The sequence below is a fragment of the Triticum urartu genome, chromosome 2 (genome assembly GCF_003073215.2).
Source record: "Triticum urartu cultivar G1812 chromosome 2, Tu2.1, whole genome shotgun sequence".
Lineage (NCBI taxonomy): Eukaryota > Viridiplantae > Streptophyta > Magnoliopsida > Poales > Poaceae > Triticum > Triticum urartu.
The window spans coordinates 229,826,132-229,898,220 of record NC_053023.1 but is presented as its reverse complement, the minus strand read 5'-3'; positions in this window follow the sequence as shown (position 1 = coordinate 229,898,220).

The following is a 72,089-nucleotide window of genomic DNA, read 5'->3' as shown; positions in this document are numbered from 1 at the left end:
CTGGAGCGGGCGGCGGCGAATGTCGACGGCGTCGGCGCTGGAGGCGGATGAGGCGGTGGCGGACGGCGCTGGAGCGGCTCGGCGAGATGGCGGCGAGCCGCGCGGCGGAGGCCGGCGAGCGGCGCGGGGCTCGGGCGCCTCGCGGGCGGCGAGTGGCGGCCCGGGCGCGTGGGCCGGGAGGGCCCCACCTGGGACCGGCGGGCCGGCGCGCGGGTGGCGGCGCACGGATGTGGGTGCGGGGTGGCGGCGAATCCGGAGGCAACACGTGGCTGCAGGCGGTGGCGGGATTTGTCCGGCGGCGCCCGGACACGTCCGGCGGCGTGGAGGGGAGAGGGAGCTAGGGTTTGGACCCGAATTTTCGTAGGGGGCATATATTTGTAGGTAGAGGGAGCTAGGAGAGTCCAAATGACGCGCGATTTTCAGCCACGCGATCATGATCGAATGGCCGAGAATATGCAGGGGGTTTGGATGGGTTTTCGGCCACTTTGGAGAGATGTTGGGCTGCAACACACACGAGGCCTTTACGGTTCCTCGGTTAACCGTTGGAGTATCAAACGGACTCCAAATGGCACGAAACTTGACAGGTAGTCTACCGGTGGTATACCCAGGCCACTTGGCAAATCTCAGTCCAATACGAGAACGTTTAACACCCGCACATGAAAAGAGGCAAAAGAGGACGCCGGAGGACGTAGGAGTGCCGAAATGCAAAACGGACAATAGGGAAATTGCCCGGATGCATGAGACGAACACGTATGCAAATGCGATGCACATGATGACATGATATGAGATGCATGACATGGACAAAATGCAAACAAAGACAAAACCCAACCATGAGGGAAATCATAACTTAGTGCAGAAAATGGCAAGAGTTGGAATACAGATATGGTAAATTACATCCGGAGCGTTACACCTTGCCCCTGTGTCTACGCCCGCAAGCATAGTTTCTTCTCCGGATGCCTGGGTTGGCGTAGGCCGCCGACAGAGTGCGCCCGCGTCCCCGGGGAGGCGCTTCGAGCGTGGCAGTCGATGTGCAAGGGCGACCCGCCCCCTCGTCGGCTTCGATGGCTCCGGCTCCTCCAACACTGCCTTCCCCTTCTCAGCGGCGGAGAACCTTTTCACGGGTGCCATCGCTATGGCAATGGCGGGTGGAAATGGAGAAGCGAGGAGGTGGAAGATGAGCCAAAGAGCCCTCCCCCTTGCCCCTATATAGCGCTCGACGGAGGGCCGGTCTGCGCCCCCTCGCCTTCGAAAGATGGATGCGAGACAGAGGAAGAGCAATGATGGCCCCACGCCACGCCCGACATGCTTTATGTCAACCCGGGCAGTTGCCGAGGCATCGTGGGGGAAGTAGGGGCACCTTGCACCCCATTGTGTGCCACGCATCGAGCCTGGCCTGCAGGCGTATGGGGCCCGCGCCACTTCACCCCCCCCCCCTTGCCGGTGGAATCGTGCTCTCTACGGGCCCGGGGGCTACCATCGGGCCAGTGGGACTGGGGGTACCCGGCCCGTTTGCCTACGGCCCAAGGTGCGGCACATTCCCATGGGCCAGCACCTGGCCACTACTGAACTTCACAGGCAAGATCCTTGCGAGGCAAACATCAGTAGGCGTTATCAATGGCCTTGCTAGCCCCCCCCCCCCCCGCGGGCGATCTCCTGAGGCCCCTTGAGGGGTGAGCAAGTCAGGCATAGCATGGCGGGTCGCGTGGCACCGCGTCCCGATGTGGGTGACAACCACGACGACGGGTGGTGCCAGAGGTCGTGCTAGTAGGCGTGGATGAGGAGGCTTTCCCCTTTCGTGCTAAGGGAGCAAGGACGGTGCACAGGTTCCCAAAGCAATCCTCAAAGGTTACCCATTCAGTGCAAGAGGACTGAGACGATGGGCTCACCAGGACATAGGACATCACTGATCCCACTGACGCGTCATGGCAGTAGGCTTTTGAAGGCAAAGACAGCCTTTAGACAGGATAAGCTACAGCCTTGCCCCCCTTCGAATTGGCCATTGTGGCAACCCTTACCACCATGCGTTTTCAGGAGAAGAGGTCCAAGGCCAGTATAAGAGAGGGCAGGGTGTCACCGTAGGGGGGCTCATTTTGAGCAACTAGAGCTACGACTCGTTCTCCGTGTGCCCAAGAAATTCCAGCCAAGAAGGAGTAGGGCTTTACACCGCAAGGTGGCCTGAACCTGCGTCAACTGTCATTCCCATTGTTCTTATTCCTTAGCTCGAGCATATCGGAGCATCACCATGGGGTAGTGGGTCTCGAGGTAGAGCGTAGTGATAGTAGCGAGCGTCCCCTAGTGTTCGAACCTCTTGGGTCCCCGGAGCCCCGATTCCGATAGCTGCTGCCTCCGTCCATGAGGACACACGTCAGATGAAAGCCATCAATGATTGGGTCCAGGATGAGCGCGGCCGATCCACCATGCACGATGCTGGTCAGATGGTCGTGTTTATCAAATGTGATCGGATAAGATGACCACGGATTGAACTTTGGGGTGATTGGCTCCAATGCGTATACGTCTCGAAGTGCACGTTTTATCTCCCGCTTGGGGATGTGGGTGACGTAGATCATATTTACATCTTTCACCTCGTGAGGAAACTGCTTCTGTCCACCGTTATTTGGCTGCCGAGGTTCATCCTCTTCTTCGCCGCGGGGATGGGCTTTACCGTTCCCCTCTGCTACCACCTTACGAGCTTGTTTGAAGATCCAGCAATTCCTGTTAGTGTGGTTTCCTGGTTTGTCTAGGGAGTTGTGGATTTGGCACGGCCTGTCGAGGATCTTGTCGAGCTGGCTAGGTCCAACTTTGTTCCCTTTAAAGGGCTTCCTCTTCTGTCCGAACCTAGGTCTGATGAAGCCGGCCTTGACTGCGCATCTTTTGTGTCGCTTCCGCCTTTCTAATGCCTATGTTTATTTTTGTTACGCTTTGGATTACCATTGGTGTCACAGGTCTTTGAGGTTCCCGCCTCATCGTTGTGAGTAATGTAGGCCAGCTGTCAGGACCCCGATCCTAACTCACACTGATCTACCATGTAACACATCATATCACTTTGCGGCCTCACGCATGGTATTCCCTCGGGTGCCACCTTACCTAGCCCAGGACCGTTTGTGGCTTTTGGCTCACGTATATGATAGTGTCGCTAGCATCCATATGACAGAGAACCCAGTCTGACATGACTAGTCGTAAACCCAAGGTGGCACTTACTGACAGGGCAGGCATACATGACCCAGCAACGAACGTGTCGATCATCAACGTATGAACCCAAGTCATAGCAAGCTACAGGGACTTAAAGGAAGAACGCATGACATTTCCCCGAAGGGACAGACACAAGAACAAAGAAGGACACATGTCGGCCAGCGTAAGTGTTCCGGAGCAGTAGAAAGCTACCATGGCTCAGTGGAAGCACTAGGAGACATTTCCCCATAAGAGAGGCTACCAAGAATAAACAACTAGATAGTCAGATCCCACACATACCAAGCATTTCACAATCATACACACAATATGCTCGATATGTGCAAATACAACATGGCATCACAACAAAATTCTACGACTCAAAGTATTTATTCATAATGCTCCGAAGAGTCATACACAGTAAGAATTACAATCATGGGTCACATGACCCAACATATAGATCATACAGGCAATGGAAACATAAACATGTCTGAGTAAAGATAACTACAAATGAAAAAGGCTGAGAAGCCTGACTATCTACACGACCCTCCCAAGGGTACAAGATCGTAGCTGAGGTAACAAACTAAACGTCGAAGTCCACGCGGAACTACTAGTGAGACTGAAGTCTCCTCTACAAAACCTAAATTAAGCAAACGTGAGTACAAATGTACCCAACAAGACTTACATCGGAACTAGCTACATATGCATCAGTATCAACAAAGAGGTGGTGGAGTTTAACTGCAGCAAGCCAGCTTTGACTCAGTGGCTGTCATGTGCTACGACTGCTGGTAACTCTTTTGAGGTGGCTCACACGAGTCCACATATTCACCATATCAATACACCACTATGGATCCGCTCCTGTCTCCCTACGAGAAGGCCATCCATAGCACTCATTCTTATCTTGCGCATTTTAGAGTATTCACTTTCACTTGTCTATGAACTATATAAGCAACCAAGTAGTCCTTTACCGCGGACGCGGCTATTCGAATAATTTTGTTACCCTGCAGGGGTGTACTTCTTCACACACACTCTCGCCACTTAGCGCCAGGTACACGTCATGTATCTCGGCAACCTTCAAGACTAAGCCTGGCGAGGAGTCGGCCACGACCTGACTAACCACACAAGTCCCTAGTGCATGTTTATCGCCTATTCGGGTTCCATCCGCAAGGATATCCAGCCGGGGTGTCCTCAACGGGCCCAAACGATGTGTACAGGGTTCCCGAGGCACCAAACGGGCATCTCGGTACACCGGGCCACGTACCTACCATATCACAGCCCAAACCTAGGGTAAGTGCTACGCACGGCCTCCTATATACTACAAACACCAGAAACTACTTGCAACTACTGGACAGAGGACAAGGGCCCATTGGTTTCGGGCCCAAAGCATGGTAGAAGCTGATCTTAAATCACATATACAGATCTCAGTTCCTAAGGACGGTTCCAATGAAACAACCCACCATTTACTCCTACATGGCCTCTCATCAATATCTTTACCAAATCATGTTCACACACTTACCTCTCAACAGTAGGACATGATGACCACATTCCAATTCATCCCTGATGAATTAGACCTGACACAACTCTAAGTAATAGCAGGCATAACAAGCAAGCATAAATGAGTAGGCACATCATGGCTCAAACAACTCCTACTCATGCTAGTGGGTTTCAACTATTTACTGTGGCAAAGACAGGTCATGCAGAGGAAAGGGGTTCAACTACCGCAGCATGTAACAGTTGAATCGTTGTTGTCCTAATGCAGTAACAGAGAGCAGGAGCGAGAGAGTGGTATTGCATCGTAATGAACAAGGGGATTTTGCTTGCATGGTACTTCTGAAGATAGTAATAGCTCTTTGTCAGTGCCAACGACCACAACGTCAGAACAACGTCCACTGAGAGGGAACAAACACCGGCAAACAAGAGGGAACTTAATCAATGCAATGCAACAATATGATGCATGAATGTAACATGGCAATATGATGTTCATTGAGCTAATGCAACTAGCAACACAATTAAATGTAGTTGGTTTGAACCCAGGGTTCAAATTCAAATTCCACATGTGGTTATTTAAATGTCATTCATTTGATTTGTCCTAAACAGTAGCCAAAATTTTTTCTAACATGCATGAAAATGGTACAGATGGATAGATTGGATTTTTCTGATCATTTTTCATATATAAATTATTTCATTTGGAGTTACGGTTGATTTTCTATGAATTTTTGAAGTTTTGGTTATTTTCTGGAATTTCCTGAATTAAATGAAACCCCGAAAACTGTCAACTGCGTCGGCATGACGATAGCATGACATCAGCAGGTCAACAACGCCAGTCCTAGTCAAACCTGACAGCCAGGACCCACACGTCAATGTCATAGGGCTGGTTTGTGTGGAAGACAAGTGGGCCCGGTCAACACTGACTAGGCCAAAGTCAGAGCTGGCACATGGGGTCCATGGCATTAGCACTAATCTAATAGAAAAAATAGACTAACCTACTTAGGCTCAGGGGCCCACATGTAAGTGGCTCTAGAGGGGCGATTAGCGCGCTCATTAGCAATTCATGATGTCGCCACGTCGGCCTCGCAGAAATCTGGCCGGCGGCAACCATTTCGCATGGCGGAGGCGTCGGGTTTTGGCATCTGATGACCATTGGGCTCGCGGTTTGGCCCTACGGGCTGCTGGACGTGCACCGCATCCAATGGAGCAGGCGGCTAGGCGAGGGGAGGTTGGAAACTATGGCGGGAACCACTCGGGCGGCGGCCAGAGCTCGGGCAATGGCGGTGATGGCGCTATAGGGCACGGGAGGGCGAACCCGTGGGTGCTTCAGGTTCACAGGGGTGCGGCGAGCACGCTGGTGATGCTCGGGTGAGAAGCCAAACTCAGGAGCATGGAGCTCGTTGGCCATGGCGGCGGTGAGCTTCGGCGCAGGTGGGGAACGGAGCTAGCGCATGCCCGCGAGTAGGAGAGCAGGGGGAGTAGGTCCGCGAGCTCACAGCGGTTGCAGAACGCGCCTTAGTGGGCTCGGGGGAGGTCGGACAACGTCGGGGCGTTGCCAGCGATCTCGGAGTCGGGGGTTTAAGACGACGGTGGTGACAGCATTGTAGGCCACCTGCGGTCGCGTGCTTTGTCGTGAGGCTCCACGAAGTCGGGGAGGAGCTAGGGGACCGGACAACGAGGCGAGGCGTGCCCGGTGGCTGTGGTGGTGCTCGGAGGCGCGCTGCGCTGTGCTTGGGTGCGAGGTTGAGAGGGACCATAGGAGGGGCGAAGCACGGGGGAAGAGTGAGAGGGCCGGCGGAGGTGCGTGTCGACGTCCAGAGAGGACAGGGCGTCGAGGGGGAGGGGTAGGCAGGTAGGTGGTGTGGCACCCTCGCGCGCGCCTTACCCTCCCTCGCCTCTACCTTCTGGCAGAGTTTGGGGATGACTGGCACGGGCCAGCAGTGCTGGGCCGCCAGTTGGGCCGCCAGGTTAGTTGGCCCAGGTAAGTTTCCTTTCTCTCTCTCTCTCTCTTCTAATTCTTTCTGTTTTCTATTTTTATTCCTCTGTTTTGATTTAGTAAAACACTAAACCATTTTTAGAACTTCTGAAATTATTGTTTGGCACATTTAGAATTATTTCCAACATCCCTCATTTAGTTTCAGAATTATTTGAGCATTTAAAAATAGTTATAGCATTTAATTTCCCAAATTCAATTACTTTATGATTTAATTCAAAAATCTAGGAATTACCTAGAAATATGTTCATCTTTTTTGGCAGAGGTTTTCACCTTTATCAGAAATCATGAACATGTTCAAAGAGCATTTTGGGTTCATTGAAAATGATTTTATTTTAACCTATTTGAATTAATTTGGTGTTGGGGTTTGAACATCCCCAATTTAAATTTATTTGAATTTTAAACATGATGACATGAATGCAATGCCACTATTTACAAACATTATTCCAGGGCTGTGACAACTCACCCCCACTAAACAAGAATCTTGTCCCGAGATTCAAGATGTGAGGTAAGAAGATAGAGGGGACACAAAGCTAAAACAACCTTCTCGATCCGATTGCGCTTCTCAAATACGTTGATTCATTGATTCAAATTGATCTTGACGTCTTTCTTTCGAGATCTTCATCCAACACGATGACCAAAAAGAATGGGAAACCATACAAGAATTGATCTTCTCAAAGATTGAGCAACTCACGATGAACTCACGAAATGAGACATTAGAACACCTCTTGAGTTGAGACTCAAAACACACATCTGAAACGAGGAAAGGAAGCATATGACGAAGGTTCAATTTGGTAGGCAACAACTCCATGCTTAATAAGATGGTGGATGTGTTTCAAAGTAGCGACGAGTTAACTTGCCCCTAACACTAAAGCGGGGCACCTTAGGGAAGGTCACTCATAGAGATATTCCCTTAAGTGGCAAAAATAATTATTGTTGATATAAAGATCATTGAAACTCTCTATACCAGCCTAGGGCAAATCATAATCAATTGTTTGAAGGAGTTCGGAAGAATGGCATATCCGACTGAAATGGATGATGTGGACTACCTTGTTGAAGACAACGCAATGGATGATTTTAGCTTATCATCGGAAAGGATGGGACCCATGGTAAGCCCACTTGGAAGGTAATCCTGAGTAGTTATTACCGAGAAGGCGGACCATAGTAAAATGGCACAATGGCGGGTGCAAGCTGGGAAAAAAGGCAAACATTGGAAATCTTCCAACCATCATATTTTCCCGAGATTCAAATCTGGTTGGTAACGGGATATTTCAGACGACATGTCTGGAAAAGAAGGTTTGCAACACAAATTGACAAGACAATGTTGCGAGATTCACGGGAAATGAACTACAATAGCAAGCTCCAAAACATGAGTTGGTTCTGCTACACACATGTGAACACGTTGTCCAAGACAAGCATGACCACATGGTAGTCTTATAATAAAACACTACCAAGTTCAGATTGGGAACCATCATTGAAATAACGAAGTCTTGTACATGTCCGTCTGGGCCCATCGGGAATAGCATTTGAACTTCTTATCCTTGAACAAATCAATCAGTGGCTTTGTGTGCTAGGGATACATATAGAATGAACTACAATAGCAAGCTCCAAAACATGAGTTGGTTCTGCTACACACATGTGAACACGTTGTCCAAGACAAGCATGACCACATGGTAGTCTTATAATAAAACACTACCAAGTTCAGATTGGGAACCATCATTGAAATAACGAAGTCTTGTACATGTCCGTCTGGGCCCATCGGGAATAGCATTTGAACTTCTTATCCTTGAACAAATCAATCAGTGGCTTTGTGTGCTAGGGATACATATAGAATGAACTACAATAGCAAGCTCCAAAACATGAGTTGGTTCTGCTACACACATGTGAACACGTTGTCCAAGACAAGCATGACCACATGGTAGTCTTATAATAAAACACTACCAAGTTCAGATTGGGAACCATCATTGAAATAACGAAGTCTTGTACATGTCCGTCTGGGCCCATCGGGAATAGCATTTGAACTTCTTATCCTTGAACAAATCAATCAGTGGCTTTGTGTGCTAGGGATACATATAGAATGAAGGTTGCAAGTCTCCAAACCACAGAATACTTTGCACATATGCATGACTGACTTGGGATGATTCCAGAGGAAGCAAAACTAAATTCACGGTGGCTACTTTCACCAAATGCACGTGAATCATAGGTAGTCACTTCTTTCATCCAAACATATGCTTCATGAACGAAACACGAAGAAATGCTTACACAAGTTTCCAACACTACCTTGATGTCTGACAACAACTTATCAAGATTTTCATAAAATTGAATTCCACGACTATGTGAACAAGGTGATAGCACTGGTCAGACCAAAAGATGTAATGGTGTATGCTCGAGGGATCAACCACGAGTAAGACAACATTACGAATATCGTTGGTTATGAGTTGATTTGACAATAACCCACACTCAAACCAAAGTTTGGACAAGACAATAGATCCAGCATTTGGTCACGGAGATCAATCACTGAAGATACCATATTTCTTCCAACACACGTATACAAAGAGTTATCCCTTTGGAATGAACTAAGTCGGATAAAGCTTTTATTTTCCAACTCTCCAAGTTGTTGTTTAGCTTAACCAACTAGCTCAGGGGTATCCAACACAGATTCTTAGAGAAGGGGTGGTTTACAAGAAACCAACTTTATCACGAGCTCAACATAACAGTCAGGGGACAACCTGGTGATACTTCCGAGAAGATAATCGGAAAATCACGAACCACCGATATGTTATGAAGCTCGAGAACAATCTTGCTCTTCAGGGAAAACGATATGATCAAAAAGCGAGAGATCGATACAATCTAAACTCATTTATCAAAGGATGCACCAAGAAAATATGGACTAGGTAGCACGATCAATCTTAGAATGACAATTCAATAATCAACACGCTAAGAATGAGATTATTGTCCATTAACTACCAAGCAACAAGGTTGCTAACAGTATCGATTTCACACATCATGATTCACTTGTCGGTATTCCGGTTGCAACAACACGGGACCGAGGAATGAATAATGATGGCAAGAAGTATCACTAAATCAAGAATTCATAATAGGTGGTGCAATTCTCATGACATTCCTGACATAAGAGGGAAACACTCCCAGGTAGAACAGAACAAAAGCTGGATTGGCATTTTGATCTGGGGATACAACTGCTTTGACCCAATCCCAGAGATGGACGAGGTACTGGAGTTTGTTTCTCCTAGTCATTCTGGAATAGAATGGCTTGACGGACCACGCGAATAATAGGCATCGATGAACGAATGCACGCATACTCTTGACTATCAATTGATAGATGATGTCTACTACAAAACCCTCTTCTTGTAGATGTTGTTGGGCCTCCAAGTGCAGAGGTTTGTAGGACAGTAACAAATTTCCCTCAAGTGGATGACCTAAGGTTTATCAATCGTGGGAGGCGTAGGATGAAGATGGTCTCTCTCAAGCAACCCTGCAACCAAATAACAAAGAGTCTCTTGTGTACCCAACACACCCAATACAATGGTCAATTGTATAGGTGCGCTAGTTCGGCGAAGAGATGGTGATACAAGTGCAATATGGATGGTAGATATAGGTTTTTGTAATCTGAAAATATAAAAACAGCAAGGTAACTAATGATAAAAATGAGCACAAATGGTATTGCAATGCTAGGAAACAAGGCCTAAGGTTCATACTTTCACTAGTGCAAGTCCTCTCAACAATAATAACATAATTGGATCATATAACTATCCCTCAAAATGCAACAAAGAGTCACTCCAAAGTCACTAATAGCGGAGAACAAACGAAGAGATTTATGTAGGGTACGAAACCACCTCAAAGTTATTCTTTCTGATTGATCTATTCAATAGTTCATACTAGAATAACACCTTAAGACACAAATCAACCAAAACCCTAATGTCACCTAGATACTCCAATGTCGCCTCAAGTATCTATGGGTATGATTATACGATATGCATCACACAATCTCAGATTCATCTATTCAACCAACGCAAAGAACTTCAAAGAGTGCCCCATAGTTTCTACCGGAGAGTCAAGACAAAAACATGTGCCAACCCCTATGACTAAGTTCACGAGGTCACGGAACTCGCAAGTTGATCACCAAAACATACATCAAGTGGATCACATGATATCCCATTGTCACCACAGATAAGCACATGCAAGACATACATCAAGTGTTCTCAAAGCCTTAAAGACTCAATCCGATAAGACAACTTCAAAGGGAAACTCAATTCATCACAAGAGAGTGGAGGGGGAGAAACATCATAAGATCCAACTATAGTAGCAAAGCTCGCGATACATCAAGATCATGCCAACTCAAGAACACGAGAGAGAGAGAGAGAGAGAGAGAGATCAAACACATAGCTACTGCCTACTGGTACAAACCCTCAGCCCCGATGGTGGACTACTCCCTTCTCGTCATGGAGAGCGCCGGGATGATGAAGATGTCCACCGGAGAGGGATTCCCTCCTCTGACAGGGTGCCAGAACGGGTCTAGATTGGTTTCCGGTGGCAACGGAGTCTTCTGGCGGCGGAACTCCCGATCTAGGTAATTTTCTGGAGGTTTCTATATTTATAGCAATTTTTGGTGTTGGCCTCACGTGAAGAAGGTGCCCGAGTCGTCCATGAGGCAGGCCCACGCGGCTGGGGGGTGGGTGCGCCCCCACCCTCATGGACGGCCTGGGACTCTTCTGGCCCAACTCTTTCACTCCGGGGTCTTCTTTTGGTCCATAAAAAATCGTCAAAAATTGGCACGTCAGTTGGACTCCGTTTGGTATACCTTTTCTGTAAAACTCAAAAACAAGGAAAAAACAAAAACTGGCACTGTGCTCTAGGTTAATAGGTTAGTCCCAAAAATCATATAAAATAGCGTATAAATGCATATAAAACATCCAAGGTTGATAATATAATAGCATGGAACAATCAAAAATTATAGATACGTTGGAGACATATCAAGCATCCCCAAGCTTAATTCCTACTTGTCCTCGAGTAGGTAAATGATAAATATAGAATTTTTGATGTGGAATGCTTTCTAGCATGTTCTTCAATGTATTCTTCTCTATTGTGGCATGAATGTTCAGATCCGAAAGATTCAAGATAAAAGTTTATTGTTGACATAAAAATAGTAATACTCCAAGTATGCTAATCAAGCAATTATGTCTTATCAAAATAACATAGCCAAAGAAAACTTATCCCTACAAAATCATATAGTTTGGCCATGCTTCATTTTTGTCACACAAAATGCTCCCATCATGCACAACCCCGATGACAAGCCAAGCAATTGTTTCATACTTAGCCTTTTCAAACTCTTTCAACTTTTACGCAATATATGAGCGCGAGCCATGGACATAGCACTATGGGTGGAATAGAATATGATGATTGAGGTTGTGTGAGAAGACAAAAAGGGAGAAAGTCTCACATTGACGCGGCTAATCAATGGGCTATGGAGATGCCCACCGATTGATGCCAATGCAAGGAGTAGGGATTGCCATGCAACGGATGCACTAGAGCTATAAATATATGAAAGCTCATCAAAGAAACTAAGTGGGTGTGCATCAAACGTGCTTGCTCACGAAGACCTAGGGCATTTGAGGAAGCCCATCACTAGAATATACAAGCCAAGTTCTATAATGAAAAATTCCCACTAGTATATGAAAGTGACAAAATAAGAGACTTTCTATCATGAAGATCATGGTGCTACTTTGAAGCACGAGTGTGGAAAAAGGATAGTAACATTGTCCCTTCTCTCTTTTTCTCTCTTCTTTTTTTGTTTGGGCCTTCTTTTTTATGGCCTCTTTTTTTCGTCTGGAGTCTCATCCCGACTTGTGGGGGAATCATAGTCTCCATCATCCTTTCCTCACATGGGACAATGCTCTAATGATGATCATCACACTTCTATTTACTTACAACTCAAGAATTACAACTCGATACTTAGAACAAAATATGACTCTATGTGAATGCCTCCGGCGGTGTACCGGGATTGCGATGAATCAAGAGTGACATGTATGAAAAATTAAGCACGGTGGCTTTTCCACAAATACGATGTCAACTACATGATCATGCAAAGCAATATGACAATGCTGATGCATGTCATAATAAATGGAACGGTGGAAAGTTGCATGGCAATATATCTCGGAATGGCTATGGAAATGCCATAGTAGGTAGGTATGGTGGCTGTTTTGAAGAAGATATAAGGAGGCTTATGTGTGCTAGAGCGTATCATATCACGGGGTTTGGATGCACCGGCGAAGTTTGCACCAACTCTCAAGGTGAGAAAGGGCAATGCACGGTACCGAAGTGGCTAGCAATGATGGAAGGGTGAGAGTGTGTATAATCCATGGACTCAACATTAGTCATAAAGAACTCACATACTTATTGCAAAAATCTACAAGTCATCAAAACCAAGCACTACGCGCATGCTCCTAGGGGGATAGATTGGTAGGAAAAGACCATCGCTCGTCCCCGACCGCCACTCATAAGGAAAGCAATCAAAGAACACCCCATGCTTCAAATTTGTCACACACCGTTTACCATACGTGCATGCTATGGGACTTGCCAACTTCAACACAAGTATTCATCAATTTCACAATTACTCAACTAGCACACCTCTAATATTACCACCTTTATATCTCAAAAGAACTATCAAGCATCCAACTTCTCTTAGCATTTAAAATTTATAACCAAAGTAAATTACCATGCTGTTCTAAAGGACTCTCAAAATGATATAAGTGAAGCATCAGAGATCAATTATTTCTATAAAATAGAACCACCGCCGTGCTCTAAAAGAAATAAGCGAAGCACTAGAGCAAATGATAGACTACTCCGAAAGATATAAGTGAAGATCAGTGAGTAGTCGAATAAGTATGCAACTATGTGAAGACTCTCTAATATTTAAGAATTTCAGATCTTGGGATTTTATTCAAACATCAAGCAAAACAAAATAAAATAAAATGACGCTCCAAGCAAAGCACATATCATGTGGTGAATAAAGATATAGCTCCAAGTAAAGTTACCGATGAACGAAGACGAAAGAGGGGATGCCTTCCGGAGCATCCCCAAGCTTAGGCTCTTGGTTGTCATTGAATATTACCTTGGGATAACTTGGGCATCCCCAAGCTTAGGCTCTTGCCACTCCTTATTCTATAGTCCATCGAATCTTTACCCAAAACTTGAAAACTTCACAACACAAAACATAACAAAAAACTCGTAAGCTCCGTTAGTATAAGAAAACAAACCACCACTTAAAGGTACCGTAATGAACTCATTATTTATTTATATTGGTGTTAAACCTACTGTATTCCAACTTTTATATTGTTCATAAACTCTATTACTAGCCATAGACTCATCAAAATAAGCAAACAACACACGAAAAACAGAATCTGTCAAAAACAGAACAGTCTGTAGTAATCTGTAGGTTTCGAATACTTCTGGAACCCCAAAATTTCTAAAATGAATTGCTGGACGTGAGTAATTTATTTATTAATCATCTGCAAAAATAATTAACTAAATAGCACTCTCCAGTAAAAAAATGTCAGCAAATCTCATGAGCGCTAAAGTTTTTGTTTTTTTACAGCAAGATCGCAAAGACTTTCCCCAAGTCTTCCCAACAAGATAAAGAGAGGGATTGTAACATAAAGAGAGCATCATGAAGAATATGACTAGCACATTTAAGTATAACCCACTTCCTATTCACAGGGATTTTGTGAGCAAACAACTTGTGGGAACCATAATCAACTAGCATAGGAGGGCAAAACAAGCATAACTTCAAAACTTTAAGCACATAGAGAGGAAACTTGATATTATTGTAATTCCTACAAGCATATGTTCCTCCCTAATAGTAATTTTAAGTAGCATCATGAATGAATTCAACAATATAACCGTCACCTAAAGCATTCTTTTCATGATCTACAAGCATAGAAATTTTATTACTCTCCACATAAGCAAAATTCTTCTCATTCGGAATAGTGGGAGTATCATAAGAGACTGGAATACTATAAATTGTTTCCACATTAAAAGAGCAATGTTCAGAAAAAGGGTAATAATAATCATGACAAGTTTTATAAATATAATCATCACTACTTTTTAGCATAAGTGTCATCACAATAATCATCATAGGTAGCAACTTCGTTCTCATCATAACCAATTGAAACCTCTTCCAAGATAGTGGAATCATTACTAAATAAAGTCATTACCTCTCCAAATCCACTTTCATAATTATCACAATAAGATTCAACATCCTCGAAAAGAGTGGTATCATTACTTCCTAAAGTTGATACTCTTCCAAACCCACTTTCATCAATATAATCATCATAAGTTGGAGGCATGCTATCATCACAATAAATTTGCATATCAAAACTTGGGAGATTAAAAATATCATCTTCATAAAACATATCATCCCGAAGCTTGGGACTAACATTAATTTCAGCAAATAAATTGTCAAACATGTCATTTTCATCAAACATAGCATCCCCAAACTTGGGCTTTTTCATATCATAAGCATAATCATTCTCATCATTAATAGTATGGATAGCAGCAGACTAAGGCATAGCCTAGTGGTGGGAAGGGGATGATGCCTTCCCATCCACCCAGGTTCAAGGCATGGTACTTGCAATTTGGGTTTGTTGCACCAATTATACTGTAAGGGGTTCCCTTACAGTCTTCCTGTCAAAAAAAAGTATGGATAGCACCAATAGTATAACAATTATCATCATCACAATGAGTAATAGGAGCAACATCATTTGGGAGGGATACCCTTTTTACCTTTGCTTATCCGTCTTTTGTTTTTCTTCTTCACATCATGTGTGGGTTTAATCCTCTTTTCGGAGCTCCTTATTAATGAGATTGGTTGAATAGGAGGCTCCTCCTCGTTACCTGATTCATCATAAGAAATAATAGGAGAATATTGGGAAGTCTCTTCCTTTTCATTAGTATTCTCTTCATCTTCTATTTGTTTTCTTGTCTTTATGTAATTGTCAATATAAGGATTTTCAATGCAATTCACTGCACAATACATAAAAATTTCTTCTAGATCAAAATCAAGAAATCTATCAAGATTAAATTTTGGAATGCCCTCAGTTATACGTTTCATTTCTTCATACCCCAAAAGAAGACTAAGCTCTTTATGATGCTCAAGGGTAATCAAGTTATCACAATTTTTGGACATGATTTGATCATGAAACAAATAGCATTGGTGCTTTAAATCACCATGTTCATTGCAAAGTTCACAAGGATGGCGATAAACATTGAATCTTTCACCACAATCATCTGGCCTTTCTCGCAACCATTTGGTTTCCAAATACTTATGCCTCTTGCAAAATCTATCTTCCCTATTTGGTGTGTGCTTGCAAGCTCTATGTATTCCACAAAAGTTGACATGCTTATAAGAGACATTTTCATCATGACTAGTGCAATCATCATTAGTACTATGGATATTCAAAGAGTTCATACTAATAACATTGCAATCATGCTCATCATTCAAAGATTTAGTGCCAAACATTCTAATGCATTCTTCTTCTAACACTTTGGCAGAATTATCGGAATCCTTATTTTCATGAAATATATTAAAAAGATGAAGCATGTGAGGTACCCTCAATTCCATTTTTTGTTGTATTCTTTTATAAACTAAAATAGTGATAAAACAAGAAAAAAGAGATTCGATTGCAAGATCTAAAGATATACCTTCAAGCGCTAACCTCCCCGGCAACGGCGCCAGAAAAGAGCTTGATGTCTACTACACAAGCTTCTTCTTGTAGACGTTGTAGGGCCTCCAAGTGCAGAGGTTTGTAGGACAGTAGTAAATTTCCCTCAAGTGGATGACCTAAGGTTTATCAATCTGTGGGAGGCGTAGGATGAAGATGGTCTCTCTCAAGCAATCCTGCAACCAAATAACAAAGAGTCTCTTGTGTCCCCAAAACACCCAATACAATCGTAAATTGTATAGGTGCACTAGTTCGGCGAAGAGATGGTGATACAAGTGCAATATGGACGGTAGATATAGGTTTTTGTAATCTGAAAAATATAAAAACAGCAAGGTAAATAATAATAAAAATGAGCACAAACGGTATTGCAATGCTAGGAAACATGGCCTAAGGTTCATACTTTCACTAGTGCAAGTCCTCTCAATAATAATAACATAATTGGATCATATAACTATCCCTCAACATGCAACAAAGAGTCACTCCAAAGTCACTAATAGCGGAGAACAAACAAAGAGATTATTGTAGGGTACGAAACCACCTCAAATTTATTCTTTCTGATCGATCTATTCAAGAGTTCGTACTAGAATAACACCTTAAGACAAAAATCAACCAAAACCCTAATGTCACCTAGATAATGTCACCTCAAGTATCCGTGGGTATGATTATATGATATGCATCACACAATCTCAGATTCATCTTTTCAACCAACACAAAGAACTTCAAAGAGTGCCCCAAAGTTTCTACCATAGAGTCAAGACAAAAACGTGTATGAACCCCTATGCATAAGTTCACGAGGTCACGGAACTCGCAAGTTGATCACCAAAACATACATCAAGTGGATCACATGATATCCCATTGTCACCACAAATAAGCAGGTGCAAGACATACATCAAGTGTTCTCAAAGCCTTAAAGACTCAATCCGATAAGATAACTTCAAAGGGAAAACTCAATTCATCACAGGAGAGTAGAGGGGAAGAAACATCATAAGATCCAACTATAATAGCAAAGCTCGCGATACATCAAGATCGTGCCAACTCAAGAACACGAGAGAGAGAGAGAGAGAGAGATCAAACACATAGCTACTGGTACATGCCCTCTGCCCCGAGGGTGGACTACTCCCTCCTCGTCATGGAGAGCGCCGGGATGATGAAGATGGCCACCGGAGAGGGATTCCCCCTCCGACAGGGTGCCAGAATGGGTCTAGATTGGTTTTCGGTGGCTATGGAGGCTTCTGGCAGAGGAACTCCCGATCTAGGTTATTTTATGGAGGTTTCTATATTTATAGCAATTTTTGGCGTCGGTCTCACGTCAAGAAGGTGCCCGAGTCGTCCACGAGGTAGGCCCACACGCCTAGGGGGTTGGGCGCGCCCCCACCCTCGTGGATGGCCCGAGACTCTTCTGGCCCAACTCTTTCACTCCGGGGTCTTCTTTTGGTCCATAAAAATCGTCAAAAATAGGCACGTCAATTGGACTCCGTTTGGTATTCCTTTTCTGTAGAACTCAAAAACAAGGAAAAAACAGAAACTGGCACTGGGCTCTTGGTTAATAGGTTAGTCCCAAATATCATATAAAATAGCATATAAGTGCATATAAAACATCCAAGGTTGATAATATAATAGCATGGAACAATAAAAAATTATAGATAAGTTGGAGACGTATCAATAAAAAAAAGGTCAGAAAACAACTTAAGAGGGACAACTCAAAGGAACATACGATTTTCTGAGTTGTGGGTGCATAGATTAGCATGTCGAACGAGTTCAACATATTTCTTCCGGATAACCCATGTAGAAAGGTAGAACTGGCAGAGTCACAAGTATAATGGAGAACTCATCAAGAGCACTCTAGTTGTGATCTTTTGGTTCAAACGAATTTTTGCCAAGGATGGTTCATGGTATTTGGAAGAATGATATACCACGGACCTCAAAGACTATCACAAGGCTACTAATATCCTAAAGGAACGAGCAACACTATCAACAGGAAGTAAGTAGAGCGAATCTTGGGTTCAAGAACCCAGGAAAAGAATACCTACTAAATAATAACATCACGAGATGCTTTCGAGAATGATGGCCAGAATCATCACACTTGGAACACAAAACATGGATAGATTACTAGGTGGTTCTCTAAGACACCCTAGTGTCATAATAATACCTTCAACATATATGTCGAGGCAATGAAGTACCTCAACACACCGATTAGTGTGCTTAGTCTGGCCAAAAAGGACATCGGAACATGGAGGAAAGATTTGCAAGTGCATCAGACTATTTAGAAACCTGGGATGACTCGGACAGCATAACGGCTGTAAATGCTCAAAAGATTTGAGACATCCTGTAAATTGGTGGCATAACCACTTAACATCACAATATCAAGGTTCCGAGATTAACTGCCAACACACGGAAGTAGTAGGAACAGAAATGAGGCTTGTAACCATCAATCTTATAAGTCTATGAATTAGTAACATGTGATTCTAATAGAAGAATGAGAAGCCTAGTTCTAATCCCTGTAGGAAATATAGGATGACTCGGATCAGAAGGGCATAAGGTAAAGGAGTAAAAAGATCCTTACGTTCCCTTCCACAATCAATTCCATTATATAACTAAAGCATTTATAGACTCAACTTCGACCAGTTTGGCTTGGTAATCCTACAGGCAGTTAGGCTCTGATACCAAAGCAATCAGGACCCCGATCCTAAGTCACACCGATCTAGCATGTAACACATCATATCACTTTGCGGCCTCGCGGACGGTATTCCCACGGGAGCCACCTTACCTGGCCCGGGACCATTTGCGCCTTTTGGCTCATGTATATGATAGTGTTGCTAGCATCCATATGACAGAGAACCTGGGCTGACATGACTAGTCATAAATCCAAGGTGGCACTAACTAACAGGGACATGCATACATGGCCCGGCAACGAACGTGTCGATCATCAACGTATGAACCCAAGTCGTAGCAAGCCATAGGGACTTAAAGGAACAACGCATGACATTTCCCCGAAGGGATAGACACGGGAATGAAGAGGGACACATGCCGGCCAGCCTAAGTGTTCCGAAGCGGTAGCAAGCTACCATGGCTCAGTGGAAGTACTAGGAGACATTTCCCCATAAGAGAGGCTACCAAGAATAAACAACTAGATAGTCAAATCCCACACATACCAAGCATTTCAAAATCATACACACAATATGCTCGATATGTGCAAATACAACATGGCATCACAACAAACTCTACGACTCAAAGTATTTATTCATCAGGCTCCGAAGAGTCATACACAGTAAGAATTACAATCATGGGTCACATGACCCAACATACAGAGCATACAGGCAACGGAAGCATAAACATGTCTGAGTATAGACAACTACAAATGAGAAAGGCTGAGAAGCCTGACTATCTACACGAACCTCCCAAAGGTACAAGATCGTAGCTGAGGTAACAAACTAAACATCGAAGTCCACGCGGAACTACTAGTGAGACTGAAGTCTCCTCTGCAAAACATAAATTAAGCGAACGTGAGTACAAATGTACCAACCAAGACTTACATCAGAACTAGCTACATACGCATTAGTATCAACAAAGGGGTGGTTGAGTTTTACTGCAGCAAGCCGGTTTTGACTCAATGGCTATCATGTACTACAACTGCTGGTAACTCTTTTGAGGTGGCGCACACGAGTCCACATATTCACCATATCAATACACCACTATGGATCCGCTCCCGTCTCCCTATGAGCAGGCCATCCATAGCACTCACGCTTATCTTGCGCATTTTAGAGTATCCACTTTCACTTGTCTATGAACTATATAAGCAACCAAGTAGTCCTTTACCGCGGACGCGGCTATTCGAATAGCTTTCTTACCCTGCAGGGGTGTACTTCTTCACACACGCTCTCGCCACTTACCGCCAGGTACACGTCATGTGCAACCTTCAAGCTGAAGCCTGGCGAGGGTGTTGGCCATGACCTAACTAACCACACAAGTCCCTAGTCCAGGTTTGTCACCTATTCGGGTTCCCTCCGCAAGGAGATCCAGCCGGGGTGTCCTCAACATCCCCAAACGATGTGTATAGGGTTCCTGAGGCACCAAATGGGCATCTCGGTACACCGGGCCATGTACCTACCGCATCACAGCCCACCCCTAGGGTCTGCGTTGTGCATGGCCTCCAATATACTACAAACACCAGAAACTACTTGCAACTCCTGGACAAAGGACAAGGGCGGTTAATAAGTCGAGAGGGTCCATTGGTTTCGGGGCCAACACGTGGTAGCAGCTAATCTTAAATCACACATAAATATCTCAGTTCCTAAGGCCAGTTCCAATGAAACAACCCACCATGTACTCCTACATGGCCTCTCATCGATACCTTACCAAATCGAGTTCACACACTTAGCTCTCAACAGTAGGACATGATGACCACATTCCAATTCACCCACAATGAATCAGACCTGGCACAACTCTAAGAAATAGCAGGCATAACAAGCAAGCATAAATGAGTAGGCACATCATGGCCCAAGCAACTCCTACTCATGCTAGTGGGTTTCAACTATTTATTGTGGCAAAGACAGGTCATGCAGAGGAAAGGGGTTCAACTACCGCGGCATGTAACAGTTGAATCGTTGTTGTCCTAATGCAGTAACAGAGAACAGGAGCGAGAGAGTGGGATTGTATCGGAATGAACAAGGGGATTTTGCTTGCCTGGCACTTCTGAAGTTAATAATAGCTCTTCATCGGTGTCAACGACCACAACGTCGGAACAACTTCCAATGAGAGGGAACAAACATCGGCAAACAAGAGGGAACACAATCAATGCAATGCAACAATATGATGCACGAATGTGACATGGCAATATGATGTTCATTGAGCTAATGCAACTAGCAACACAATTAAATGTAGTTGGTTTGAACCCAAGGTTCAAATTCAAACTCCACATGTGGTTATTTAAATGCCATTCATTTGATTTGTCCTAAAAAGTAGCCAAAAGTTGTTCTAACATGCATGAAAATTGTACAGATCGATATATTGGATTTTTCTGATCACTTTTCATATATAAATTATTTCATTTGGAGTTACGGTTGATTTTCTATGATTTTTAGAAGTTTTGGCTATTTTATGGAATTTCCTGAATTAAATTAGTCCCATAAAATTGTCAACTGGGTCGGCATGACGACAGCATGACGTTAGCAGGTCAAAAACGCTAGTCCAGGTCAAACCTTACGGCAAGGACCCACACATCAGTGTCACTGGCCTGGTTTGTGTGGATGGCAGGTGGGCCCGGTCAACGCTGACTAGGCCAAAGTTAGAGCTGACACATGGGGTCCATGTCATTAGCACTAATCTAACAAAAAACTTAGACTAACCAAATTAGGCTCAGGGGCCCATACGTCAGTGGCTCTAGAGGGGTGATTAGTGGGCTCATTAGCAACTAACGATGTCGCCACGTCGGCCTTGCCAGAATCTGGACGGTGGCAACCATTCCACACGGCGAAGGCCTCAGGTTTTGCCATCCGACGACCATTAGGCTCGCGGTTTGGCCCTACGGGCTGCTGGACGTGCACCGCATCCAAGGGAGCAGGCGGCTGGGCGAGGGGAGGTCGGGAACTATGGCGTTGACCACTTGGGCGGCGGTCGGAGCTCGGGCAATGGCGGTGATGGCGCTATAGGGCACAGCAGGGCGAACCCGTGGGTGCTTCAGGTCAGGAGCGTGGCGAGCACGCTGGTGATGCTCGGGCGAGCGGCCTAGCTCAGGAGCACGGAGCTTGTTGGCCATGCCGGCGGCGAGCTTAGGCGAAGGTGGGGAACGGAGCTAGAGCATGAACGCGAGTAGGAGAGAAGGGGAGTAGGTCCGCGAGCTCACAGCGGTTGCAGAACGTGCCTCAGCGGGCTCGGGGGAGGTCGGACGATGTCGGGGCATTGTCGGCAATCTCGAAGGTCGGCGGTTGAAGACGACGGTGGTGACGACGTTGCCGGCCTCCTGCGGTCGCGTGCGTTGTCGTGCGGCTCCATGGCGTCGGGGCGGAGCTAGGGGATCGGACGGGGGGCGAGGCGTGAGCGGTGGCTGCGGTGGTGCTCGGCTGCGCGCTGCACTGCACTCGGGTCCGAGGTGGAGAGGGACCAGAGGAGGGGGGAAGCACGGGAGAAGACTGAGAGGGCCGGGGGAGGTGTGTGTCGACGTCCAGAGAGGCTAGGGCGTCGATGGGGAGGGGCAGGCTGGGAGGCGGCGTGCGCCCTCGCGCGCGCGCGCCGTGCCCTCCCTCGCCTCTGCCTTCCGGCAGAGGTGGGGGATGACTGGCACGGATCAGTAGTGCTGGGCCACCAGTTGGGCCACCAGGTTAGTTGGACCACGTAAGTTTCCTTTTTCTCTCTCTTTTCTAATTCTTTCTGTTTTCTATTTTTATTCCTTTGTTTTGATTTAGTAAAACACTAAACCATTTTTAAAACTTCTGAAATTATTGTTGGGCACATTTAGAATTATTTCTAAGAGCCCTCATTTAATTTCAGAATTATTTGAGCATTTAAAACTAGTTATAGCATTTAAATGCCCAAATTCAAATACGCTATGATTTAATTCAAAAATCTAGGAATGACCTAGAAATATGTTCATCATTTTTGGTAGAGGTTTTCACCTTTATCAAAAATCATGAACGTTTTCAAAGGGAATTTTGGGTTCATTGAAAATGATTTTATTTGAACCTATGTGAATTCATTTGGTGCTGGGGTTTGAACATCCCCAATTCAAATTTATTTGAATTTTAAACATGATGACATGAATGCAATGCCATTATTTACAAACATTATTCCAGGGTTGTGACACCAGACAACTATCCTTTCCCTCGAAAAAGCGGGTCATAAGTGAGGTGAGGGCTGCCATGCTCCTCGGCTTGTCCTACCCGAGCTATAAGGCGAGCCATTCATCTCGAATATTATTTTTGAACCCCGTGATGCCCTCAGCCTCGGTGCAGTCTATGATCTGATTCTTTGTGCTGATGAACCAGTTCCAGAACTTCTGATCTGATTCGCCAGATTGCTGGATGACGCGGCTAAGGTCGTCGGCATCCGGAGGTCGGAAATAGGTTCCTTGGAAATTTGCCCTGAAGGCATCCTCGAGGGCTTCCCAGCTTCCGATGGAGTGGGCCGGCACGACGTTAACCAATGGCTTGCCAAACCCTTTAGCTTGAGTAGCAGGTATTTGATGGCATGGAGGTCATCTCCGTCAGAATCCTCAATCCATACGGCCTGATCGGTTGTGCCATAGTATGATTCTATATTGATGGGTTTAAACCCGTCGGAGAACTGATGTTCGATGAACCTATCTGTAAAATAGATGGTGTGAGCGGGACCTGGATCTGAGTAGTGTCGCATCGGTTATCGAGAGAGATCTATTTCTATGCCTGGTCCTAAGCTCGGCCGTTCCCGTACATCCAAGCATCGTATCCGTCGTGTCCCGCCAGGTCGCACCTTCTAGAGCCGTAAATGGATCGAGGTGGCGCCCTGTTTGCCTCTATCCAACATCGAATGTCATGAGGGTCTAAGTAATCTACCAGGTCCTTGGTGTGACGGTTTGGTGCCGGTTGAGTGTTGAAATTTCCACGCACTGGCCTGTCACGCCCTCTAGGGGATCGGTCGATACATCTCCAACGTATCTATAATACCTTGGTTCCACGCAAGCAGGCGTTGTCTCCTACTGGATTGATACCTTGGTTCTCAAAACTGAGGAAAATACTTACGCTACTTTGCTGCATCACCCTTTCATCTACAAGGGAAAACCAACGCATGCTCAAGAGGTAGCAAGAAGGATTTCTAGCGCCGTTGCCAGGGAGATCTACGCCAAGTCAACACATACCAAGTACCCATCATAAAATCTTCTCCATCGCATTACATTAGTTGCCATTCGCCTCTCGTTTTCCTCTCCCCCACTTCTAAAATGATTTTTGAAAAACTTTCCCTTTCTATTGCCATGGCCTAAACAAAAGGGGCTAAGGGTTTTCTCCCGAGTTCTAATACTTTACATAGTCCCTCTGTCCTTTCTAAGCTCATAAATAATGATGCTAAGGAAAGACCTACCGGGATTATCGATGAGTGTTTCAATAATTTGGATGAAGATGATCCCGGAATTTTTTGTTATTTGCTTGATGAATATTTGAAAAATGCTTGGGATAGGCTATTAAGGATCTGAGCCAGCTATGTGCCCCAATATCAAATTGAGATTTACTTAAAAAGTTTTTATGTTGGCTTGCCTTCTTCTTTCAAGCAAGTTTTGGATTCTATTTTTGAAGAAGGTTTTCTTGAGGGGGATGCCATCGATACCTATGAAAAGATGAAAGCTATATTTGGGCACCCCATGAGTGAAAAGGTTGAATCCACCTCTCTTTTGTGTTTTTATCAGAATGAAATTATCAAAGAGATGAAGGCTAGCTTATATGAAAATTCTCGTAGTGTGCTTAATCTTTCTTCTACCATTAATGGCCACGTACTCATTTAGTTAGCAAAGTTTGTTACCATTAATGGCCACGTACTCCTTTACCATTAATGCCCTTTAATTACATTGGCATGCCACTACGACTTTTCAAACCAACAATGGAACAATGTTTCCTTTAGTGAGCAGAGTTGCTAAAAAACTAGTGGGTCTATCTTCATTTGTGACTCTTGCTGGCAGGTTGCTTTTGGTCAAATCAGTTCTCAACTCACTTGTTATTTATTTCATGGGTTGCCTGGATGTGCCTGTAACTATCAAAACACAGGTTATCAAATACCTCAGGCATTGTCTCTGGAGAGGACCAGATTTAGAGGATCACATGCCTGCTATGGTAGCTTGGTCCACTGTCTGCGGACCAAAAAGTCAGGGTGGCCTTGGAGTAATGAACATTTTTGTGCAAAACCAAGCATTGCTTCTCAAGAACATCCACAAATTTTACAATAGGGAAAACATCCCATGGGTTAACCTCATTTGGGAAGCTTTCTATGATAGTGGCATTCTCCCAGGGCAAAAATGGGAAGGATCTTTCTGGTGGAAGTGCAATCTAAAACTCATTAACAACTATAAATCCATGGCAAGATGCTCAATTGGAGATGGTAAAACTGCTCTATTTTGGCCTGATCTTCGGCATTCTGCTTGTCTGATCCAATCCATCCCTCACCTTTACTCCTTTGCAAAAGATCGGCACCTTTCAGTGCAGAGGGTACTACAATTTGATTATTTGGAAGACTTCTTCCACCTGCCACTTACTGAGGAAGCTTTCATGGAATTTGAACTGATGGAAGAGATTTGTGACAGCTTAAGAAGATCTGAATTCAGAGATCACTTGGATTCATGGAGTTACATGTGGGGTAATAATACCTTCTCTATGGCCAAGTCTTACAAAATTGTGATAGGAGTTAAATTGTGCCAGCACAATTCAATTGGATTTGGAAGAGTTCTTGCCAGCCAAAGCACAAAGTATTTTTTTGGAGACTGCTTGATGATAGACTGAATACCAGGAATCTTCTCAGGGGGAAAACATTTCATTTGGATAACTACAATTGTGCTACTCTTAATTGCCAGCAGGAAGAAACACTCCAACACCTCTTCTGGACTTGTCCTTTTGCTTCGGAATGTTGGGACATCATCTTCCCAAACAGACAAAGAAATTAAACCATCATGGAAGCACTGCCAGACCTAAGGGGTAATTTACAGCAACCATTCTACATCGAGATCATTATCATCGCTTCATGGGCCATTTGGTTAATAAGGAATGATAAGATATTCAAAAACATCCCCCTAGCATTGCTAGATGGAAATTCTTCTTCCATTCATAGCTCCATCCGCTTAAGTTCAGAAACAAGGATAAATATGCTACTGCTTTCAATACTTGGGTGGACAATCTTATCTTGTATTTTTCTCTCTCTCTTTCTTAGTTTTGTAGATAGTGTATTTTTTTGGCTTATCTCAAGCCTTGTAATATGTGTACTCTTTGCTTTTCTTAATATTATCAAAATTGCAGTGGGGTTTTGCCCTACTGTGTATAGTCAAAAAAATGGCCACATACTCTCACAAAATAGAAAGATAAGTGCTTTAGATAAGAAATTCTCTCTTTATCACCAAAAGGGAGAAGATGGAAATACGTAGATCTATTCTTGTTTTTATGCCTAGCTGGGGGCGTTAAACGATAGCGCTTGTTGGGAGGCAACCCAATATTATTTTTTTTTCTTTACTTTTTGCTCCTGTTTAGTAATAAATAATTCATCTAGCTTCTGTTATGATTTGAGTCTTTGCTTTTTAGTTTACCACAATCATCCTTGTTGTACACACCTTTTACACATGAATCGGAATTTATTAGAATACTCTATGTGCTTCACTTATATCTTTTGAGCTAGATAATTTTGCTCCATGTGCTTCACTTATATCTTTTGAGATAGATAATTTTGCTCTATGTGCTTCACTTATATCTTTTGAGCTAGATAATTTTGCTCTAGTGCTTCACTTATATCTTTTTAGAGCACGGTGGTGGTTTTATTTTATAGAAATTATTGATCTCTCATGCTTCACTTATATTATTTTGAGAGTCTTTTAGAACAACATGGTAATTTGCTTTGGCTATAAAACTAGTCCTAATATGATGGGCATCCAAGATGGGTATAATAAAAACTCCCATATAAAGTGTGTTGAATACTATGAGAAGTTTGATGCTTGATGATTGTTTTGAGACATGAGGATGGTGATATTAGAGTCATGCTAGTTGAGTAGTTGTGAATTTTAGAAATACTTGTGTTGAGGTTTGCAAGTCCCGTAGCATGCACGTATGGTAACCGTTGTGTAACACATTTGAAGCATGAGGTGTTTCTTTGATTTTCTTCCTTATGAGTGGCAGTCGGGGACGAGCGATGGTCTTTTCCTACCAATCTATCCCCCTAGGAGCATGCTCGTAGTGCTTGGTTTTGATGACTTGTAGATTTTTGCAATAAGTATGTGAGTTCTTTATGACTAATGTTGAGTCCATGGATTATACGCACATGACCGTTGCTATCCTCTCTAGTACCAAGCAACTTTCGCCGGTACCATAAACCCACCATTTACCTTCCTCAAAACAGCCACCATACCTACCTATTATGGCATTTCCATAGCCATTCCGAGATATAGTGCCATGCAACTTTCCACCGTTTCTTTTATTATGACACGCTCCATCATTGTCATATTGTTTTGCATGATCATGTAGTTGACATCATATTTGTGGCAAAGCCGCCATTCATAATATTTTCATACATGTCACTCTTGATTCATATCACATACCGGTACACCACTGGAGGCATTCATATAGAGTCATATTTTGTTCTAAGTATCGAGTTGTAATTCTTGAGTTGTAAGTAAATAAAAGTGTGATGATCTTCATTATTAGAGCATTGTCCCATGTGAGGAAATAAAAAAACAAGGCCAAATAAAAAAAGAGAAGGCCCAAAAAAGAGAGAAAAGGAGAGAAGGGACAATGCTACTATCCTTTTTCCACATTTGTGCTTGAAATTACCACCATGATCTTCATGATAGAGAGTCTCTTATTTTGTCACTTTCATATACTAGTGGGAATTTTCATTATAGAACTTGGCTTGTATATTCTAACAATGGGCTTCCTCAAAATTCCCTAGGTCTTGTGAGCAAGCAAGTTGGATGCACACCCACTTAGTTTCTTTTGTTGAGCTTTCATATATTTATAGCTCTAATGCATCTGTTGCATGGCAATCCTTACTCACTCACATTGATATCTATTGATGGGCGTCTCCATAGCCCACTAAAACGCCTAGTTGGTGTGAGACCATCTTCCTCCTTTTTGTCTTCTCCACAACCACCATTCTATTCCACCTATAGTGCTATGTCCATGGCCCACGCTCATGTATTGCATGAAAGTTAAAAAAGTTTGAGAATACTAAAGTATGAAACAATTGCTTGGCTTGTCATCGGGGTTGTGCATGATTTTAATATTTTGTGTGACGAAGATGGAGCATAGCCAAACTATATGATTTTGTAGGGACGAACTTTCTTTGGCCATGTTATTTTGAGAAGACATGATTACTTTGTTAGTATGCTTGAAATATTATTTTTTTATGCCAATATTAAACTTTTGTCTTGAATCTTTTGGATCTGAACATTCATGCCACAATAAAGAAAATTACATTGATAATTATGTTAGGTAGCATTCCACATCAAAAATTCTGTTTTTATCATTTACCTACTCGAGGACGAGCAGGAATTAAGCTTGGGGATGCTTGCTATGTCTCCAACATATCTATAATTTTTGATTGTTCCATGCTATTATATTATTTGTTTTGGATGTTTAATGGGCTTTAATATCCTCTTTTATATTATTTTTGGCACTAACCTATTAACCGGAGGCCCAATGTCGGGTTTCTATTTTTTTGCCTATTTTAGAGTTTCGCAGAAAAGGAATACCAAACGGAATCCAGACGGAATGAAATATTCACGATGATCTTTCTTGGACCGAAAGCAATCCAGACGACTTGGAGTTGAAGTCTGGAACTCCGCTTCGCGGCCACGAGGCAGGATGGCATGCCCAAGGGGTAGGCGCGCCCCCACCCTCGTGGGCCCCTCGTAGCTCCACCACATACTTCTTTCGCCTATCATTGAAGGGCATTTATGTCTTATCATGGTGGGCTGCTCCCTAGGCTATAAATAGCCTCCCCCTACAACCACTAGCTGGTTGGCTGCTTTGAGAGAAACTGACACTTGTCATTTGAGAGCATCCCATCCTCCAAGGACTTTGAGCGAAAATCAGCAAGTGAGGAAAACCCAAACCCAAACATCTACAAACCCAAAGTGATTGAGCATCACTGAAGAGATTGATCCTGCGTGGATCCAAAGCTTGTTACCTTTGAAGGCTGTGCATCTTCCAGACGGTTAGGCGTCATGGTCTAGAAAATCCGAGAGGAAATTGTGAATCACCGAGTGACCGAGTTTGTGAAGGTTAGGAAGTCACCTGAAGACTTACCAAGGGGAATATGGTGAGGACTAAGTGTCCTGGACAGCGTGTTCAGGACTGGGTCTCCGGGAATGTGTGTCCTCAGGTTTGAATACCTACCCACCCTAACCATACGTACAACTGTCACAGCAGTTGGAACTGGTCTACCAAATCATTGTCTTCACCGATCTAACTGGTTCTACTTCCTCAACACTTCCATTTCCTCATTTCTGTGTTGTTGCTTGTTCATATCTGTTCGAAGACTTTGATTGAAGACTTTCTTAATTTCCTCAGTTCAATTTCTTCATTTTGTTTGCCTTCATCCTGTTTTATCCCGTGTTTACGCTTTCTGTACTCTGTGCTTGTTTTCATTTCATCATGATGACCATGCTTGTGTTCTGTTATGTTTGCATCTGAGTACTTATTCTTCTGCAAGTAGTTCTTCTCTTAGGAATTTCCTCACCCTGAAATTCCTCAGTAAAGAATTCATAAAAATTGCCTATTCACCCCCCCTCTAGTCGACTTAACGCACTTTCATCTTTCACTCAAATTTTTTTAGGATCATGTGGGTATTGTTGGATCGTTGTGATATCATTGTGACGGGAATTCTGTCTTGGTGCCTCCTGACATTAGGGGTTGTGGCAGTGTCCCAGGGAGTTGAGCTCCAAGGTTTTTTCGTCATAGTGCTTATCATTTCAGTTCCGGGATACCAGAGTTCGCCGACATCGAAAACGCTTCTACACTCTTTGTGGTGAGAGTAGTTTGGCGACACCCAGTACTGGGGAGAGAGATCAGATGTATTGCCACATCTGGTATATCAGATGTTTTCGAAGGTCTAAGGTACATGATTTCCGAGTTTTTCTTGGTTATGTGTTGACGGATGGATACAGTTGGAGTGTAGGATTTGTTAGTTGTGTCGGATATTTGTGCCTCCCTGTATCCCCAACACCAGATTGCATAACCAGAATGTTTCGGGAATTAATAGGCGGGAATTCAAGTAGTTACCTTGGATATCTTTCCAACAGATGCATCATATGAGATTGGGGTTCGACGTCTAGTGGTCCGCCTGTCCACGGTTGGTTTTACAGTGGTTTTGCTGACTTGGGGAGGCTTCGTATGTCATGTGCACAGCCTTGTACATGATGGGTGTTGTACGATCGAGCCCGTGCGGGCCCCACCATGAAAATTTTGGATGAAATCTCTATCTTATGTTTGTTTCAGCTTGTTCCACAAGCCCATTCTTTGTTTTGTTTTGAGTTGTGGTATTTGAGTTGCTTCGAAGTCAAGTGTTGATTCCATACCTTTTCCTATGCGGTGTTCTCATATTTCTATGGGAGTGCTAATCCTTCTTGTTTATCGAGATTGTCATGTTAATCCCTTTTCGACCGGTGCACTTCTTTTCAAGTTATTCCATACGGGCGCCGTTGAGGAGCCTGAGGATTCGTTCGTTTCATCCGTCCCAAGTTGCATTTGTTTTTCCCCCCCCCCCCCCCCTTTTTTTTTTAAGGACTCAGATTTCTTAATCGAGTATCCTTCTTATGGATGTGAAGTTGCTTCATTCTTTCCTTCAATGTACACAGTGGTTCTCATGAAGATGCTCTACAAGTTTATCATTCTTCGTTCTTTCTTCTCCGATGGGCTAAATTCAAGCTTTCGGTGTTGATCATATCCCTTTCCTCGTTCCAAATGCTTTCCCATGCCGATGCACCAGATAATCATTCCCCGCTTGCTATTCAATTGTTCTGGGGTGCTGAAGATATCTTTGAAGATCCGTGTCTCCACTCTGCATCCATTCAAGCTATTTCGAGGTTGTTACCTCATTCAAGCCATTTAATTCAACCAGTGCAATCTCTCTTTAAAAATCATTCAATGGTGTTTTTTTTGTGGGCCCTAACCCACAGGTATTTTCCCAGGAGCTTACCTAACTATCCTAATTTTCTGGAGTTATTCTCAAATTATTTCAAAGTTTGACGTAAGAATGAATTATCATCAGTCATATGTCTTTCTCCAAGATCTTTCAAATTCTTTTCATTGTCGGTTCAACCTTTCTATTCTTCATTGTTTCGGAGTGTCTCAACAATTTTGGTGGTGTTTCTCGTCGTCATTCTCAGCATTGAAGACCGAAGGAGATCTTTTCTCTAAATCTTGGTCCTTTCAGATTCATGGTTCTAACTTCATGTGATCCCCATAGTTGTTTTCGATTGTGAGAATTCTTTTCATACCCATCCGGAGCATTTCAGGATTTGCTTTTCTTTCTTGATCATCCGAAAGCCATCATTTATGAATATTATTCATTCTAAGCTTTCTTCTCTCGTTCTCCAAATCTTACCGGTGCATCGTTCAAGTATTCTCTAGTCCTCTCGTGATCTCTTTGTTCTCTTGTATCTAAATTCCCTCAAGTATCTTCATTCATTTTCTAATTCTTCCCGGTGATTCATCTCTTTTCTTCAATCATTTTCAATTCTTACGATGGTTCATTCAAGATTCCTCTTGCCTTGTGATCATATTAATTCATTCGTTCTTTCCAAGGTCCTACCAGTAGTTCATTGAAGACCTTCCTCAAGTTTGCGCTATATCTCTCTTCAATCCTTGCAAAAGAATTTAAGTTGATGAAGGATAAACATACAATAAATCTTATTCTTGTTTTCCTCAAGGTGATTTAATTCCTTCTCCGTGAGTTTGTTCATGATGAATAAATTCTAAATACCAAGTGATTCATACTTTTTTCCCGAAGTTCCAAGCTCTCTCAATTATCTCGCCATGAAGCTCCATCTAAGTCATCGCAAGAGTTCAATCTTGTTCTTTCAACTTCTCTTTCTTTCTATCATCCTTTTATTACCGGATTCCTTCTAGAGATTTCTTCACGGTGGATCATCAAGATTTATTTTATTCTCAAAGCGTTCTTCAAGATTATTGTGAGAGCTCAAGTATTCTTCATCTTGCATTTGGAGTGCAATTCTTTCTACCTTATCAGTTGAGGTGGTGTTATGTCATTCTTGATAATTTTCGTTCATGTTTCATGATTCACAAGTTGTCAGGAATGGGATATTTTGAACCCGTCATTTTCAATTCGTTCGGGAGATATTTTCAACCCAACAATTTCTTCGTTGGTGTTATCTTGGTATAGATTTCACTTAAAGCCTTCCCTAAGGAATGTTGCAAATTGTGGTGTCTATCAACGATCCAAGTTTTCTCATATCCTCTCGGCGAAAGAAGTTTTTCATCTACTCGTGATCTCAACCAATCAATTGTTTTCCTTTAGTGGCCAGTTGTCACCTCATAATTTTGAGATATTTTCCATAAGCTCACACAAGCTTATTCTTTTGTTGATTGATTTTTTCCAACAACTCTGTTCAATCCTTCTTTGCAAGGATGCTTTCCAAATTCAATTGTGGCAGAAGTTGTCATTTCATTCTCCATTCTCTTATTCCGATGATCTAGCTTCCATTCGTTCGTTCCAAAGGCTTTGTGATGTTGCTCTCTGTCGGTGTCAAAACCGGCGGATCTCGGGTAGGGGGTCCCGAACTGTGCGTCTAAGGCGGATGGTAACAAGAGGCAGGGAACACGATGTTTTACCCAGGTTCGGGCCCTCTTGATGGAGGTAAAACCCTACGCCCTGCTTGATTTATTCTTGATGATATGAGTATTACAAGAGTTGATCTACCACGAGATCGGAGAGGCTAAAACCTAGAAGCTAGCCTATGGTATGATTGTCTGTTGTCCTACATACTAAACCCTCCGGTTTATATAGACACCGGAGGGGGCTAGGGTTACACAAGGTCGGTTACAAAGGAGGAGATATACATATCCGTATTGCCTAGCTTGCCTTCCACTCCAAGTAGAGTCCCATCCGGACATGAGACGAAGTCTTCAATCTTGTATCTTCATAGTCTAACAGTCCGGCCAAAGGATATAGTCCGGCTGTCTGGAGACCCCCTAATCCAGGACTCCCTCAGTAGCCCTGAACCAGGCTTCAATGACGATGAGTCCGGCGCGCAGTATTGCCTTCGGCATTGCAAGGCAGGTTCCTCCTCCGAATACACCACGGAAGAATTTGAATACAAGGATAGTGTGCGACCCTGCAAAATAAGTTCCACATACCACCGTAGAGAGAATAATATTTCGACAAATCTAATCTGCTGACACGTTTTGGCAACATGACATTATGCCATGGCCCGGTGATTATTCGAACCGTTTTTCTTTAACTAGCCCCGCACATAACGCGAGGCAGTTTCTTGACACGTCTTGTCAAAGAAGAGATTGTGTCCCCCTTATTGCGGGATTCTCATCAATACAGGCGTGGGTAACCCAACCGCGCCTAGGACTCCTAGATTTTAGGCAAGTCCCAAATGGCCACTAGGAGGATGCTTGATATTCACCCTCTTTATAAAGGGTCAAGGTTTTTAGTTTTTTCCTCCCGTGCTCAATCGAATCCTTCCCCCGCCTCGAGTTCTAACACCCAAAGCCCAGGTCAGGCGCTTCGGACCTTCAATCATGTCCGGATCCAGCCTCCAGGGCCGGTGGATGCCCTCCTCCGTCACGGAAGAGGATATCAAGAAGTTGAGGGAGGCAAGATACTTGACCGCCAAAGTCTCGCATCGGCTGCCCACCCGAGGGCATGTTGTCCCTACTCCTGAACCCAACGAAGACGTCGTGTTCGTCTCCCACTTCCTCCGAGGACTAGGCCTCACTCTGGATCCCTTCATTAGGGGTTTGATGTTCTATTACGGGCTTGATTTCCACGATCTAGCCCTGGATTCCATTCTCCACATCTCGGCATTTATTGTCGTATGTGAGGCCTTCCTTCGCATTACCCCTCACTTCAGCCTGTGGCTCAAGACCTTTGATGTGAAGCCGAAGACGGTCGAGGGGCAGTATGCAGCATGCGGGGGTGCATTAATAAGCAAGATTGCTGGAGCTCCGTGGCCAAAAGGTTCCTTTCCAGAGGTGTCCGGATTATGGCAACGGGAGTGGTTCTACATCACCGCTCCCAGAAGTGCCAAGTGGGTAGCTTCTCCCGCCTTTCACTCGGGCCCTCCACCATAACTGATGTCATGGGTCAGTAGGGGGCTGAGCTGGGGTCCAGCCAAGGATGTGCCCATATTGCAAAGCCACATCTGGGATCTCTTCGAGGGAGATTTTAGTTTAGTTATGGTAGTGCAAGTCATGCTGGTTCGTCAAGTCTAGCCTTGCAAACGCTGGCCCCTCCGTTTGTGGGAATTCAACCCAAAAGGACTGCGCGCTATTCAGAATTTCCTCGGCCTAACGCACGAGGAGATGTATAAGTCATTCTTCGGACCTCAAATAGAGTGTCCAGACACTATCGAGGACGTGGGCCTGAGTAGCAACCGCACCGCCGACCAAGTAAGTAATCCTCTAGCCGAACACACCGTCTTTCATTTATCATGATGTCATTCTGGGAAATCACTCTTTGACCAGGACTGGATAACAAAGGCGAAGATGATTCGGTGTTCGGCCCCCCTTCCCGATGGCTTGGACAATCCGGTGCTGGAAAAGATGCTCGAGCCAGCACCTTGCCCGGTGCCCTCAAAGGAAGATGAAGGGGGGAATAGAGAGGGCCAAAGCGGGCCTCCACCGCTACCTGTTCCAACCGAGGGAACGAGCGCCTCCGTGAGGGAGGATAACCAAGGGAAGGAATCTGACATTCCCTCGCCCCGGGGGAGGAAAAGGACTACCTCAGATGACCCAGAAACCAAGGTTTCCAAACGGGAGAAGAAAACTCCCCCAGAGGGTCCCATCTCGGAGGGTGGTCTTGCCGCATAAAGTCCGTGCGGGGATCAGCCCTCTAACGAGCTGTAAGTAATCAAAAAGTACTTAATAGTGAAGGTATTCTACCTTACTTCTGAGGAAGATAACCAAAGCATCTATGTTGCAGTTCGGATCTGAGCCCTTCTCAGCAGAGCTCGTCTTCGGGGGATCTATTTCCGGAGATGGTGGAGAGCGAAATGCCTCCCCCGGACTCCCCGGCTCAAGAGGCGGGCGGCCTTGAAGTGTCATCACGGAGAGTTTATCCGGATCTGTCAAGGCCAGAAGGTAATCCCATGGTCATCTCAAGCCCTCAGTATTCGGCTCTTGAAGAGAGCAACCAAAAGAATCTGGCACCATATGGTGTGCGGTCGAACGCACTGAGGGATCTGCTAGGGCGAGCCACTATCTCAGAAGAGCACCGTACATTGATGGGTACGGTGATTGAAAGGATTTCGTCCGCCGAAAGCGGATTGCACGAAGCCTTTATGAGTCTACTGACGGGCTTTGAGGTACGTGAAATGATATGCATCTGCACATTTTTAGGTGCGCCCTGTGTAGATAGTAGCCCCTGAGACTCTGGTTGTCGTCGAGAACCGTGGCGAACAAAGGTTCGTAGTCCCAAGTAATAACCAGACTGCCATTATGTGCAGGTGTCTGAAGCTCCGGTGGCTAGCCGGACTGATGGGGTTGCCGAACTAGAACGGCGACTGGATGCGGCGGATGCCGACATCGAGCTTGTTAACAAGCGGCTTGACGAGGCACAGGGTAGGTGATATTTATAGTGGATGTGACATAGTAAGAGCAGCGTAATGCCAGTATCTTTAATATGTTGTGACTGCAGATGGAGCTGCCACCGTGGAGGCCCTGCGGGCGGAGCTTGCCCAAGACAAGGAGCAAGCAAGGAGTAATAATGCGGCCTCTTTGAAGGCGGCCAAAGAGTTAAAAGCCGAGAAGGCCGCTCATAGCGAGAACAAAAAGAAAATGGCCAAAATGGCTAAGAAGTTAAAAGACACGACCGACCGTTGTCAGTTTCTTGAAGAAGAAAACCGGGTGAAGGCTACGGACCTTGAAAAGGCCACAATGGCGACCAAAGACACCCGCTCTGCAATGAGAGCGAAGAAGGAGGAACTGCGTGAAGCCGGGGACATTGTGGCTGGGAAGCCCTTTCTGCTGTGGAGGAAGTTCGGCGATCCGCGGTATGCCCCTCTGGATCGGCTGTGGAGTTCGGCCTACGCATATCTGGACTTGGCGGCGAGCGCTGTCGATGCGGCCGAATACTTCCAAGATCAAACAAATTGTGAAGTGGACAAGATGTTCTGGTCGCAATTCAACGTTCCAGAGCATCCGCTTCCATTGACTGGTCAGCTTGACGAATGGGCCGAACTCAAGGGATTGCTCGGACTTGCCATGAGGTCTGTTGTGGATCATCTGTGGCCGGAAAGGCCGAAGCCAAACAGCTATTTTAGCTTGGTGCAGCGGTTCCTTGGTGCGGTGCCACGCATCACTGCGATGAAGAGGTCGGCGTGCATAGAAGGCTCGCGGATGGCCCTTGCCCATGTCAAAACATACTGGGCGGATATGGATGCCACCACTGTTGCGGCGCAGGGTTCGGCCATAGGCCGAGTGGCTGTCGAGCACTATTTTGAAGTTCTTGAGGGGGCTCGTTTGATAGAGGCCCAGTGCTCGAAGAATGTTATGTTTGAGTGACATGTATTCCCATTGTAAAAACGATGTTTTATTGAATTTATCAAGGCTGTATTTATACTTTTGCGCAAAAGTATTGTGATGCCTCCTGTGCGGCCGTTTATGTATATATGTATATAACCTGAAAGATTGCAGTCGTCGGCTTCAGCCCCCACGCATATAATGCGGGGGTGTTCGCAGAAGACGCGTGTTCACACTTAATCCAATGTCTTGGTCCTATTAAGGAGGTGATAGCACAGCAAACCAGGCAACCGGACTATAATGCTTTAACACTTTCACTTAGCCAGAGGAGTTTGACAGTGGGGATACTATATAGCCCCTGGTGGCTCCGCACTCACCCGAATTCGGGGTGCATACATGCCTGGCCGGAAAACTGTCCTTCGTTAAGGCGAAGGAATTCTAAGATTCCGATAGGTCATCAAGTGGTTAACTAGTCTCACGCTATATCATGGCAGTCAGTTTTTGGCTTTCTCTACTGAGGTGCTCGTACGGATGAACCAGGGCACAATCGCAGTAGTTCTCCTGGTGCCGCCTTAGCCGATAGAGCGGAACGTAAGGCAGAAAAACACAGGAGCCGGACAAACCCAACATTTGACCAAAGACATGATTCAGAGTTGATGCATATAAGGCCAAACTCGCGACGCCGAACACTCCCTAAGGTATTTGGTATTTATGGTGTAAACCGGGCCTAAACAGTGCCCTTTGTAAGAAGCCCCTGGTGTCCAGGTATGTGCATTATTCTGACGTGGCCACATGCCAAGACGTCAACATCCTTCTTAGTTGTACTAAGAATTTGAGGGATATGAATCAACAAGAGATAGTAAAAAAGGTTGACGCAGGGTCTTAATCTAAAAAGAATCCTTGGAATGGTCCCTGCTGCATGTCTGCGCCTGTGTCTCCGTTGTGTCGTATCCTGGACGGGTGTAGTACAATGGTCATCTGAAAAGAGAGGAACTTAATTGAAAAGTTTCCATGTGGTGGTTGTCCTACGGACTAAAACCCTTCGGTTTATATAGACACCGGAGAGGGTTAGGGTTACACAAGGTCGGTTACAAAGCAGGAGATATCCATATCCGTATTGCCTAGCTTGCCTTCCATGCCAAGTAGAGTCCCATCCGGACACGAGACGAAGTCTTCAATCTTGTATCTTCATAGTCTAACAGTCCGGCCAATGGAGATAGTCCGGCTATCCGGAGACCCCCTAATCCAGGACTCCCTCAGTAGCCCCTGAACCAGGCTTCAATGACGATGAGTCCGGCGCGCAGTATTGTCTTCGGCATTGCAAGGCGGGTTCCTTCTCCGAATACATCACAGAAGAATTTGAATACGAGGATAGTGTTCGACCCTGCAAAATAAGTTCCACATACAGCCGTAGAGAGAATAATATTTTCGCAAATCCAATTTGCTGACTTGTTTTGGCAGCATGATGTCATGTCATGGCCGGACATAACGCGAGGCGGTTTCTTGACACGTCTTGTCAAAGCAGAGATTGCGTTCCCCCAATTACGGGATTCTCATTAATGCGGTCGTGGGTAACCCAACCGTGTCTAGGACTCCTAGATTATAGACAAGTCCTAAACGGCTACGAAGAGGACGCTTGATATTCACCCTCTTTATAAAGGGACAAGGTTTTCGCTTCTTTCCCTCTCCTGCTCAATCGAACCCTTCCCCCGCCTCGAGTTCTAACACCCAAAGCCCAGGTTAGGTGCCCCGGATCTTCAATCATGTTCGGATCCAGCCTTCAAGGCCGATGGATGCCCTCCTCCATTACGGAAGAGGACATCAAGAAGTTGAGGGAGGCCAGATACCTGACCGCCGAGGTTTCGCATCGGCTGCATGCTCGAGGGCAGGTCGTCTATACTCCCGAACCCAACGAGAACGTCGTGTTCGTCTCCCACTTCCTCTGAGGCCTAGGCCTCACTCTGGATCCCTTCGTCAGGGGTTTGATGTTCTATTACGGGCTAGATTTCCACGATCTAGCGCCGGACTCCTTTCTCCACATCTCGACATTTATTATCGTGTGCAAGGCCTTCCTCAGCATTACCCCTCACTTCGGCCTGTGGCTCAAGACCTTTGAATTGAAGCCGAAGATGATCGAGGGGCAACATGCAGCGTGCGGAGGCGCATCATTAGGCAAGATGGCAGGAGCTCCATGGCCGAAAGGTTCATTTCGAGAGGTGTCCGAATTATGGAAACAGGAGTGGTTTTACGTCTCGGCTCCTAGAAGTGCCAAGTGGGCGGCCGCCCCCGCTTTCCGCTCAGGCCCCCCACCACAACTGATGTCATGGATTAGCAGAGGTCTGAGCTGGGTTCCAGCCAAGGACGTGCCTATATTGCAAAGCCGCATTTGAGATCTCTTCGAGGGAGATTTTAATTTGGTCGTGGTAATACAAGTTATGCTGGTTTGTCAAGTCCAGCCTTGCAAACGCTGGCCCCTTCGTTTGTGGGAGTTCAACCCAGAAGGACCGCGTGCCATTCAAAGTTTCCTCGGCCTGACGCACGAGGAGATGTACAAGTCATTCTTCGGACCTCAAATAGAGTGTCCGGATACTACTGAGGACGTGGGCCTGAGCAGTAACCGCGCCGCCGAACAAGTAAGAAATCCTCTAGCTGAACACACTGTCTTTTATTCATCATGAAGTTATTTCTCAGAGTTTCCTCTTTTCCCAGGACTGGCTAACAAAGGCGAAGATGATTCGGTGTTTGGCCCCCCTCCCTGAGGGTTTGGAAAATCTGGTATTGGAAAAGATGCTCGAGCTCGCACCTTGCCCGGAGCCCTCGAAGGAAGATACAGGGGGGATAATATGGGAGGACGCGGGCCCCCATCGCTGCCAGTTCCAACCGAGGGAATGAGCGCCTCCATGAAGGAGGATAACCGGGGGAGGAAAAGGACTGCTTCCAAGGATCCGGAAGCCGAGGCCTCCAAACGGGAGAAGAAGTCTCCCACAGAGGGTCCTGCCTTGGGGGGTGCTTTTGCCGCACAAAGTCTGCGGGGGGATCAGCCCTCCAACGAGTCGTAAGTGATGCAAAAAATACTTTAATAGTGAAGGTATACTATCTTTCTTCTGAGAAAATAACCGCCGCATATATCTTGCAGTTCGGGGCTTAGCCCTTCTCAGCTGAGCTCGTCTTCGGGGGATCTTCTTCCGGAGATGATGGAGAGCGAAACGCCTCCCCTGGACTCCTCTGCTCAAGAAGCGGGCGACCCCGAAGTGTCATCATGGAGGGCCTCTCTGGATCCGGTGAGGCCAGAAGATAATCCCATAGACCCCCGAAGTCCCCAACGTCCGGCTCTCAAGGAGAGAGAACAAAAGAGTCCGGCACCGTCTGGTATGCGGTTCGACGTTCTGAGGGAGCTGTTGGGGCGAGCGGCCATCTCAAAAGAACACCGTACGCTAATGGGTATGGTGATGGAAAGAATTTGATCCGCCAAAAGCGGATTACATGAAGCCTTTATGAGTCTACTGACAGGCTTTGAGGTACGTGAGATAATATGTGATAGTACCGCACATGTTAGGTGTGCCCTGTGTAGATAGTAGCCCCAGAGGCTCTGGTTGTCGACGAGAACGGCGGCGAACAGAGGATCATAGTCCCAGGCAATAACCAGACTGCCTTTATGTGCAGGCGGTGGAAGCTCCGGTGGCTAGCCGGACTAGTGAGTTTGCCGAGTTAAAACGGCAACTGGATGCGGCGGACGCTGACATCGAGCTTGTTAACAAGAGGCTTGACGAGGCACAGGGTAAGTGTTATTTTCTGGTGAATGCCACGAAGTAAGAGCAGCATGATGCCAGTATCTTTAATATGTTGTGACTGCAGATGGAGCTGCCACCGTGGAAACCTTGCGGGCAGAACTTGCCCAAGCGAAAGAACAAGCGAGGATTAGTAATGCGGCTGCTTTGAAGGCGGGCGAAGAGTTGAAAGCCGAGAAGGCCGCACATTGCGAGAGCAAAGAGAAGATGGCCAAGATGTCCGTAGAATTAAAAGGCATTGTCGACCGTTGACGGCTCCTTGAAAAAGAGAACCGAGCGAAGGCAACGGACATTGAGAAGGCCACGACGGCGGACAAAGACACCCGCTCTGCTATGAGAGCGAAGAAGGAGGAGCCACGGGAAGCCGGGGATATTGCGGCTGGGAAGCCCTTCATGCTATGGAGGAAGTTCGGAGATCCACAGTATGCCCCTCTGGATCGGCTGTGGAGTTCGGTAGATGCGTATATGGACTTGGCGGCGAGCGCTGCCGATGCAGCCAAGTACTTCCAAGCTCAAACAGGTCGTGAAGTGGACAAGCTGTTCTGGTCGCAATTCAACGTTCCAGAGCGTCCGCTTTCATTGGCTGACCAGCTAGCCGAATGGGCCGAACTGAATAGGTTGTCCGGACTCGCCATGAGGTCTGTTGTGGATCAGCTATGGCCGGAAAAGCCAAAGTCGAACAGCTATTTCAGCTTAGTGCAGCACGTCCTTGGTGCGGTGCCGCGCATTAATGCGATGAAGAGGTCGGCATGCATAGAAGGCTCTCGGATGGCCCTTGCCCATGTTAAAGCATACTGGGCAGAGATGGACGCTACCATTGTTGCGGCGCAGGGTTCGGCCATAGGCCGAGTGGCTGCCGAGCACTATTTCGAGGAGGTTCTCGAGGGTGCTCGTTTGATACAGGCCAAGTGCTCGAAGAATATTATGTTTGAGTGACATGTATTCCCATTGTAAACACAATGTTTTTATGAAATTTTGTAAGGCTGTGTTTATACTTTTGCCCGAAAGTAATATGATGCCTCCTGTGCGGCCGTTTATGTATAGATGTGTATAACCTGAAAGATTGCAGTCGTCGGCTTCAGCCCCCACGCATATAATGCGGAGGTGCTCGCAAAAAACGTGTGTTCACACTTAACCCAATGTCTTGGTCCTATTAAAGAGGTGATAGCGCAGCGAACGAGGCAACCGGACTATAATGCTTTAACACTTTCACTTAGCCATAGGAGTTTGATAGTGGGGCTACTAGATAGCCCCTGGTGGCTCCGCACTCCCCCGATCTCGGGGTGCGTACATGCCTAGCCGGAAAACGGCCCTTTGTTAAGGCGGAGGAATTCTAACATTCCGATAGGTCATCGAGTGGTTGACCAGTCTCACGCTATATCATGACAGTCAGTTTTCGGCTTTCTCTACTGAGGTGCTCGCCCGGATGAACCAGGGCACAATCGCAGTAGTTCTCCTAGTGCTGCCTTAGCCGATAAAGCGGAACGTAAGGCACCAAAACACAGGAGCGAGGCAAACCCAACATTTGACCAAAGACAATGATTCGGAGCTGATGCATATAAGGCCAAACTCGCAACGCCGAACACTCCCTAAGATGTTCAGTCTTTATGGTATAAACTGGACCTAAATAGAGCCCTTTGTAAGAAGCCCCATTGTGTCCAGGTACATGCATTATTCTAACGTGGCCACATGCCAAGACATCAGCATCCTTCTCAATTGTGCTGAGAATTCGGTGGATGTGTATCAACAAGAGACAGTAAAAAAGGTTTATGCAGGGTCTTAATCTAAAAAGAATCCTTGGAATGGGTCCCTGCTGCACGTCTGCGCCTGTGTCTCCGTTGTGCCGTATCCTGGACGGGTGTAGCACGATGGTCATCTGTAAAAGAGAGTAATTTAGGTGAAAAAGTTGTCGTGCAGAGAGATAGTTTTTAAAGAAACCATGTATAAATAGAAATGAGTATAAATTGCCACTTGTCTGTGCGCGTTGAGCCTCTTGTATTTGTAATAGGGGTGTGGACATTAATCCGGTACAAATTACATATAGCAGCGCCGGACTCGTCTAACCGCGTCTGTGGTCTTGACGACCTATCAAATGCTTTAGTTGGTGAGGCCGTTTTTAGTGTGTGGCTGCCAAAGCAGTCGCATTCTCTTCAGTGCGCAAAGATCGCTTAATACTTCCGTTCACTGTAATGGTGCCACGTGGGCCGGGCATCTTGAACGTGAGGGAAGCGTAGTGCGGTACTGCATTAAAGCGAGCGAAAGCTTCGCGTCCAAGTAGTGCTTGATCGCCACTTTGGAACGGAGCAATGTGGAAGGTTAAATGTTCGCTACGGAAGTTATCGAGGAAGCCGAATATAACCTTTAGTAGCAGGGAGCCCGTGCAATGAGCCCCTGGGCCTGGCGTTACTCCTTTAAAGGTAGTATTGCTATGGCAAATTTTCGTTGGGTCTATCCCCATTTCGCGGATTGTATCCTGGTATATCAGGTTTAGACTGCTGCCACCGTCCATCAGGACTCGTGTGAAGTGGTATCCGTCAATTATTGGGTCTAATACCAGGGCAGCCCATCCTGCACGCCGGATACTTGCTGAGTAATCACGATGGTCGAAAGTGATCGGTTGAGACGACCAGTGGCAGGACTCCGCGGTGATAGGCCCTTGGCATATTTTTCTGGGAGTGCAGTTTTGTTTCTCCCCTTGATCACGTGTAACACGTTTACTGTTTTGACTTCTGGTGGAAATTTCTTTTGTTCCCAAGTGTCTTGCTTGAGAGGCTCATCCTCGTCTTCGCTTGGTGTATCCTCCCCCTTGTGTACGGCGTTGAGCTTGCCGGACTGCTTGAAGACCCACATTCTCTGTGGGTATGATTAGTGGGTTTACCAGGGCTGCTATGGATCTGACATATTTGGTCTAGAATTTTGTTTAGGCTGGACAGTTCGTCTTTGGCGCCTTCAGAGGGCGGCTTTTGCTGACCTGGCCGAGAGCTTTTGAATCTGGCGTTTATTGTCGTGCTCTTCGTGCTGTCTTCTTTATTCCGGCGTTTGTTATTGCTGTTGCACCGTGATTTCCCGTTTCCATCTCTAACTTCGGATGTACTGGGGTCGCTGGTGCTGCATCTGGCTAGCCAGCTATCCTCACCCACGCAAAAGCGGGTCATGAGGCTTGTTAATGCTGCCATTGTTCTCGGCATTTCTTGGCAGAGGTGTCTGGCAAGCCATTCATCACGGACGCTATGCTTAAAAGCTGCCAAGGCTTCAGCGTCCGGACAGTCGACAATTTGGTTCTTTTTAGTAAGAAACCTGTTCCAAAGATTTTGGGCTGACTCTCTGGGCTGTTGAGTTATATGACTCAAATCATCCGCGTGCGGAGGTCGGACATAAGTCCCTTGAAAACTTGCCCGAAAGGCGTCTTCGAGCTCTTCCCAGCTTCCAATGGAGCTTTCGGCGAGGCTCTTAAGCCAGTGCCGAGCTGGCCCTTTGAGTTTGAGGGGTAAATACTTAATGGCGTGGAGATCATCTCCCTGAGCCATATGGATATGGAGGATATAGTCCTCAATCCAGACCCCAGGGTCTGTTCTTCCGTCATATGCCTCTATGTTTACGGGTTTGAATCCCTCTGGAAATTCATGGTCCAGCACCTCATTGGTGAAACATAGGGGGTGTGCGGCACCCCTATATCTGGGTGTACCGCGTTGTTCGGATGTTTGTTGTGTTGCATCGTATGCTGGAGCACGCTTGCGTGGTCCATAGATGGATCTGGTTTCACCGTCCTTTTGATGCGAGCCCTCGCATAGACCGCGTATTGGTTTATGTGCGGCGTTGCTTGTCGCTTTATTTTGGCCGTGAGGTTGTCTATACGGCCAGATGGCTGTTTTAATTTTTGGTTGTGGGGGGTCTAAGGCCTCCTCATCGAATTCAGGTAGCAACTTCCGCTTTGGGTAGCTCTTGGTGGGGCGATTGCTGCCGTACTTTTCTGCTGTGTTGAGTACTTTGCTCCATCTGATTTGGAGTGTGTCTTGCGCAGCCTTGAGCCTTTGCTTCTGCTCTTTCAGACTCCTCACGGTGGCAACAAGCCTTTGACGGGCATTCTGCTGCTCCGGGTGCCTGTCTGGCGTTATGTCGTCCGGACTATTATCTTTGACAGAATTGGTTTGTTCGGTTTGATTCTCCGTATTGTCATGCTCCAGCAGTGGTTCGCCCTACTCCAACGCTGGGTTTGTACGATCGTTATTTCTTTCGAGGTGGGATTTGGGGCGGCGCTTACGTCGCCGCTTTGACTGCTTCTCGAGGAAATAAGCCTTTGTTGCATCCTTCCATTCCTCGTCGTCGTCTTCTTTTGGTGTGTCCACCATGTATACGTCATATGATGAGGTGGACGTCCAGCGCCCTGTGGGCGGTGGTTCCTCTTCACCCCCGAATCGTCGTCAATACCATCGATGTCTTCGGAGTCGAAGTCGAGCATGTCGGTTGAGTCATCGACAGTGGCTATTAAGTGGGTGGTGGGTGGGTGTCAAATTTCTTCGTCGTCTGCATCCCAATCCTGCCGGACGTAGTTCGACCAGGATTCTCCTGACAAGGAGAGAGACCTTAATGAGTTCAGTATGTTGCCAAGGGGCGAGTGCTGAAAAATATCCGCGGAGGTAAACTCCATGATCGGCGCCCAATCGGATTCGATAGGAACGGGCGCAGGCGGTTCGGAGTCCGTGGCCGGAGAAGGATCCGGCAGTTTAACAACACGGCTCTCGTGCAAGGCAAGGTCGATGTTCGGCTCGATCGCCACTGAGGGTAAGGCCTCCGTGGCGGGGTCCATCCACCCGTCCGCGGAAGGCGCGACTGGCTTTGAATTGAGGGTCGGAGCGGCTGCCGGTGCAATCTCCTTAACACTGTCCGATGGGAGAGCTAAGTCATGCTCATCGTGACCGCGTGGCGCACAAGGCAGAGGCTTGAATCCGTGGAGGATCAAATCTCCACGGATATCGGCCGTGTAGTTTAAGCTTCCAAATCTGACCTGATGGCCAGGGGTGTAGCTTTCAATCTGCTCCAGATGGCCAAGCGAATTAGCCCATAGTGCAAAGCCGCCGAATACGAAGATCTGTCCGGGGAGAAAAGTCTCACCCTGGACCGCATCGCTATCGATGATAGTAGGAGCCACCAAGCCTAATGGCGACGACACAGAGGAACTCTCAATGAAAGCACCAATGTCGGTGTCAAAACCGGCAGATCTCGGGTAGGGGTCCCGAACTGTGCATCTAGGCCGGATGGTAACAGGAGGCAGGGGACACAATGTTTTACCCAGGTTCGGTCCCTCTTGATGGAGGTAAAACCCTACGTCCTGCTTGATTAATATTGATGATATGTGTAGTACAAGAGTAGATCTACCACGAGATCGGAGAGGCTAAACCCTATAAGCTAGCCTATGGTATGATTGTATGTTGTGGTTGTTGTCCTACGGACTAAAACCCTTCGGTTTATATAGACACCGGAGAGGGTTAGGGTTACACAAGGTCGGTTACAAAGGAGGAGATATCCATATCCATATTGCCTAGCTTGCCTTCCATGCCAAGTAGAGTCCCATCCGAACACGAGACGAAGTCTTCAATCTTGTATCTTCATAGTTTAACAGTCCAGCCAATGGAGGTAGTCCGGCTATCCGGAGACCCCCTAATCCAGGACTCCCTCACTCCTCTTCTCAACTGGAGTGATATCCAAGTTCTTTTTCGCCTTGTATATCCTGTTTCAGCCAGAGTGGTTTCCACTCATCCTTGCCCTTGTGTTCTTTTCATGTATTTCAACCTACAAGGTTCTCGTAATGTTCCTTGTTCCTCCTTTCTAACAGAGTGTTTTCAACTTTGTTCATCTTTGTTGTATTCTTTCTTTCAGGTTCTTCCACCTCTCAAGGTTCTTTGGTTTCACTCGTTTGTCAAAGAAGCAACTTAGTTTTGCCTATTCTCTTCCTCTTCCGTTTCTCATCCCTAGATCTCGGGGTGAGATCTCTTGTAAGTGGAGGAGTGTTGTGATGCCCCAAGACCGACGCTCGAGACACCTTCCATGTTTTTCATTATCGTCATGTGTATTTATTTGTTTGCTGCGTTCATCATGTCATCATTTGCATTGCATCAGTAGTCCACTTCCATCGTTTTCATAAAACTTGCATCCGCTCATAGTTGTCGTGTCTTCCTTACCTTTGTTGACCATTCGAAGACCAACCATGTTCTTGATTCCCTCTTGTCAAACCACCTAACCTCTCTTGACAGCCCGCAGCCCCCTCGTGTGCGCGTCCGAAACTTCCCTGAACCCAACCCGCTCAGTCATCACCGTTGGATTCGGATCATCTCCGAACATCCATAAAGTATCTTCGGTTTCTTATTTGGGCTTCCTAACCTATTTTTCTAGGACCGTCCGATTTCGATCGGATGATCCAAACCCCTCTCCTTTCCCTGTATATAGTCCATCTACATACCAAATATGTCTAAACCAAACCCTAGCCTAACTCCTAACCCTATCCCGTAGCTGCCGCCGCTCTCTCCTCGCAATCCGCATGCACCTAGTCCCCTGCCTCCACTTGGCCAGATCCACCTGCCAACCCCCACTCGATCTGGACCGCCAGTTCTTAGATCCGACGGCCCAGAGAGCCTTCCGCCGCCCCGCGGTTCCACCCATCGCCCGCAGTCCCGAGCGCCTCCTCGCCTAGCAGCTCGCCATCGCTGGAGACCGGAGACCTCCCGTGCTGGCCGATCGGTGCCCGACCTCGCCGAAGACCTACCAGAACCACGAGGCCAGCCCCTCCTCTCATTTCCCTTCTTGTTCTCTTCCTCCCGCGCACGCTCTCTCTAACACGCCATGGCCACCGCACCTTGCAGGCAACTCGCCGTCCCGCATGTCTGCCTCAAGATTCATCGACGCTCGGAGTTCAAGCTCACGCCCGCGCTCCCTCTCCTCCACCTCGAAGCCGCTGTCTCCGCCCGTTTCCACGCCGTCTGCCGGCCTCCGATGCCACGGGAACCGCCGCCCCACGCCAAGTCCCTCCACGTGCCACTCCCCATCTTCCTCCTCGTCGTGCCGATCCAGGAGGATCAACCTCGCCGTCGCCAGCTCGCTAGTAGCGGCCGCCGTGCCCGCGACCGCTGCTTCGCATGTTCATGTGTCGCTGCCCCTGCATCGAGCCGCGTTAGACGGACCAGCAAGGACACCCCGCTCCCGCTCGTCTCCGTTGACCCGGTCTAGTCGACCGCCAGATCCACTCTACACATGGGCCAGCCGGCCACGCCAAGCCCAGTCGCTTCTCCACTTCCGGCCTAGTGGCCCGATGTGAGCAGCCACCCCAAAGCCCCTATGCACTGTTGGGCCAGCAGTTTCGGCCCACGTATGTTTTTTCGAATCTGCGAATTTTCTAATTAACCAGGGAATTGTAGTTTTACAGAAAAACCCTCTAACTACATGCATATAATAACTCATTAACCGTGCATTGGATTAAAGCAAACTATACATGTAAAATGCTTAGAATTTCATCTAGTTTCATAATATGCAACTTTCATCCATGTTTGAAATGTTTAAATTGATGTTTGCATTTATTTTGCATAAATGCCATGTTAAAATGCTTTAGTTTCATAACTAATTAACTATAGCTCCGAATTAAATAAACTATATATGTAAATGGGGTAGAAAATGTATAGATTAACATGGTGGTATTACATTGCATGCTTAACAACTATAAAATATGGTTTAGGGCAGAATAGTACCAAATCCAAAATATTCACATGGGGATTTTTCGGAATTCTTGTTTGTTGTTTCCGGCCTCATTTAAATTGCCTAGATAGGTAGTTTTATTATGCTTCACCTCTTGCCATGTTTAACAACATTTAATATTGATGTGTAGCATAAACGAGAGCAAACTAAATATGTGAATGTGGTGTTTCGTCAATATGCAACTCGTTACATATTGAGCTCCATTTAACTTGTAGTATTCTTTGTTGCACTTTGCCATGCCATCACTCATTAAACTGACATGCATCATACTTGATTGTGCATCATGCCATGCTTATGCTTGTTGATTTACCATGTTATTTGCTTCTTTCCGGTTGTACTTCTTCTCAATAGTTCCGGTTACGTTGCGATTGTGAGGACCTGTTCGACTACGTTGGTTTGTCTACTTCATCGACTCGTTCTTCTTCCTAGCGGGATTTCAGGCAAGATGACAGTCACCTTAGATACCATTACTATATTTGCTATGCTAGTTGTCTCGATGCAATTGCTACATCGTGCTACCTATCACTTGTTTATCAAGCCTCCAAAATTTCCATGATAAGCCTCTAACCTTTTTCCACCATCCCAGCAAACCGTTGTTTGGCTATGTTACCACTTTGCTCGGCCCCTCTTATAGCGTTGCTAGTTGCAGGTTGTTCCATGTTGGGAGATAGATATCATGGATATCATGGGATATCACAATATCTCTTATTTAATTAATGCACATATATACTTGGTAATGGGTGGAAGGATCGGCCTTTTGCCTGGTGTTTTGTTCCACTCATGTCGCCCTAGTTTCCGTCAAACCGGTGTTATGTTCCTTGATTTTGCGTCCCTAACACGATGAGGGTTTATGGGCCCCTCTTGACAGCTCGCTTTGAATAAAACTCTTCCAGCAAGGCCCAACATGGGTTTTACCATTTGCCTAATAACAACTAAAACTTGCATAGGGACCGGCTAGCACCCGAGGACTCTTAATCAACCCCCGGGCCAATGCTCCTCATGAGTGTTGGTCCAAACCTATCAACCACCGGTTACCGCCAGGGGTAACTCTGGATTTGCCCTACCGGAAGTTTGGAAAATCCGATCGTGGCCTGAGACGAGATACGCGTGGCTACTATCAGGGTGTCGGCATGTCGGGAGGTCTTGCTAGACTTGTTTTACCATTGTCGAAATGTCTTGTGCACCAGGATTCCGAGTCTGATCGGAGGGACCTAGGATGAAGGATTGTCTCCGCGGATCATGAGCTTGTCATGGGCTAAGTTGGGACACCCCTGTAGGGTTTAAACTTTCGAGAGCCGTGCCCGCGGTTATGTGGTAGATGGGAATTTGTTAATGTCTGGTTGTAGTGGACTTGAATTAAACTTAATTAAAATACACCAACCGCGTGCATAACCGTGACTGTCTCTTTTCGGGTTCATTCAAGAAGAGAACACGGTTTGGGTTATGTTTGAATGTAAGTAGTTCAGGATCACTTTTTGATCATCACTAGTTTGCGATCGTTGTGTAGTTTCTCATCTTATCCTTGTCCTTGTCAGTTATCCACCATACAATGCTTAGTGCTGCTGCAACCTCAGCACTTATCATTTCCATACCCTTTAAGCTTTGCTAGTCTTGATACCCATGGTAACGGGATTGCTGAGTCCTCGTGGCTCACAGATTACTACAAAAACAGTTGTAGGTGCAGGTTATGTGAAGCTTTGACGTGAGAGCGATGCTTTCTTGCTTTTGGAGTTCTTCTTCTTCTTCTTTGATCAAGGGATAGGTTCCGTGTCGGGGAACCTGGGATTAGCAGGGTGGATGTCGTTCTTCTTTTTCGTTTGATTTCATCCATAGTCGGATCCTCCTCTTCTGTATGATGATTGCTATGTATTGATGTATTGTTGTATGAATGTTGTAACTTGTGGCGAGTGTAAGCATTTATATTGTATTCTCATCTATTCAGTACATGGTATGTTGTAATGATATCCACCTTGCTATGCGCTCGAATGTGGTTGCGCTCCAATCATGAGTTCATCACGTGATTGGGATAGAATCTCATCTTGGGCACTACAATATTTTGTTCTTATATATGTAAGTATCTGTTAAATATATGATGACAATAAAAATAATATATAATAACATGTAAAATAATATAAATATATAATATAGTTAGAAGGGAAACATAAGTTGGACCTGGCGTTCCTATTCTTATATAGAAAAATAGAACAGACCTCTGTTTTTTCTTCAAAAAAGTACATAAGTTGGGTTGCGGATGTTTCAGAAAAAATACAAACCGGCATGTCATGGGCTGTGCATGTTAAAAAAGAAAGCCTAGACGAGGCAGCCCACAACCTAGCTGGTACTTGTTGGCCCACTGATAATAAATGATACCTGCCAGCTCCCCGGCTTCGTTGTAAATTTATCTCCTTCACTAACTACATTGAAGCACCTCAAAAATGTAACTATGTTGACAAACCCGTGGGCCCCAACGTCAGTATAGTATTAGGAGGAAGTATTTTTTTCAATGAGGCACTTGCTTGCGTACGGCCATGTACCTGGTGGGTCCCGACTGTCCGCCTCTCCACATACATTCCTCTCCGGATTCCTCTCGTTTGTTCAACATGTTCACAACGGTAGACAGCGACGCCACGGCGAGCGCACAAAGGCGGAGGATGACGTCCAAACCCTGGACGAGAACGAACCGGGGCCAAGGAAGGCATGCTACAGTAATGGTAGATGCTCTGCCTCGTTTCTAGCGAAACTAGTGAACTAGCCCAGTGGCCAAGTGACACTACCGGACCGCTCTTCCGCCCGGGTTCGATTCCACCTGATGCAGTGAAAATATCTCCAAATTCTTTGCCTCTGCCATTATTGACATGTGGGTCCCCATTGTCATCTACGACCACATCCAACACTTGCCAAAACTTCGTCCCTTGTTTTATCTGTTTTTCGCACACTTGACATTGTGTGGGCATTTTGAAAATAGCATATCTTTTTACTGTGCATCATATGAAGATGTGCTATGCATGAATGTTGATCAGCATGATGTTAACTGGCTGGTAGTTCCATTTTCGACCATGAATAGAACTTCCAACATGATGTTATCCCTGTTTGAAAAGGGCGTGTTAATATATATGCTCTGCCTTTGAAACGTGCAGTTTCTTATCTCAAACTGAAACTTGCAGTTTCTTCTCTAAGAATCACATTGTCTGCACTTTAATATGAATCTACATTTTTAAGTGCTAAAAATAGATCTCTAGAATTCATAAAATACTTCATATGCTCAATACTGCAAATCTGAAATTCAAAAGACATTCATATCTGAAAGTACTCTCAAAATACACAACACAAAACACAATTCACAACCTGCAAATACTGACAACGTTAAGCTCCACCTAACAATTCACAACTTGTCCGAATATTGGGTTGGGAGCAGTCCCCTCCAATTCCTCGACGGCAGACAGCCGCCCCGTGAGACGAGGTGAGCGGCGAGGGTGTAACACCCTGGATATGATTTACCTAATATGTAATCCAACTCGAGCCGAACCGCCCGCCCCGGCCTCTCCACCGACCCGAGCCGCCGCCGCTCCGCACCTCCGCCGGCCTCGTCGCACCCGGCCACCGCCGGCGGCACCCCCGACCTCCACTGGAGCTCCGGCCACCTCGCCCCCAGCTCCGGCCCTCTTCTCCGGCGACGACGACTGGCTTTGGTGAACAGTGCTACTACAGTGCCCGGATCCCGATCTGGATCTAGATCCGGTTGACTTTTATTCCCAAAACCCTAATATTTTGCCATTGTTCATCGCATCGTAACTTTGCATCCGTAGCTCCGTTTTGGGCATATAGCATATCAAAATGTTCGTCTCACAGAGCACATCATTTCATCTCCTTGCACCATTTTCATTTGAGTTCATCTTGATGCCCGAAATGCTGTTAGAAGAATGCTAGTTGAGATATTTGTCAGATCTGTTGCTCCAGTTAGATATTTGTCATTTTTACCATGATTATTGTGTGCATGATATGCCCATGAGCTCTTCATGTGTTTTGTTATATGTTTGGCCATCTATCCAGAGGTGCAATCCATGTATTTTTGTGATGTGTGTCATGACTAGCACAAGCTTGCAAAGTGGTGCATTCGTTAATGCTGATTTCAGGGACTTAGCAATTCCACAAAGTCCTTGATCTGTTTATTTCAATATGCCATATGTTCATGTTGTTTCCTAGTGATCCGTGCCTCTTTTAGGGATGATCAATAAGGATGTTTTGTTAATCTTGTAGTACTCTATCCATCAATGTCTTTGTTTGCAATTATGGAGAACCCTAGCTTGAGTCAATCGAGCTCTACTTTTGCTATTTCGTGAATCTGGGCAGATTGTCTACTTGTTAGCGATTTTGCCGATGATGTTGTAGTTGATCCGTGCATGATATGTTATTGTTCTTGCCATGTCTAGCTTGTATAATGTGTATTCTTGATGGGTGTATGCTTAGATTGTCATGACTTGCTCTGTAGTGAGTGCATCGAGCTCGTAAACATGCCTACTTGATATCTGATTTTGCATGCTCCAGTTTTTCACTAAGTCTGTGATCTGATTATGTTTTTGCCATGTTCACATGCTTGCAAATGTATTTTCTGATCCCTTTTGGCTCAAGGTCACTAAGGGACTTTTGTTAAGCTCTTTGAGTAGCTCCATGCCATGCTTTACTTTGCCATGTTCAGCTTCTGTAGTATATAGTTTTCATGCTCCAAAGAGTGCTACCTGATCTGAAATTCCAGACAAGTGTTAATTTCACTAAGTCTGAGATCTGTTTACCAATTGCATTTTTGCCATGCTTGTTTGAACCTGTTAATGGATGAATTTGCCATAGCTCATTGTTCATCTTTTGTTAAGCGTCATGAATGGATCCCTGCCATGTATTTTGTTGTCATGTTTGGGTGTTGTAGCTTGTTCATCTCATTGCATTTAGACGGCTACGTGCTGTAAATCGTAGACCGGTGCCATATTTGAATCGCTTGCCATTTCCAAACCGTGACTCCGATTCCGGTGTTCTTTATATCGTTTTCAAGCAATTTCATCTCACCTTTCCAGTGGCACACTTGGATTTCCAAGTTGAGGCCAGGTTCATTCATCTCTTGTCAAATTTTGCATATGCATCCCGCATCGCATCCCGCATAGCATACCATGTTTGCATCATGTTGTTTGAGTTGTGCACGTGGTTGATTGCGTTCCTTTTGCTTGTTTTTCTTGTTTGGGTAGAGCCGGGAGACGAGTTCGCTAGCGAGGAGCCCATTGAGTTTGCTTTCGAGGATCCAGTCAACTCTGACAACTTTGCAGGCAAGATGATCATACCCTCGAAATCACTTCTATCTTTGCTTTGCTAGATGATCACTCTTTTGCTATGCCTATGCTACGATGCCTACCACTTGCTTATCATGCCTCCCAAATTGCCATGTAAAACCTCTAACCCACCTTGTCCTAGCAAACCGTTGATTGGCTATGTTACCGCTTTGCTCAGCCCCTCTCATAGCGTTGCTAGTTGCAGGTGAAGATTGGAGATCGTTCCTTGTTGGAACATTATTTACTTGTTGGGATATCACTATATTATCTTGTTATCTTAATGCATCTATATACTTCGTAAATGGTGGAAGGCTCGGCCTCTCGCCTAGTGTTTTGTTCCACTCTTGCCGCCCTAGTTTCCGTCATATTGGTGTTATGTTCCCGGATTTTGCGTTCCTTACGCGGTTGGGTTATAATGGGAACCCCTTGATAGTTCGCCTTGGTTAAAGCATTTCCAGCAATGCCCAACCTTGGTTTTACCATTTGCCACCTAGCCTCTTTTTCCCTTTGGTTTCCGGAGCCCGAGGGTCATCTTATTTAACCCCCCCCCCCCGGGCCAGTGCTCCTCTGAGTGTTGGTCCACCTGTCAGCTGCCGGTGGCCACCAGGGGCAACTCTGGGCTGGTCTACCCGTACCTAAGACAATCTGAGTGTGCCCTAAGAATGAGATATGTGCAGCTCCTATCAGGATTTGTCGGCACATTCGGGCAGTGTTGCTGGATTTGTTTTAACTTGTCGAAGTGTCTTGTAGAACCGGGATACCGAGTCTGATCAGAATGTCTCGGGAGAAGGTCTATTCCTTCGTTGACCGTGAGAGCTTGTCATGGGCTAAGTTGGGACTCCCCTGCGGGGATTGAACTTTCGAAAGCCGTGCCCGCGGTTATGGGCAGATGGGAATTTGTTAATGTCCGGGCTAACTTGAACCTTAATTTATTTAAAATGGATCAACTGTGTGAGTTACCGTGATGGTCTCTTCTCGGCGGACTCCGGGAAGTGAACATGGTGTTGGAGTAATGTTTGCCACGAGTTGTTCTCTAGTTATTCGTTCGTGCTTTGCCTCCTCTTCTCGCTCTCTTTTGCGAATAGGTTAGCCACCATACATGCTAGTCGCTTGCCGCAGCTCCACATATTTTACCTTGCCTTACCTATAAGCTTAAATAGTCTTGATCGCGAGGGTGCGAGATTGCTGAGTCCCTGTGGCTCACAGTTTACTTCCAAACCAGATGCAGGGCCAAACGACTCCGTTCCAGATGACGCGTTAGAGCTCAAGTGGGAGTTCGACGAGGACTCACGCTGTTACTATGTATCTTTCCCTGATGATCAGTAGTGGTGCCCAGTCGGGGTGATCGGGACCGTGTCGCATGTTGGGTTGGTCTTTTATTTTGGCACCGTAGTCGGGCCATGAGTGATTGGTTGATGTAATGCTATTTATGTACTTTGTGTGACGTGGCGAGTGTAAGCCAACTATGTTACTTTTCCCCTTATTATGTATTACATTGGATGTTGTGATGATTGCCTAACTTGCGACATTGCTTTCTATGCGGTTATGCCTCTAAGTCGTGCCTCGACACGTAGGAGATATAGCCGCATCGAGGGCGTTACAGAGGGAGAGGATGCCGGGGAAGCATCCTCGGGCCAACGGCTTTTCTCCTCTTGCAGTTGGGTTCGGTCGACGAAGACTCCATAGGCTCGCTCTAGCACAACACCCTCACAAACGGCACCCTGTAGATGCTCGATCCTTCAATCTCTGGTGGATGCTCTATTTTGGATCGATAATCCCACCACCGCTGCCTCACGATCAGATTCGGTGAATTTGTTTGCTCCATAGCCCAGAGGAGCAGCTCTATGTACTCCCGCGCGACTCCCTTCGGGAGTATCACCACCTTTTCGCATTGTTGCAGATATTTGGCCATGGATGTCGCTGTCGCTACTAATTGGTCCTTGTTGTCAAACCAGGACTGTATCTCCAACATCCTAGCTAGCTTCATAGGGTCGCCATCTGCGATCCTCATGTATCGGTTGTATTCCATCGATCTACTTCACAACACCTTCACTCATCGGCAGCGGTTTTTGAATGGAAGAGGAGAGGAGCGGCGCTGATTTCGGATTAGAACGGGAGAGGAGTGGCGCTGGTTTTGGATTGGAATAGGAGAGGAGGGTCGGTGGTTTTGAAATGGAAGAGGAGAGGAGCGGCGCTGGATTTGGATTGGAACATGAGAGGAGCGGCGGTGGTTTAAGAGGAGAGGAGCGGCGCTGATCTTGGAAGTATTTTTTTGTTTTGCGTATTTTGGGTCAAAGTTTGACCATGTGTTGTATTTGACAAGCAAAATGTGAATGCATGTCACCAAAATTGTATCATTTGGTTCGTATCTGAATGTGCTTTCAAATTATATTATTTTTGCAATGTATAACATATATTTTATTTGTGAAAATCATGGTCAAATATGACCCAGAATAAAAGGGGGACTAGTTAATGTGGGGTCGCTTTCTTAATTGAAGGGTAAATTGATTTTGAACTTGATCCAGTCAAAGCGCGTCGGCCCTCTTGTCCAATCCTACGTATGAGGCGTTGCAGGGCCCATCTCGCCCTCGCGGCATGGCATACTATGATACTATTGCAATATTTTCTTCTATTTATTAGTGTATGTTTCTTCAACTAGTGCCACTATAATGTAATCATGGTTTTTCATTATCTGTGCAAACAGGGTTATTCAGCTGCATTTTGGTGGAACTGCACAAATGTACGGATGGAACCGGCATATACACAGATTGCGAGGTGCCAAGTAAAAATTATCGACACCAACCATGCTCCATCTGAGCATTGGCATCCACCACCACCAGTGGGATGTGTGGCACTCTCTGTGGACGGATCTTTCTCGGTAGCAAATCCTCTAATTAAATTCTAGGAGCTTATATTGGTACTTTTCTAGGGAGTACTCTTTTCTGAAAGAAGCACCAATCTATTTTTCTTTATTTGTACATAGTGTCACAACTTTTTTTGGTCTAGAGCTATTTTAGGGTGATTGGCGTAGTACTCGGAGACTGATTGTAAGCATGATTTTCATTAGCCGACACACTGATTGTAAGCATGAGCATATGGAAGATAGCTTAGTGCAAAGCTTACGTTAAACCCTACTTCCACCATTGAAACGAGGCGAACGGTGAGGGAACCGTGGAGAACGGCGGGGAAGCGACGTCGCGACATCCGGCCTCCTCTTGCGGTGGGAGAACGGATACTCGCGTGACTCCAGCTGGCACTACACCATCACGAACGGCACATCGTACTCGATCAATTCATTATCCTCTGGATGCTCGATCTTCCACCTGTACGCCCACCACCTCCTCCTGACTTTCACCTCAGGCGAATCTGTCTACTCCATTGCCCAGAGGAGATACTCGATGAACTCAAAGGACTGCGGCGTGACTGCCATCGAGGAGTACATCGCGGCCCTCATTGCCGCTATCTCGCTCTTTCGCATACATTGCCACATGGACTTCACCATCCTCAAAATCTCCCACTTGTTGTCAAAACAAGTAAGGATATCCTCCAACCTGGCTAACTTCGCTTGGTCGCCGCCGGCGACCTGCCCGATTCGCTGCTGCATCCTCTCCATAAATATCCTTTTGAGAGGTCCGGTGCTAGCTTTGGAAGATGGGAGGAGAGAATGTGGTCTTACAATGGAGAAGAGGGAGAGGCGAGATGGTGGTTTTTCAATGGAGAAGATGGAGAGGAGAGGGGGTGGTTTTGCAATGGAGAAGAAGGAGAGGCGATATGGTGGTCTTGCAATGGAGAAGAGGGAGAGGCGAGGGGGTGGTTTTGCAATGGAGAAGATGGAGAGGAGAGTGGTGGTTTTGCAATGGAGAAGAGGGAGAGGCGAGACGGTGGTTTCGGAATGGAGATGATGGAGAGGAGAGGAAGTGGTTTTGCAATGGAGAAGAGGGATAGGAGCGTGCGGCAGCGATTATGATAGGCCTCATACTGGAAATCAACCCAATTCTCCCTGATACACCTTTTTCCAGTGATGAACATCAGTGTACAGCGGTAGTACAAGGAGGGGCCTTGAGACATTCCAATCTCTATTTTTATGCAAATTAACGAAAATTAAGCACCCCGGTTTGCAGAGACACTTAAACATTAACAATGGGACTAGTTGATGAAACATACACTAACAAAGAGAAGCACTTTATTTATCTACATTGGAAATGAAATGATAGAGAGGACACTCGCTCTATTTTAACTGTATTATTACTTCATTTTATCAGTGGCGCTAGAGTCAAGCAGCTGGCAACCGAGGTGTACCATGTGTCGCAAGGATGGAGGCCGGGGTTTCTTAGACTGGGATGCTAAAGCTGGCTCTTTCAGTCCCTATCTTTCCCCTGATGTTTCTGTGGTAGCATTTGGGTTGTAATCCAAACATGGTCGAGCTGGTGCTGCATCCCCCTACCTGCCTAGCTTATGTGGTGAACTTGTCTCCTGCTAGTACTCAGTCCGTTCTAGTAGTAGTTGCATAACTGCCCATTTACACTTTGATGTTGTCGGATAATGCTTCTCTATGGTTGGGTTTCTTTAATGAAATCGGAGGAAACCCCCTCTTTCGATATATAAAAAAATCAGTGGCACTAGCGGTGCCAAAACATTGCCTCAAATTAATAGTGCCACTAGATTAAGGTGCAAAATAATAACATTACTGCTTTATCATGCTAGTGCCAAAACAGTAGCACAAGTGCAGACTCAACATGCAGGATCTTTGGCAAATGGTCGGACCCAAAAAGGAACATACCTCATGATGGGAACTGTATCTGCAGACAATGCCATTGTAGAAGGGATGACACCAGTCACCAACATGGATGATTCAATTCATGGGACCTTTTTGTGCAGTTCACCTAAAATGAAGCAATGTCCCATGAGCTAGCAGCTTCTTCTTCATTAGTTGCAATAAAATTGAGCAACATCAAGGTTGGTCATGAAGCTCGTGGAATGTTCAACTATAAGTTGGATATCATTTGTGCAGTTCAACTAAGATCAAGCGTGAAATGTATATCTTTGTTTGCACAAAAAGGTGGAAAGGAGGGTGACTAACAAGTGATGAAACATACATCAAATGAAAAGAAGCATGTTCCTTATCTAAATGGCGATCCTACAAGGACAGTAGTAATTTCTAAAGCAGCAGCATTGCTAGATATTAGTGTGGTCATTAGGATTAACTATGACAACCGTTAAATACAACATTACTTTAATGGTGCCATTGCTTCATTTTACCAGCAACATTACATACAGCTGCTAAAGAGTTCGTATTTGGGCACGGGAGAGTAGGCGGACCAGGACAGTTGCATTTCTAACGAAAAGAAGCAACTTAACTTAATGGGAAATTTAGCAGGACATGAAAAACAGTGCCATTGATTCATATTAATAGAGGCATTACATTGAAAACAACATTGGTTTAACGTGTCCTTGCTTTTAACAGTGCGACTACTACATTTTACCAGTGGCATTACATAAGAGGGGCTCGGGGCAACAAACATCAGAACAGGATATCTGGGTTGTTCCCATTTTTGTTCGGTATATAGCCACCTTATACTATGTGAGGCTTGCAAATCTAGTGCTGGACATACTCTTTTGACTTGTCCCCCAGTCCTCACTTTGTCTCCTTTTCAACCAATAGATCAGTTTATATTGAGTTTGTACTGTGTTTTCCTTTATTTCCTTATTAGACCAAGAGACCAGTTGGATAGCCAGTCTCTGCTACTTTTCGCCGCCATTATTTCCTCTTTCGACCAAGTCCTAGATTCAGGTAACAAATCTTCCCCTACCCCCCACCCCCTTTCTTCCCTGTTTGAACCAAGTAGTACTAGATTCGACTGCATGAACTAATTTACCACTTAACAGTAAAAATTTAGGTGGCTTTCGAATAGCCGATCGATCCTATCTACGAGGGGGGCTGAGAAATAGTAAAAGATACAAATGCAGGGACATTAGGAGCTAGGGAAGTAGAGCAAGGCCGGTTTCGAAGGAAGTTATACCTGAGGGTCGCCGGGATGTCGCTAGGTGGACGGTGGGAGGCCAGATCTGCCCACACTATGGCAACGAGAAAGAAGGGGTCGGAGAACCTCCCTAGCCGGTGCTGCATGGGAGAGAACGGCAAGGCATGCTGATGGGGATGCGCCTGCAGTGGGTAAGAGTCATCGCTGAGGATGACCGCGTGAACATTACACCTTCTCACCTTCCCTGGCGGAGGGGATCTGGTTGGATCTATGACCATGGCTGAGCAGAGAGAGTGTGTGGCCACTGATACGTCTCCGTCGTATCTACTTTTCCAAACACTTATGCCCTTGTTTTGGACTCTAACTTGCATGATTTGAATGGAACTAACCCGAACTAACACTGTTTTCAGCAGAATTACCATGCTGTTATTTTTGTGCAGAAATAAAAGTTCTCGGAATGACCTGGAAATCAACGGAGATTATTTTTGGAATATATAAAAAATACTGGAAGAAGAATCCACGTCAGGGGGGCCCACACCCTGTCCATGAGGGTGGGGGCACGCCTACCCCCTTGGGCGCGCCCCCTACCTCATGGGCCCCCTGATGCTCCACCAACGTCCACCTTGACTCCATATATTCACTTTTGGGGAGAAAAAATTAGAGAGAATGATTCATCATGTTTCACGATACAGAGCCACCGCCAAGCCCTAAACTCTCTCGGGAGGGCTGATCTAGAGTCCGTTCGGGGCTCCGGAGAGGAATTCGTCGCCATCGTCATCATCAACCTTCCTCCATCACCAATTTCATGATTCTCACCGACGTGCGTGAGTAATTCCATCGTAGGCTTGCTGGACAGTGATGGGTTGGATGAGATTTATCATGTAATCGAGTTAGTTTGGTTAGGGTTTGATCCCTAGTATCCACTATGTTTTGAGATTGATGTTGCTATGACTTTGCTATGCTTAATGCTTGTCACTAGGGCCCGAGTGCCATGATTTCAGATTTGAACCTATTATGTTTTCATGAATATATGTGAGTTCTTGATCTTATCTTGCAAGTCTACAGTCACCTATTATGTGTTATGATCCATTAACCCCAAAGTGACAATAATCGGGATACTTACCCGTGATGACCGTAGTTTGAGGAGTTCATGTATTCACTATGTGTTAATGCTTTGGTCCGGTACTCTATTAAAAGGAGGCCTTAATATCCCTTAGTTTCCAATAGGACCCTGCTGCCACGGGAGGCTAGGATAAAAGATGTCATGCAAGTTCTTTTCCATAAACACGTATGACTATATTCGGAATACATGCCTACATTACATTGATGAACTGGAGCTAGTTCTGTGTCACCCTATGTTATAAGTGTTGCATGATTGATCGCATTCGACATAATTCTCCATCACCGATCCAATGCCTACGAGCTTTTCATATATTGTTCTTGGCTTATTTACTTTTCCGTTGCTACTGTTACAATCACTATAAAACCAAAAAAATATTACTTTTGCTACCGTTACCACTACTATCATATTACTTTGCTACTAAATACTTTGCTACAGATATTAAGTTTCTAGGAGTGGTTGAATTGACAACTCAGCTGCTAATACTTGAGAATATTCTTTGGCTCCCCTTGTGTCGAATCAATAAATTTGGGTTGAATACTCTACCCTCGAAAACTATTGCAATCACCTATACTTGTGGGTTATCAAGACTATTTTCTGGCGCCGTTGCCGGGGAGCATAGCTCTATTCTTTGAGTCACTTGGGATTTATATCTGCTGGTCACTATGAAGAACTTGAAAGATCAAAGAACTAAGATTTTTCCCTCAACTACGAGGGGAGGTAAGGAACTGCCATCTAGCTCTGCACTTGATTCACCTTCTGTTTTGAGTAAACTTGCGACACCTACTCCTGCTATTCATTCTGATATGTCGCATGTTATTGATGATGCCACTTCTGCTTTGCATGATATTTATGATGAAACTACCTCTATGCTTGATACTATTGTGCCACTAGGTGAATTTCTTGATGAACAACTTGCTAGGGCTAGAGAGAATGAAATTATTGAATCTGATAATATTGATGAAAGTGATGATGAAGATTCTCCCCCTAGATATGAATTGCCTGTTGTTCCTGAGGGTTATGTTATGGATGAAGAAACTGCTAGAGACTTCTTAGCTTGCAATGATAGATCTGATCTTAAGAAACTATTATCTAAGCTTAAAGAAAAGTCTTTGAATGCTAGAATGAAATATGACTCTGTTTTTGCTACTTCACCTATCTTTATTACTAATAAGGATTATGATTTCTCTGTCGATCATGAGTTAATTACTTTGGTTGAATCTGATCCTTTTTATGGCTATGAATCTGAAACTGTTGTGGCACATCTTACTAAATTAAATGATATAGCCACCCTATTTACTCATGATGAGAAAACTCGCTATTACTTCATCCTTAAGTTGTTTCCGTTCTCATTAAAGGGTGATGCTAAAACATGGTTTAATTCTCTTGATCCTGGTTGTGTGCGTAGTCCCCAGGATATGATTTATTACTTCTCTGCTAAATATTTCCCCGCTCATAAGAAACAAGCTGCTTTAAGGGAAATATATAATTTTGCACAAATTTAAGAAGAGAGTCGCCCACAAGCTTGGGGAAGGCTTCTCTGATTACTTAATGCTTTTCCTGATCATCCTCTCAAGAAAAATGAAATACTTGATATCTTTTATAATGGACTAACTAATGCTTCCAGAGACTACCTGGATAGTTGTGTTGGTTGTCTTTTCAGGGAAAGAACTGTTGATAAAGCTGAATTGCTATTGAATAATATGTTGACTAATGAAAATAATTGGACACTTCCTGAACCAACTCCTAAGCCAACTCCAAAGAAAAGGGGTATTCTGTTTCTCAGTCCTAAAGATATGCAAGAGGCAAAGAAATCTATGAAATAAAAAGGTATTAAAGCGGGAGATGTTAAGAATTTACCACCTATTGAAGAAATACATGGTCTTGATAACCCGACACAGGTAGTAAAGGTAAATTCTCTCTATAGATTTGATGAAGGTGATATTCCTCGTTATAAGTCCGCTAGCCAATGCTTAGATGAGTTTGATAATTTTATTATTAAACAAGAAAACTTCAATGCTTATGTTGGTAGACAATTGAAACGCAATGCTGATATGCTTGAACACTTGAGCGATTATATGTCTAGAGTTAAAGGTGAACTTAAACTTATTAGTAAACATGCTTCTATGGTTACCACTCAAGTAGAACAAGTACTTAAGGCTTAGAATGATTTGCTCAATGAATTAAATAATAAGAAAAATGATAATGTTGTTAGAGTTATGACCAGAGGGGGTAAAATGACTCAGTAACCTTTGTATCCTGAAGGCCATCCTAAGAGAATTGAGCAAGATTCTCAGAGAAGTAATGATGATACACCTAGTCCTCCTAAGAGGAAGAAAAAGAAAGATGATAGGACTTTGCATGCTTCTAGTAAACCTGTTGTTGACACACCTGAAAATCCCAATGATATTTCTATTTCTGATGCTGAAACACAATCTGGTAATCAACATGAACCTAGTGATAATGTTAACGATGATGTTCATGTTGATGCTCAACCTAGCAATGCTAATGATGTAGAGATTGAACATGATGTTGATCTTGATAATCCACAATCAAAGAATCAAAGTGATGATAAGAGAGACTTCGTTGCTAGGAAGCATGGTAAAGAAAGAGAACCATGGGTTCAGAAACCCATGCCTTTTCCTCCTAAACCATCCAAGAAAAGGGATGATGAGTATTTTGAGCACTTTGCTGAAATGATTAGACCTATCTTTTTGCGTATGCGTTTGACTGATATGCTTAAAATGAATCCTTATGCTAAGTACATGAAAGATATTGTTATAAATGTACGGAAGATACCGGAGGCTAAAATTTCCACCATGCTTGCTAATTACACTTTTAAGGGTGGAATACCAAAGAAACTTGGAGATCCAAGAGTACCAACTATACCATGCTCCATTAAAAGAAACTATGTTAAAACTGCTTTATGTGATCTTGGAGCCGGTGTTAGTGTTATGCCTCTCTCTTTATATCATAGACTTGATTTGAATAAGTTCACACCTACTCAAATATCACTGCAAATGGCTGATAAATCAACTGCTATACATGTCGGTATTTGTGAGGATGTGCCTGGTGTGGTTGCAAATGTTACTATTTTAACGGACTTTGTTATTCCTGATATTCCCGAGGACGATAGTATGTCTATTATTCTTGGAAGACCCTTTTTGAATACTGCAGGGGCTGTTATTGATTGTAACAAAGGCAATGTCACTTTTCATGTTAATGGTAATGAGCATACGGTACACTTTCCGAGGAAACAACCTCAAGTCCACAGTATCAATTCTATTGGAAAAATTTCAACAATCACTATTGGAGGTTTTGAATTTCCTCTTCCTACTATCAAGAAGAAATATAGCCTCTAGGCACTTGTGGGAGTAGTAGCTATCAATTTTGTTGAGTTTGGTTCACTTTATTTTTTAGTTACTAAAAATTTCAAAAAAAATCAGAGGAAGAAATATGTTTAGGAAAATGTACCAATGTCGTTCCTCAAGGAAGCAAGGACCCAGGCCCACGATACGCGAGCCGGACCATGAACTACCAAGAGAAGCTCAAGTTCGGCCTTGTAAATGGCCGTCAGAAAATTTCATGGTCCAAGCAGGAATTAAGGAGGAATTCGAAGCACATGTGCTTAACGCTGATCTTGAGAGCTTCGAGTCAGGTAAGTGCCATCAGTACCTCTATTTAACTGATTCATTTGTGAGAAGGTTTAAATTTACATCATCATGCAATTCTCAAACTGTCCTGTTTGATCTTTATGATAAATCTTATAACATGGACTTAGAAGATTTTAATACTGCTTGTAAACTCCCTCAGTAGGGTAGTGCTAGTGAGCCTTGCAAATCTTAATATAAAGACTTTCTTGCTAGTATAACTGTGTGGGAATCTAGGGAGATCACGCAAGCTACCATAGGGAGCATTCATTTCCCTACCATACATTATTTTGCTCTCTTTATAGGTAGATGCATTAATGGTAAGGACGAGGCATGTCACATGTGCGTTCCCGATCTTAGTGTTCTCAAGAGTGATGTATTAGGAGATAGAAAATATAACTTGGGGGCCATTGTTGCATGTAGGTTGCATAATAATAGTATCAATGGAGATTTCTTTGGTGGAATTTATGCAACCCGTTTAGCTGATTTTCTTAAGATACTCATACGTGGAGATGATATTGAGCTGCCTCCTGCTTATTTAGATTATAATTCTATGGTTCGTCATCAGTTTGTTGAGAGGAACGATCAGTCCCACTAGTACTGACTAATCTTTGACAGACGACGTACCTATCATGTCACTCTCCCTGCTCCTACTTTCTTTGACTTTCAGGCAAAAGGGAGATATGTTATAACCAGGGAGGAAGCGAAAAATTACGGGAGGAGGACGGAGGCAGCCCGCCTCCAAGATGCAGCCCTTCAGGCAGTAGATGATGCATCTCAGTACGTCCCCAACTTCAACTTCGGATATCCACCAGGCCATTCATGGGCATAGACCAACTTAGGCCAAAAGCCTAAGCTTGTGGGAGTACATATTTCTCATCGACATTACATTCATGTTCACACACTCATGCCATTTGTCGGTGCTCATAATTTTTCATTGTATCATCCATGCTAGTTTAATTTCTTTTTAAGCTTTCTTCTTGTGTGTTTGAAAAACCTTAAGAAAAAACAAAAAAAAATAGTTGTAGCTTTTAGCTAGTTTACTTTCATGCATGTAGTAGTAGTAATTAAAAAGAAAACCCAAAAATATTTATCGTTCTTCTTTTGCTTGTTGGGAGCTTTCCCATATAAATAGTTTTGTTCCTTTCCTTTTCTTTGGGGGTCGAGCGGAGAAGACCACGATGAAATTGTTGAGTGGTTCTTATATGCATTATTGTTGATCTAACAAAGATCCCATATTACCTTATCTTCTCCCTTGAATTGAATGCTTGCAGATTTCAACTTAGTCCAATGCACGTGCATTATTATTATTATCCACACTATTCGGTCGTGCAAGTGAAAGACAATAATGACGATATATGATGAACTGATTGAGATGAGAAAAGCTAGTATGAACTCGACCTCTCTTGTTTTTGTAAATATGATTAGTCCATCATTCCTGATTTAGCCTATTATGAATGAAACATGTTTGCAATAACAATTAGAGATTATAGTTGCTTATGCCATGCTTAATTTGCTAGGAGTTTATAATGGTTTAACTTGCGTGCCAACATGCTATTAAAATGGTCGTGATGTGGTATGATAGGGTGGTATCCTCCTTTGAACGATTTGAGTGGCTTGACTTGGCACATGTTCACGCATGTTGTTGAAACAAAATCAACATAGCCTCTACGATATTTATGTTCATGGTGAATTATATCCTACTCATGCTTGCATTCGGTGTTGATTAATTTTAATGCATGTTCATGGCTATTTTTTTTAACATTGAAGACTGCAGGGCTTACACCCCACAGCATTTTATTAAATAAAAAAGCAGGAACAAAACAATGCTTCCTCAAGATGAGGAAAGAAAAAAGAATAACAGGAACCTAAAGAAGGCTATACAAGAGAGGGGAGTACTCTACCTACTAATTACAATGTTACATAACCAACTCTCCTCAAAGAGGTAGGAAATCAATCCACTTAAGTAAGGCCTCCCTATACTTCCTTTTGATTCTATGAGAGAGCAGTGTGAGGTCATGAATGAAGCCATTTCTCCACGCCCTGAAGGAAGGTTTGATGTTCCTGAAAGCTCTGTCATTCCTGACCTTCCAAATATTCCACCAGGTAGTGAATACCAGCTCCCCAAAGAAAGGTTTGTTGAAATCCTTTCTAGCATGGCATGCAATCTCCACCATGTCATCACTGTCTTTCCATATAATTTGCAGATAAATCCACACCCGAACACTGAAATTGCACTAGAAAAAGAGGTGGTTTCTATCCTCCAGTGGCCCAGTTGGACAAAGTACACATTCAGGCCCATCATTAATCTTCCAGTGTCTCCTCTGGATCATGTCCTTAGTGTTAATCCTGTCCATTATAACAAGCCAAGAAAACATCTTGATTGACATGGTACAACAACTTTTCCAGATCCACCCCAGGATGGGGTTTGCTACCATTGGCTGATAGACATAGTCATAAAACTTTTTGGGAGTATATTCAGACTTCTTGCCATGCCTCCACCCCCAAGAGTCATGGCAGCCACTGTCTATATCGAAAGACCCCATTAAGGATGAGAGTTGATGTAGATCCTGAAAGGCTTGTTCAGAAAGAGGCAAGTAAAATAGGTCTTGGAAACTAATGGTCTGAAAGACTTCCCTCACTTAGAGGTTTTGTGGAGACAAAAGGAATAGAGCCTAGGAAATCGATCTTGAAGAGGGACATCACTGTTTCCAATTTGCCATTGATCAGACCAGAACAGCATAGTATCTCCACTGTGAACATCAACCGAGGTAACTGCTCTGAAATTATCCATCAACTTGCAGACATCTCTCCACCAAAAAGAGCCACAAAGAATAGTATCATGTGGGATCCTTTGGAAATAGTAAGAATCCCAAACTAACTGAACCCAAGGCACATCCATTTTATTATAAAATTTATTCAGATGTTTCATAAGGAGTGCTTCATTTGCAAACCAACGTTTAAGATTCCAAGTCCCCCCATCGATTTAGGTCTGCAAACAAGTGGCCAGGCAGCCAGAGAATGGCCCCTCTCCTTACCATATTTCCTCCATAAAAACTGCCTCTGAATCCTTTCCAACTGCTTCAGAATACCCTGAGGAATTGAAAAGGTGCAAAGGAAGAAGATAGGCAAAGAGGAAATAACAGAGTTTACTAGTTGCAATCTGCTCCCTTGAGGCAAAAACCAAGAACTTGCTGTCAATCTTCTCTCCATACAATCCACTAGGGGAAGTAGATCCACAATCTTAGGCCTGGTTGTCCCCAATGGCAGACCTAGATATGTGAAAGGCATTTTGCCTAACATACATCCAAAAAAGGCAACAAGATCAGTAGCAACATGGTCATTCACATTAATAGGATACATGGAGGATTTATGGAAGTCAATTTGCAGACCAGTTGCCTCTGAGATAGAATATAACATTGATTTTAGTGCCTCCAATTGACCCTTGTCAGCATTTAAGAAAAGCAGTGTGTCACCAGCATATTGAACAACAGGGAAATCTGGGTCATGGGTTGGCAGCGGCCTGCTTATTAAACCCTACTGAAGAAGACTGTTGATCAAAGTCTGCAAGAGGTCAGCAGAAATGACAAAGAGCAAAGGAGAGATTGGGTCTCCTTGCTTAACTCCACATTTGCATATGAAATGGTTACCCGGAACTCCATTAGGCAACACAAAAAAAGTGCCCGATGACAACAACTGCTTAATCCATGTAATCCATCTTTTTTCAAAACCTTTTGCAACAAGAATCCTTATGATAGCCTCATGCTGGATAGAATCAAAAACCTTTTCAAAGTCTAACTTAAGCAAAAGGATGGGCCGTTTAGATTGATTACGCTGATGGATATATTCAAAGGTCCAAGCAAGGCAATCCTGGATTGTTCTTGATTTTATGAAACCATACTGATTTTTATGCACACATTTGATGATCTCCTGCTGAAATCTGTTAGCGGCAAGCTTTGTAAGAAATTTCAGACCAACACTAGTGAGTGAAATAGGCCTGAAGTCTCCCACACTCTCAGGTGTCTGTTTCTTTGGGATCAGAGTGATGTATGCATCATTAAGATTTTCTAGCTGAACTATGCCAGAATGAAACTCATGAACCAGCCAAATAAAATCAGCAGATATGATGTGCCAACACTTTTTTAGACAAGTCCATTGAAGCCATCAGGTCTGGGTGCCTTATCAATGGGCATTTATTTAATAACCTGTTCAATTTCCTTTAGATCAAAGGGTTTTGTGAGCACCTCCAAGCCTTGAACCCTAGGTATTAAAGACAAGATGTTCTCATCTAAAGTTATTGGCTGAACAGCCCCATTCTGTTTTTGAAGGAAGATAAGAACTCTTTGGCCATTTCCTCATGATCTGACGTGACAGAGGCATCAGACAATAACAGGCAAGCAATAGAATTCTTTCTGTATCTCTCAGTTTCCATTGCCTGAAAGAACTTGGAGTTTTCCTTTCCCACTTTGATATACCTGATGGTACATCTCTTCCTCCAGTATAGATATTGCATGTGCAGTAGATGCTCATGGTGTAGTTTAGTAACTTTCCTGAAATTGCTCTCAGGTCTGGAAAGAGACCTCATGTCCTCAAGATTATCCAACCAAATAATTACCCAGTTGCACTTCTTAATTAACCTTTTAATATGTGATAAACCTTTCTGCCATTTTTTCAATGCAAACCGCAAAGCCTTTAATTTATCAACAATGATTGTTGAGATATGTGTCTTATGAGAAGTACGAGTCCAAACCTCCTGCACACAATCCATAAAACCAGCCTGATGGACCCAAAAAAATTTAAACCTAAAAATATGCGCCTTAGGAATTGATGTACTAATGGTAACCAGACAAGGCACATGATCAGACGCAGTCTTAGCCAAAGGAGTCACTTGCGTCATGGGGTATATATTAATCCAACTGGCAGATGTAAAAACCCAGTCTAGTTGTTCCAAAAGTGGCGTGTCCGGCATGTTAGACCAAGTAAACTTTCTTCCTTTTAGAGGAAGTTCCAACAGTCCCAAATGGCCAATAATTTCATTAAAAATAAACATATCATTGATATCGCCACCAGGGAGGTTCCTATTTTCAAATGAACGAATAAAGTTGAAATCCCCCATCAACATCCACTTCTGATCCGGATCAATGTCCAAATTATAGATCCAAGACACAAACTCATCACGCAACTCACCCTGACATGGGCCATAAACATTAACCAGAAACCACTGTTCATTATTATGAACTGAGGTAAACTGCATAACAATAGCGTTGGGTTTAACTTCTAGCAGAGTGCCATGTAACACGTTTGATCGCCACGCAGTTAGCAGACCCCCAGAGGCACCTCTAGAGGGGGACTCAACAAATTGATCAAATCCATAGGGACAGATGCTTTTCATAGTTGTACGCGTGCATCAAGAGTGTTTAGTTTCTTGAAGACAAACCACAGAACACTGACTTTCAGTTACTTTCTCCCTGATAGAACGCTTCCTAGTATCAGAATTCAGACCGCGAACATTCCAATATAAAACTTTCCAGCTACGCGTTGACACACGATTCATTAATCACCGAGGAATAGAAGAACAAATATAGCATGACACACAATGTCATACCATCCAAAAGATAACATAGTTCAGTACCACAACGTGCCACTTCCGGGACCGGATGCAGTTCAACAATAATGAAATCAAACATAACAGGCCCTCTAGGCCTTAACATAGTAGCAAACATAATCATTAAGCTGAAGATGCAGAAGAATCCTCTTGTGGATTAGCCATAAGCTTTTCCACCGACAGAAGGGAAGGGTTAATTTACAGCTCCGCGCCCACAACCTGAAGAACATGGATTGGGGTATGAGGTGGTGCAGCAAGCTGTGCATCTTCAGGGCCATCCGCAGGAGTGGGCTGGGCCTTGTCTTCCATGGGCTTGGCACGGGGCGCTTCTTTGATGGCTGTAGAGGGAGCTGCTCAAAAACCACATTTTTGAAGCCATCCAACTTTGCTATGCTCCAAGTGCAATGTCGTAGTGATGTATCAACAACAGGAGTCTTCTTCTTCTCTCTCCGCTTTCTCCAAGTAGTTTGTTCCACAGAGAAAACCACGATGACTCAGCAGAGACAGAGACAGCAGAATTACCAGGTGCAACTTCTTCAGAAACTGAAACTGAATCAGCCGGCAGCTGCTCAAATAGAGCTCTGGCCACTGGGCGCTTTATCATGACAGGTTGTCTGACAGTAGCAAACATAGGCAACGAGGCAGTCAAACAAGACATCTTTGTGGATTCATCAAAAGCAATGTACCAAGACCTCTTAGAATAAATGATTGTGCCCATAGGTTTGAAGAAGAGAGACCGTGGCACCTCCTTAACTGAAAAATTAAACATGAGGTTCTGGAAAGACCTCTTCCAAATCATCTCTGGAGGGAGAGGAGGTCCAGCCACAATGCGTGCCATGCCAATAAAGATCTCATGTTGCTGAATCACAGGTGGTTGATAAGGCATAATTGCCAGCTGATTATCCTTGAAGACCGGGGGTTGCAAATGCTGAAGTTGTTGATCTGGGGGGCAAATCATGTTGTTGTTGGATCTCAATGCCCTGCTCCTGTTGGTCCACAGAAACTGAGCCCTCCGGCTGGTCAATCACAATAGAAACTTGATCTTGTTCAGGAGCAGCCGGCTGCAGGGCCTATTCATCCTCTGCTTCATTTCCCCACATGGCATTTCCCCAACCAGGTGCTTCATTATTTTCAGGAGGAGGGGGAGGAGCGACAAGTGCATCATTCCATCCCAACATTGGGTATGGTGGCAGCACAAACATCAAGTTATCTTGTATCAGATTACCAGGCAACGGATGGGGATTTCCATCCAAAGGCATTGGGTCTTTGTCATTTGGCATCTGATCTGCAAAATCCACACCAAGAACATAGCATGCAGCAGTCCAAGACACTTGAGGACCTCCCCATTCGGCATAATCACCAAAAACCACATCTCTGGGAACCAAAGGCGTATCCGAAAAGTTAGCCTCAACCAAAGTCCGGACAAGGTAAGGATCCTCACTGTCCCAAGAAATAAACTTTCCGAAAGTGCCTACAGCCTGCGAGATGTATTCTGTAGTATGGTAATCAAGAGGGATCCCAATGAACATTAACCAGCCCTTGCGAAAACCATGTGCTCCCTTGAAATTTTCCCCCTCATCATGCTTCATAAATCTAACAAAACGATCTTTGACCAACGGAAAAGGTGCATGTTGAATCAAAGTGTATCTAATTGACGGATCCCTGACTTGGAACAAACCCACCCCCATGAAACCACGGCTGAGCAGATCGGACTAGAATACCTCTATCTTGCAGAAAATGGACCACCTCTTCCCGCACCGGACCAAGCGGTCCCTCAGGCGCAGGCATCACCTCCGCAACCATGAAGTCCTCATGACGACGGGGCGGACGAGCAGCGGGCGTGAAGAAGGTGCGAGGAAGCCGACGATCGCCGCCATCGATGATGTGGTGGACAGCAGGCACAAAGCACTGAGGATCGAGCTCATAGTTCGCCATGGAAGAACCAGAAGCTTGTCGGGGTTTTTCTTTGGCTTGGGGAGAGGGAAGATGCAATGGGGGCGGCGATGATGGGACTGGACAATCTATCCCAATAACTTCGGCTCTGTTCCCATGAGAAGCAGCAGATTCCGATAAAATCGTTTTTTGTTGCACCGAAATTGGCTTCCAAACCAATCCATTGGAGCGCGTGAAATCATTACAGT